The sequence below is a fragment of the Physella acuta genome, unplaced genomic scaffold (genome assembly GCF_028476545.2).
Source record: "Physella acuta isolate Inbredline_101_S28 unplaced genomic scaffold, ASM2847654v3 ptg002191l, whole genome shotgun sequence".
In the NCBI taxonomy this organism is placed as follows: domain Eukaryota; kingdom Metazoa; phylum Mollusca; class Gastropoda; family Physidae; genus Physella; species Physella acuta.
In genome coordinates this window covers 29,896-100,711 of record NW_026733692.1, presented here as the reverse complement: position 1 = coordinate 100,711, position 70,816 = coordinate 29,896, and the positions used below count along the sequence as shown (strand labels likewise).

The following is a 70,816-nucleotide window of genomic DNA, read 5'->3' as shown; positions in this document are numbered from 1 at the left end:
AAAACTTTTTGCATAAAACTAAACGAATTTCTGAAAACTTTTTGCATAAAATTAAACAAATTCCTGCAAACTTTTTGCATAAAACTAAACGAATTTCTAAAAACTTTTTACATAAAACTAAACGAATTCCTGAAAACTTTTTGCATAAAACTAAACGAATTCCTGAATTATTTTTTACGTAAAACTAAATGAATTCCTGAACACGTAACACTGTCACTTATTTGCACTGTGCTATGGATGTCGGCAGTGCAAATAAAGTTCAGCATCGAGCTTATTTTGTCGATACGGCTGTTGGGTTAAGTCCAGTATTTCTTTCAGACATCTCTCAGGGGTGGGGGAGGGGCTTCTACTATCCATCCCCTACCCCCCTGACGATATAGAAAAAAATATGCATATATACCGATACATTATATTAAAAATGTATACATTTACCAGTATCCACCCCCACCCCAGAAGTTTAAGATTTCCCCCTCCTTCGGAGAATGTCTGAAAGAAATACTGGTTAGGTTAAGTGTCATGGTTAGGTCAATGATTTAAATAAGGTTCGACTGTAGGTTACTTGTTGTGTTTGAGCTTTAGCTAATGGTATGTTTAAGGCAGTGTTTAAGGAAAAAAATATTGCCCCAAGATTAGCTGGCTGCGCATTGAGAAGGCCAAAATGTTGTTGATCTATAAACAAGCAAAACATTTTAATATTATTGTGTATAGTAAAGCTGGTGTTTATTATGTTTATTATTATAGAAGAAAATTAGGGGGTACGCAGGCCGACAATTACTAAGCATACTATGTACATTACATGAACTGATCGTTATCATCTATTCCCGTTTGTGCCCAGAGTCCATCAATTTCAATGACCTACAGAGCTGAATTGACTCAGGGACATTCTACTGATTTGAACTCGGATTCGAACTCGAGTCTATCGGGTTAGCATTCTAAATGTCTACCGCTAGGCTACGTCTCCCCTGCCGATGTTAACTATTTTATGTTCATTTAGACGACAATTAAGGCTAATTTCGAATCGAACCTAGTACGATTACGATTATCTACGATTCCGAGTATATACATTTCCAACCGTGTATAAAACAAACTATGTACGAATCTACCTTTTAGCATATTAATAGTTCAGTTTAATATGTAAAACTCCAGATATCTACAGTTCTTTCGGTACGATTTTCCGTGCATACATTTCCGACAGTGTTCAATTACGACTATCAACAATTCCTACTATGTGCTATTCCAAGTGAGAACGATTTAGACTTAATTTCATAGCACACACTTTACTCTTCACATAGTGACCAACCTGAACTCGGAAAAAGCTTGTACGTGATCAGACATGTACAGATCCCCTTCTGTCTCCGTGGGTGGGTGGGCCCCTGCCAGCAGCCCGGCCCCTGGTGTACACAGTTTAGTCAATTTGTTGTACATAAAAGCTCTGCATTTATCTTTGTACCTGTCAGTAATTTTGTACAGGCAGCTGTTTAATAATCGTAGAGTAAAAAATTGTAGGTGTCTAAATATCGTACAAGAAGAGGCGGATTAAACTTGATTGATGCCACCGACAAGACCTAGACAAAAACATACTAGCCAAAAATCACACCCTCATATAAACGTATACATACGAAAATGTATATATGTATACAAATAAAAAAAAACTACTTTATTAATACTATAATACTTGAAACTTTCGGGAGCAGAGTTTCTTCCAGGCATCTCTTGGGGGGGGGGGGGGGGGCGAAGAAAGTCTGGAAGAAAGACTGTTTCGGGAGGGGTGGGGAGTGACGCACTTACATTTCAACGTGCTTGTTTAACGTATATATGTTCTGTAAAATTTTGTACAAATTATTTCCGACAGCTAACTTTAGAAATTACTTTAGTAGAAGATGAAACAATCGTACCGGCAGACATTTACTAGATTTTACGGACATGCATAGTACAAAATAAAGAGGTATACAACACACACACACACACACACCGGACACCCACACACACATATAAAACACCTCACTGAATTATTTGATTTTTTTTTTAAATATTATATAGAATATATACAATTATTTTTACCTTTCAAAAAAAAAATAACTGCCTGTACAAATCGTCTTTAAAGAAACGTTCAAAACAACCCTATCTGTATTGAGGCTAGACATTAAAAACGTCTGATATAACCCAGTCCATTTTGGAACTAAATTAATATCACAAAGGACATTATAATTTTAAAAATTAAGCTCAGCTCTCCCCAGCAGTACCTGGCTTTGCATGCGATGGCACAAGATGTTCTAGACTTCTCTGTCCAACCGCTGGACAGCCGGTCTGGTCCGCAGTGCTCAGCAACTCTCTTCACAAATACATTGCTGTCCTTAATTGTTTTCGTGAGGGACGCGCCTGTTAACAAAGCTACAACAGAACAGTGAATTAAAAACAATAATGCGAAATAAAAAATATATTATATAACATGTAAGTTCACAAATACATTGCTGTCCTGAACTATTTTCGTAAAGGACGCGACTATTAACAAAACTACAGCAGAACAGTAGATTAAAAACAATTATGCGAAACAAAAAATAAATGATATAACATGTAGGTTCACAAATACATTGCTGTCCTTAACTGTTTTCATAAGGGACGCGCCTGTTAACTAAGCTACCACAGAACAGTAAATTAAAAATAATTATGCGAAACAAAAAAAAGAGATGATATAACATGTAGGTTCGCAAATACATTGATGTCCTGAACTGTTTCGTAAGATAGGCGCCTTACAGTAAATTAAAAACAATTATACGAAATAAAAAAATAGATTATACTATATGTAAGAAGCAGTAATTTTTAAGGAAAAATGTTAACGTTTCTTCAACTGACAAGCAAGCTAAAAAGGGTAAATTTAAAAAAAAAATACTTTTTAAAAACCCATGTAAAGCACGTAAAAAACTACATTACCTACAACTAAAATACGAGTCACCATTGTTCAATTTCCTTGAATAGACTTCAAACATTGGACATTTATAACTTCATTTCATTCTTTTTTTTTTGAGACACTGGTTTATATAACCCAGCGCATCACTTAGTAAAAAAAAGTAGGCTATTTGCTGAGCTTGGTTGCTTTAGTTCGAAAAAATCATAATTAGCCATACAATTATTTTTTTGTTTAAATAAAAGTTTAATCAATTATAAATTAAATAAAGAACAAGCAAAGACAGAAGTTCAACGTTTACAAGCCTACGTATACTAACCTAAAACTGTTACCTAAAATGTTTGAGGGTTTCTTTTTTAAATAAAAATATTCTAATGTCTTTATAAACGTATCGATGTTCGTGTTTACACACAGACATCTTGTAGAATCTAATCAATGACGACGTGAGGGCATCGAACGCTAAAGACAACACAGGTACAATGTAACATCGGAGCAGGTCAATATTGCATGTCAACAGTTGGAAAATTATCATAACCATGCCCCGTCCTTGCCGATTCCGTCAATTGGGGAAGTAAATATTTGGTGCAGATAGTGTAAAGAGTGCGCAAGTACTTGCTAGTTCATTATAGGCTAGAAGCATAGGTGTCCGCAGGATTGTTTTAACGGAGGAGGAGGGGGGGGGGGGAATTTCCCAGGTACAGTGGTACCTTAATATACGTGTTTAATTACTCTTATGTCTTATTGCTCGTATCTCAAAGCAATTTTCTCAATTGAAATTAATTGAAAGCAATTAATTAAGTTCCAGCTCCCAAAAAAGCCACCACGAATGTTTTTGTTACGTTTTTTTAATAAAAAAAAGCTATGTAAGCCTATACATAACCAACAGGGTTCAATAACTTAATAAAGAAGAATGCAGAGAAATAAAATGGTTTGATAAAGTTGTATTCAGTGTTTCTTCCAGACTTTTTTCTCCGGGGGGAAGGGGGGGCGCTCTTGATATTTTCGGTGGGGGGGGGGGGGGGCGGACACTGTTAAAAGTATAGTTTTCTATTTAAATTACATTTCGTTCGGTTTGTAGGGGGGGGGGGTAGACTTGCCTGGAAGAAACACTGGTTGTAGTTCCCATGAAAATCAGCAGACTTGAGCTTTATACGGAAGATGCTGGTGGAGGTGTTGCCCCAGTCAGGGCCGGCGCTACCTGTAAGGTGAGATAGGCGGTCGCTTAGGGCGCCCTTTGTAAGGGGGGGGGGGGTCGCAAAAAGGTTTAATCGCTATTATCAAAAAAGTACCTAATAATTAAAAACTTTGATTATCTTTTATAAACTATAGATAGTAATATACAAAGGAGTAGAAATCTATTTCGGCGCCCTGGACGAACTATCAATTTTGCGCCCCCACCCACAAAATAGGCCTATATAAGGCTATATTTATTCGCGATGGTGAGAATACAACCCCATCTCCCTTTTTACCAGTCACTTTGCCTTTTATATTTTGGTGTCACATAATTGATGTAGAAAAGATTAAATAAGTCCGTAATTTACATTTCGAACATTTCAAACGGTTATCTAATTTTAATGTTGATTTAGTGATCGCTCCAGCGCATGACGGGACGTTCCAAAACACATGATTTTGGTTTTTAATAGGGCTTGTAAGTCTTGTTTTCTCTGATTTTGAAATAGAAATCTGTTCTGGTGTGTAGAGTTTTGTAAAGATATCGCAGTTCTGGAGTTCTGGAGTATCGAGTCTTGCGGTATTAAGGTATCGAAGTGTGATGACTGTTTTCTTGAAGTAGTAGGTCCATTTAAATCTCTGTTGAGTGGGTGTATCGTTTGTAGAGCATGGTGAAGTGGAGCGAGTTGGTGTCGTAGTTCTGGCGCATCAAGTCTAGTTATGTTTAGGTATCAAAGTTTGATATCTGTTGTGAATGTAGTAGAGTATATCGAGTAGTCGAGTTTATCGTAAGTTAGATGATTTCAATTCAGGACGGAACACACTACAAAGAAAGGTGGGCGTTCTATAACTGAACAATCTTTAGTTTTTTATGAATCTATATTACCACTCTTAAAGTATTAATATATAATATTACAAAGGTTGCATATATAACTAACCGTTTTTTATTTTCTTTAAATTACAATTAAAATGTTTATATTAAACAATAATTATGTCAATGTATTAAACCAGGGGTCGGCAACCTTTGAGACGCCAGTGCCAAAAGTTACACTTTACAAAATGTCCCAGTTTTAAAGAGCCACCAACATTTTTATTTCAATATTATGATATTTGATTAGGATTATATATATATATATATATATATATATATATATATATATATATATATATATATATATATATATATATATATATATATATATATTTCAATATGAACCAATATTTATTTATATAAAAACATAGGCCTACACATGTTTCGCACAAAAAATATTTAGGTATTTTAACTAGCTATGCAACAACGATAAAATCATTAATCAAACTATATAACTATAATTATTTAATAATATTTACAATAGTTTGGCCTTGCATGTCTTTTAAAAATTTGTTCAAACCTGGCTCATAAGTTGTTTTCAGTTTCAAGCACGCCTCTAGATTTTTATTTGTTAGTTGTTTTCTTTACTTTTTAATATGTTCATGCAAGAAAACGCTTGCTCGCATGAATATGTTGACCCGAAGATCGTCAGCACTCCAAATGCCAAATTCTTCCCCTCGCTGTGGCATCCTGGAAAACAATTCCATGCGTCACATAATAGTGCCTCAACTCGCGGCATTTCTTTTAGAGCATTCCACTTGTGCAGTGAAACGTGCTTGTTTCTCTGGACCTCTAAATTTTCTAACTTGCTCTTGAGATCTGTGAACTTACCACTCTTAAAAAATGTTTGGTTTTCAAGCAATTGTATTTGAAGCGAGCCAGCATCAATTCCAAATAGCTCAATGTTGATCTCATTTGTTTTTGTGCGAAGAGGATCTACTATGAACGTCAGAGTACTTGCATTTGTTTTGAATTGCTCAAATCTCAGTGAAGCAATCCTTCATTTTGTTTATTGTATTGCTGAAGAAATTCGTGTTAATAGTAGCATTGGCTACATCATATTTTTTTTTCCAGATTTTTCAAAATTAAGTAATTTACCGCTCTCCGGGTTTTCAAAAAAAAAAAAGATTTTTTTTAACAATCCACTTCTTCAAGCAAGGCATATGCTGGGCTTTCATTTCCAATGCAGTTTTACATTTACCACATTTAGTTTCTTTGTGATATCTAACCTGAGATTGAATGTTTCAATTTGGGATGGACAAGTTAATAGGAAGTACCATGAAATATGGAGTATTATGTTGGTCTAGCAGCTGTTGTCATCTTGATAAGTCAGGTGCTTTACTCAAAATTTTCAAAGATTGTATTGTTTAATCTTTAAAATTAGATCTAGTAGATTCTACAAACTGTATACTATATTGAAATGACTCTTTCCATAAATAATCAACAGATGGACGCCATATTTATATTACGTATTTGATTCTTTAGGTCCCAAAATATTGTATGACAAACAATTATCGCACTGTACTAAAATTAAGCGTAATTAAACATAATTGAATAGAAAAGTGTTTTAATAAGGCTACCGTGTTTAGACTTTCAAACAAAACACACAGTTAAGTAGTCAATTGGTAAATATATATATATTATGTTGACAAAATTATATAGTTAATATAAAAAAAATTGTTATAATTATTTTGTAATGAAATTTAAAGCGTTTTATTGTGTTTTTGAAGCATGTCTTGGTTACACTTGGTTAATTTAGCTATTCTTCTGAAAGTTATTTCCCTTGAATAAAATTGTGGCGTTTGGATTTCAAAATGGGAGATGTTTCGTTGCTTAACTTTACATTTCTATCAAATTCCTGCACCTTAGGTTGACTGCTTACTTTTAAATACAACATTAAGCTATTATTTGCTATTGTAAAAATTATATAAAGTAGAAGTTCTAAACAAAATAGTTTGGTAGGTTTTCTTGCTTTATCAAGTTGAAAAAACAAATACATCAGTAGCCGTTGTATATTGCATTACTTAATGTTAGTAGACATATAAATACAACAAATGCATTCAAAACCGTTTTAGTCGCATAATAAATATCTAATTAATAAAGTGTCTTGTTCACATTTTTCACCCTCTCCTAAAGGATTCATCTATAACAGTTGTAGGCTGGAATCTATAATATTTGTAAACTTTTACTTTTGAAAAACAAAAAATAATTAAATAATCACACAATATAGATCTAGACATTTTACAATTTTAACTAAAGACAGTCAAGTTTGGGAGGTCTGTAGAGAGCCCAACACTACAAAAATGTGGGGGTTTTAAATGTTTTTTTTCCGGGAGGGGGGGGGGGGAGCACTTGAAATTTTCAAAGTGAGGCGGGGGGGGGGGGGGGATAAAGTACAAAGTAGACTCGTGGACTTAGCAACAGTTTCAATAGAATGTGATTATGCTTGCAAACTGGAATTGAAGGAATTAGTACAAACTTTTGTGACGAAGGAGGCAAGTGAAATTTGATTTTGATGTCTACTTTTAACGTGTATGCAATTGATGATGAATTAATGTCACTTTTAATTAATCGTTTTCGTATACGTATGTTTTAGTAATTAATTTGTGTGTAAGGGGCGCTTTAATAAGTTTTTCCTAGGGCGCTAAATAACCTGGCGCTGGCACTGGCCCCAGGGTAGGGTGAAGAAGGAGCTTCTTTTGGTTCATGTACTCACTGTTAATGTTTAACTGTTTCTGTAACTTTAATTCACTTGCTTGTTACCCTTTTAACGTTACACGTTATTCGTAAACTTAATTAACGGAATTTAAACTTCACCGCACATAATTTCAGCTCGCTTCTTTTAAGTAACGTATTGTGTGGCACCATTCAAGAAATTACACACAATGAAAAAGATTATAATACTAAACGTGCTAGCATTCTTGTTCAGAAGTGGACAGTGTTTCTTCCAGGCTTTTTTCTCCGGGGGTGCACTTGAAATTTTCGGGGGGGGACAACAATTTTCGGGGAGCGGACACGATCAAAAGTATATATTTTCTATATAAATTCCATTTCGTTCGGGGGGCGGTAGACTTTCTTCGGGGGGGGGGGACTGGAAAAAAAACTGGAAGTAGAGCGATGGTGGTGGGGGAGAGGAGGGAGCAGCGACGCCTGCTTCCTCACCGACCGGGAAAGTACTGATAAATATCGGGCGCCAAAGCATACAATTGTCCTTTGTGTTTTCACAACACCGTAGCTGATGTTTTGGGTGGCTAGTGGCCGCTGTCTCTTATTTGCACCAACAGAATACCCACCACTTAAGTGGTATCCCAGTTCCGATCAATACCCCGATGATTTGCAGGTAAACAGTGGAAATAAAATTACTCTCCTTAATGTGAAGTTTACTTTTCTTACAGCTAAAAATAATTTAATCAAGTGTAAATTACTATGCAAATTCAAACAAGTTTGAATATAATAAACGAGCCGGCCCGCGGCATAACATACGCCGCTATTTAGTTGTTTCTAATTTTCAATAATTCATAATTTGTGAATTCGACAGTACCAACGCTGACACTGAAAATATTTCTTTAAAACACTATAAGTAGCTCGTTAAGGACCATAACCCCCCCCCCCTTCCTTCCCTCCTCTCCCCCCCCCCCTACGTTTAAAATCGTTGGCTCTGCTTGTAAACATTTAGAGTGAACACAGCTCACTAAAACCATGAAGGGGTGGGGAGGTAGGGAGAGCGTTTGCAGCTTGTTTTCTAACGGCTCGAAGAAGAGAATTATATATATAGATATGGATACCAATCAACGGCAGCAGATCCATTGATACAATTGTTTATAAAATAAATAAAAAATGCATAGGCCTGTATTATTTTTCCAAATAGGTATATTATAGCATCTTTTTTTTCCCATTTTAGTCATTAAAGTAAATTTTAGTTGTTTTTAATAATTTGAGTAAGCCTAGTGTCATTAGACCTTTATACAGTGGCGGAACTAGAAAAAATGGGCCACCCCGCAAAAAATTTTTTTGGGCCCCCCTATATATGTATAATATATATATATATATATATATATATATATATATATATATATATATATATATATATATATATATATATATATATATATATATACACTCAAACACAATACGAATATAGGATACTCCTTTCTGGCCTGATCGAGTTTTAAAAAAAAAAAATTCAATTAAATCTAATCACAACAGCATGTCATGTGTATGAGTGCATTGGTCTGTTTTGAAAAAATCTGTTTTCATTCATGTCAAATACTTCTAATCATTAAGTCGGTCAAAAGTGTATGAAGCTTTGTATAAGTAATGGTGTCTGGTGTTATGTTTATTTTTATGTTTTTTGTATTTATATTATTAACTTTAACTACGTTTCATTTTTATACTATATCATTCTTTAGTACTTATTTTTTTTTAAATAATAATTAAGATAAGCAATTGCTTTTTAATTTGATTATTAAAAAGAGTTTTTGAGCACCCCTATTTGACTATTTGAAAAAGGGAAATAATTTATGCAAGTGGTTTTAACGTTTGCCTATCTTTCACACTACAGCTGTGTTCATTTTTAAAAAAAATTTTTACGCAACAGCATGTCTTAGCTACTATATAACATAACTACTGTATTAGATCTGTATTCTGTTTGTTACTTACAAAACCACTATCAAGTCGCCAGTGACGAAACTAATTTATATATATATATATATATATATATATATATATATATATATATATATATATATATATATATATATATATATATATATATATATATATATAACACGCTATCATTCGTGTATTCATTTGAGACGTCTGCCTTGTTCTCTAGAACAGTGGTTATCAAACGTAAACAATGTAGGCACTTTATTTCTTGGATATTAGTTGTTGGAGCGCTAGTTTATCAAAACTACCACCGATTCGAGCCAGCGTTGTTGTTGGAGCGCTAGTTTGTCTACACTACCACCGATATGAGCCAGCTTAGTTGTTGAGGCGCTATCTATTCGCTTCTTGTAAGGCTAAGAGCGGGAGGGGAGGTCTGAGAAAGGAACTTAAAAGGGACAACAAAGCACCAATGTGATTTTATCCATCAGTACCAAATTTGGGATGGTCTCAAAATGCCGTCTTAATATCTAGCGGTCTCTCGCGCAATTGATGTTTTTTCAAAAGAATTTTGCCGACAACAGCGTGTGTTTGTAGGAAAAAGAATATACAAGTGCGTGGGATGGTGTCTATAGAATAAAGATACTCCAACCACAGCTACGGTATTCTTTTTCAAAACAACCATCAGTTCAAAAATGCAAGAAAAATAATTGTAACTATAAAAAAAATTTTATGGGCGGCTGTGGGCCCCCTAAACGGCTTGCTCCCCCCCCCCCAGGCATTGCGGGGTCTGGCGGCACTGTAGTTCCTCCCCTGGGCTGTCCTCAACAGCTTCCAAAGTTTTCATGGCGATTGGGTAAATATGCAGTAATGCAAAATAGACAGAAAAATGTTTTTCACATGCACAACTGTATGTGGCCAGCTCACGCGTCGGATAACCTTCTGATTTAGGGGGGGGGGGGGGGAATCCACAAATGACGTCACATTTTTTAACGACTAACAAAAAGCCAGACCCTCACACACCCCCACCTCAATAACTTCATTTATAAATAGTAATTGACTATTAATTATATAATAATGTTCAATTAATTTTAAACGTTCTAATTAATTTCTAAATAATTATATAAAAAATAATCTTACCTTTCTTGTTTTGTGAATCAGATGTGGCTAATACTAATACTATGCAAATAAATCAATATATGTTGACTAGTGCTGTCTAATGTCAGACAAAATGTGCTAAAGTGGTGAATCGTACGGTTAGGAAGTAGTTCATAAACGATACATTGGTCTACTCGATACTTGCGAGGCTAAAAAAGAGGGATGGGATGGGGGTAGGCTCGGGAAAAATCTTGAAAGAGACAACAAAGCGCCTATGTACCACCGCCCATTAAAAAACTTACTCAGGGGAGATAATTCCAAGTATAGGCCTTAAAAGTTTACTATGATATTTCTTGTAAAAGTAAAAAACAAGTAAACGTATATAAAAACGAAGTTTCTAGTATTATATTCTTTTTTATTATTTGTAGGATTCAAGATAGTACAGAATACAAATTCAACCACTATCACATACACATATTAACATTGAAAAATGTACAATGGATTTCGGCGGGTCCCTAACTTATGCCGCAAAGTAGAACCGCGCATCATGAAAGCCACTTCATATGTAGCGGCTTCTCGTGCTATGGTCTTTGTTGTTTTTTTTAAAAGAATTTTGCCGGCGACAGCGTGTGTTTGATTGTGGGGAAATAGAACTCGGCCTTGACGATGGTTAAAAAATACAACTATAAATAAAAAGAAATTTGATCCCCATCCCCTGCCCCATCCGCCACAGTACACTTTGGAGGATCGGTCAAACAGTTACGTTTCCTCTATTTAGCTATCAAAGGGGGGCAACGAGTCAAATGTGTCATTCAAATTTGAAGCGTTGCCTATATTTTACACTGTATTTTGTGTAATGGATTTTATTTTTTTGCTGAAGAGCGTGGTATAGTGACTGTAAAATAAAGATAATCGTACCGCAGCTACAGTGTTTTTCTTTTACAAACTAAATATCAAGGCAAAAATGCACGAAAATTAAATTCAAAATTTTATAAATACTAATTATGGTCAGCAGTGGGCCCCTAAATGGCCTTCCCCCCACCTTCCCACCCGCCCCCCACCCGCATTGCGGGGTCTGGCGGCACTGTAGTTCCGCCCCTGTATAGATCTTTTGGTTATTTTTAGGCTTAAAAGCTAGATCATTGTATCCTAAAAAATTTTAACTTTAATGTATTTAGTGTTAATAACTAATGTTCCATTAATACGTGTACTAATTATAAAACGATTAATAATATAAAGACGAGTCTTACCTTCCTTGTTGTGTGAATTAGATTCGTCAACGAAATACTTCATAAGGTAAATGAACAACTACCGACTAGTGTCTTTAACAAAATGTGCAGAAGTGGTCAGTTTACAGTTCAGTAGTTCATAAACGGTTCGTTAATCTATGCATTACATCTTATTGTAAAAGTAAGGGTGTGGCGAGGGGTAGAGGTTAGGGGGATGGGGGGGGGGGGGGAGGGTAGAGAGTTGGGAAGGTTCAAGGGAAGGAGACAAGAAAGCGCCGATGAACATCTACATCAATAGCGCCGACTTTTTCCGGTCGTCTAGAAGACCAGGATAGTCGCCGCAACATTTCCCCAGCTCGATTTTCAAAGCTTTTTTGTTCTCCTAATCGACGCCACTAAAAAAGAACGGTAGGTTGCGTCTTTGAAGTTGTCTATATGTCTGGCGGTCTCTCGAGCTATAGTCTGTGCATTTTTCTCAAAGACGTTTGCCGACTATCGTGTTTGTTTGTAACTGTAGAAGAAAGATAACTCGACATCCACCTAATTTTTTTTATTTAAATTAAAAAAAAAAAAGTATAATTTAGCCAGGATTTTTGGGCCCCCAATCGGCCTGGGCCCCCCCGCATTGCGGGGTCTGGCGGCACTGTAGTTCCGCCCCTGCCTTTATATATGAAGGTTGAAGCGTTTCAGAATAGCCATAATTATTAACAAATAGATCTAGCAAAAAAGTAAAAAAAAATTGTAGATGTTATGAAGTGGCCAAGGTGAAGTACGATCCAATGTAATTATCTAATGTTTTAAAAGATGTCTTATTAAATCAATTTTTGTGGGGAAAAAATACAGCAAACAATAAATTAACTAGAAAAATAAACCTGACACTAACCATACTGCCAAACCTATTTGTTTTCACTTATCTTAGATTTTTACCTTGCATTTAACTAACATAATCACCTATCTGTAACTCTAGCTGATGGTAAATAAACAGTACTTGGGATTTTAATTATAATAATAAAACCATTATTTTTATATCTGCATTTGCTGGTCCAGTGTTCAATTACAATGGAACTATTTGAACACCAAGAAAAATATATGGAACAAAATGACCAACTATATTGCATAGTTTTAAAGTTTTAGAAATTAAGCATTTTCAAACCCATCAAATGGCATGGAACTGTCTTTTTTTAGTTAATAAATAATCTGTACGTGAGTAAAACAAGATCAGACAATAAGTGCTAGACATTGTATACTCCAGAATTTTGGATTTGATATATATACCACATGTAAATATGATAAATAAGATGATTTTGATAAGAGTGGACAGAAATATAGGTGTGGGTGCCTAAATAGGTAACTAGTTAAAAATTAAGTTTATAAACATGCGCATAATTGTTAAATATAAATTAAGTCTGAACATATATTTACATTTTTTTAGTTAAATATATAAATGAAAATAAACATTCTTTATAGTTATAGATCTACATGAAAACGGCTACAGGACATTACCCCCCCCCCCTGTCAATTACCCCACCCCCCCCCTCTCAAGTTAGAATCCTAACTCTAACTAGAATTCCATACCTATATACTACTTTAATTCAAACCTTAAGAAAAAGACCAAAACCTAAACATCCACCTTAGCCTAAAACTTTACACAAAGCCAAAACCAACGCTAGACACAATCTTAACCCTAACCCTAGCCTTAACCCTATCCCTGTCTGGGGGGGGGGGGGGTAATGTCCTACTGGGCGGGGGGTAATTGACAGGGGGGTAATTGACAGGTGGGTAATTACTCTGGGGGGTAATGTCGGGGGGGGGGGAATGTCCCAGGGGGTAATTGACAGGGAGGAAATGCCCTGTTACCCATGAAAACATGTACTAACATTTAATAAAAAGTGTCATGGAACGAGAAAATATTTTTAAAAATATTTTTATTAAAATGTATATACACTTCTCCAAAATTTGGGACATTAACATTTTAAGGATAACAATCAACAGACTAGCTCACACAGGCTTCACGAAAACTCCTTCGGAAACACAACCCTCTCTCTGACATCTAACTCGTACAACGTAGGTCCCACTTCCAGGATGCGAGCACTCCCTACACAAACATCGTCCTGGTAAAACACAGCAAACTGACCAGGCGTCAGCGCCCTCATGGGGAAATCCAAGGTCAGTGAACAGTGACCAGTCTGGTCTATTTTACCGGAGCATCCAACCAGCGGATGCTTGTGCTGGAAGCGGAACTTGGCGTCAAATTGGCCAGACTGGAGGAGTGAGGGAGGGGGTGAGTTGATCCAGTGGCAGGGTCCAAGCCTGAGGGTGTCAGTGAACAGGGCAGGATGGTCAGTGCCTAGGGCCTGCGATGTGAGAAATACAATGTACACAGAGGGTAGTCTTTTAGTGGATAAAAATTATTTTAAAGCGTAAAAAATTAATTTAAAATAAAAATGCAATTTACATCTCATTCAAAAAGTCATTTACCCCTTCCAACATGTATACTAAACGGCTACAGGACATTACCCCCCTGGAAATTACCCCCCCCCCCCCGTATTTACCCCCCGGGGCAATTACCCCCCAGGGGAATTACCCCCCCCCCCCCCTCTCAAGTTAGAATCCTAACTCTAATTGGAATTCTATACCTATGTACTACTTTAATCCAAACCTTAAGAAAAAGACCAAAACCTAAACATCCACCTTAGCCTAAAACTTCACACAAAACCAAAACCAACGCTAGACATTGGTTTAAACTTAACCCTAACTCTAGCTCCAGCTCTAACCCTAACTATAACTCTAGCCCTAACCCTAGCCCTAGTCCTAAACCTAGCCCTAACTCTAACCCTAACCCTAGTCCTAAACCTAGCCCTAACCCTAGCCCTAGCCCCAAAACCTAGCTCTAACCCTAACCCTAGCCCTAGTCCTAAACCTAGCCCTAACCCTAGCCCTAGCCCCAAAACCTAGCTCTAACCCTAACCCTAGCCCTAACCCTAACTCTATCCCTGTCCGGGGGAGGGGGGGGTAACGTCCTACTGGGCGGGGGGTAATTGACAGGGGGGTAATTACTCCGGGGGGTAATGTCCGGGGGGTAATTGACAGGGGGGAAATGCCCTGATCCAATACTAAACATGTCCAGGAATAAACTTCGCATTAAGTTTTCCGCATGGAATATGTATAGCCTACGTATTTGTTGCAGGTTTTTCCTAGACATATATGGTATGCATGTCGTAAGTGTAAACCAAGTGTAAGAATTTTGATTTGCAATATAAATAGTTAAAAATTGAATTACTAAATTCAATTATTAAAAAAAAAGTAGCAAATACAAATAAGGTACTATTTTAGTCTAATAAAATACTATTGTTATAAGAAACTTTAAATTAATTTTAAATATAAATACAATTTTTTCACAAGGTAGTCTTTTAGTCAGTGATGATTCAATTTCAATAGGATAATTCTTGCTTCAATTACACATTCTTAATTCAGATGTTGATTAAATTTAAATAATATTATAACTAGTGAATTCTTTTAATATGATTTTGATAGATAAATTTGTTTTAACATCTGATTCAAAATACAACTAACAGTTAATTTTAATCCAAGCACAAGTAACAACCATTAACATCAAAAAGCCTTGAAATGATATATCAAAAGTGGCCATACCCAGGTTAACAAATTAATCACTCCACCCTAATGTATTTAGGTATCTAGATAACTATAATTAATGACTGTCACAAAATAGAGAATCTAATCATACATCTAGTTAAGTAGGAGCATTAATTTCTTTAATTTATTTGAAACGTCTGCATAGTTTACTATGTGAATACTCAATAAAATCAGCCTAAAAATAGAACCATTTACTGATTACAACTTTGTTTGATTTCATTAAAATTTTCAGAGCAGAAGAGCTTACCACTATGACTTCATTGGTGTCGGCTTTGATTTCACAAGCAAAGAAAGCCTTTGGCAGACCTTGAATAAGGCATCTCTGGCCAATTGTCCAGTAATGATGACCTGAAAAATTAATCAACATTTCCATAGCTACATGACAAAAATGCCAATTAAATAAAAACAAATATATTATATTGCTCTAGATTGCCCTGTTTGTTTAAGATCAAGGACATGACCCACCACCCCACAGAGAATAAATATTATATCTTTACCTATAAACAGTAACATTAACTGTGTAGCCCTATCTGTAATGTGTTCCTAGATCTGAAAGACTGGGAGGGTGTTAATGACCCACTGTAGTTTTTTTTCTAAAGAAGGGGGAGGGGGTTGATTGATACAGGGGGGGGGGGGGGGTAATAATGGGGAAAGTCTAATACCCAAAAGGGGGGGGGGGGGTATTGTATAGGGCATCATCAATCTGTGGTAATGACAGGGGAGGACAATGCCCAAGGGGGTGGGCAGGGGTAAAGTCCTGCTCAAGTTTATAACATCCTTGAAAAATGATGAAAGCTAAAAGTTTTTTGAGGATTCAATTACCTTTGTGTTTGCCAACAATTTTCCCAGTCTCCACATCAACAAAGTTACCTTCCTTTGGCTCTATGTACTGTATGGTAAAACAAATCATTATCAACACAATCACTACCTTATTTTCAGCACTCAATCAAAATATCAGCACTTAGCTCTAGAGTCTATGCAGAGTAACAGACAACCAACAAATGATGAATGATAAAAGTAAAACTTACAAGAAAAATTAGGGTTTGTTTACAAAACAGATCTGAATTTCAAGTAAAAAAAAAATTGATTGCAAAACACAACAAAAATATTAACTATTAAAAATGTGCAATTTACTTACGTCTTCAATAAAATTGTGAAAATTTCTTGAGCCAATGAAGCAAATTCCCATACTCTATAAAAATAAACAAATTATGTTCATATATGATCAAAAGCAAGTCAATTATATTATTATAATGCTTTCTTTAATTATGAATACTACTTGTTTTTAAAAAATCAGCAACCCAGAAATATCATTTACATTTTGATCACACCTAATAACATATTTCTGCAAGGACCAATCTTAACTTTGGTCTATAATACTTCAGTACAGATAAGTTTATGTGCAGTTGTAAACCAAGATAAACTTGTGTGAAACAAGTCAAAACACGGAGAACAGTTTGTAACTTAGTTTTCATTCTAAACATCACTTATTTATTTGGTTACACTTTTTAAGCACTCTTGACTTAAACTACCTTTATTTTTTAAGCCAAATATCTTTTATACACAATCCTCTACTCATGTGATTTAAACTGACTTTCAACATCACATCAAATAATTTTAAAAAATGACTTCACTTATTTTATGGATACACTTTTTGTGCATTTTTGACTTAGCCGACAATTATTTTTTAAAGCCAAACTTCTTTTATTCTGAATCCTTTTTTCATGTGATTCAAACTGACTTTGAACATCAGATCAAATATATTTTTTAATTTGTTCACATATGGATACTTTTTATGCATTCTTGACTCAGCTATGGATTAAATTGACTTTGAATGAGCGATTATCATTCTTAAAAAATAGGAAATATTTCTACTAGCTGGCCAAATTTTATAATTTTGCTCACCTCCTTTTTCTTGGCAATTCTCTCCATCCCGGCTTCCACTGCTATCCTTTTCACTTCATGCTTTAGCAAATCTCCAACAGGAAATATTGTTTTCTGTAAGGCCTTTTGGCTGATTTGACTGAGGAAAAATGTTTGGTCCTTTTCAGTGTCTTTAGAGCAGAGTAAAGTGACACCTAAAGAAGAAAAAATAGAAATCTAAGACAACGGTTTTGTTTGTATAGTGCTAAATAAACATTACATGTTACTAAAGCTAAGAAATGTGAAACATATTTAAATAACAAGATAGAATAGTATTCTAACAGATGTATCTATATTTAATATCCTAAATACAATTTTATAATAGTAGTGCATATATTTAAAGAAAATCATCTATTATATAAAAGCTGGTTATTAAAACGTTTGTTTAAAATTAAATTATTAATATATTACCACTGTTTCCATGATAACATAACTACAAATGTATAATTTAAAACTGAAAAAAAAACTACACACTAACCAAAAAGTGCAGTGATGGTTTATTTACGATAAACACAACTACAAGCGCTAAAATTATTAAAGTGAATTTTTTTAAAACTGCGCACCATGTCTACATACCAATGTCTGGATCTATCTGTTGTAGGTTATAGCCAGCACTTGTCTTGGCATAGTGACCAGTGGCAATGGCATTGGTGCCAAATTTACTCTCAGCGTGGTTGATGAAGTGATTGAACTTGACATGGCGATTACATAATATGTCAGGGTTAGGTGTTACCCCCTCAGTGTAGTCCTTGATTAATTCACTGTGGTAAAACAATGCATCATTAGATTACATTTAAAGGATTACAAACTAATGGTTAATTTATCTCTATCAAGATGACAAAAGCTAAGACTTATTAGACAAAGTTGATTTTTTAATTTTGTTAACTAATTTTAGCACAAATTAACATTACACTGTAGGAATAAAACATTTTTCTTTAACGCATTTAATCTTATTTCCCAGAAAACATGATACAGAACATGGACACCAACTAGAATAGTCTCAAAATTATTTGAAAGGCAATTTAAATATTTAAAAAATCATGTGTTTCGTTATTAAAATAAACATGGCAAAAACAATTTGTTTTGTTTTTGTTGGCTTTTACTAAAAATTGAATGTATTTAATGATTTTATTTTAAAATTTTATCTCCAATGTTTTGAGTAAAAATTATTAGAAAGTGGAGTTTTAGCAGATCTATCACCAAGTTTATTTACAGCTACGTTACAATTTAGATTTGATGAAAATAAATAAAAATAAAAAAATAATATTATTTTAACGTTCTCTACATTTGCATCTATTTCATTAAATTTTTTACATTTTTTCAAGTGCTAGTGATTTTTATGAAGGCAAAATTGACAAAACAAGATTTTTATTCATGTCATAAATAAGGATGGAAGGATTCTTGTCAACTCGTTGACGTCCATTCCCAGACACTGTCTTAACATCAGCCAATGTCAATCTAGATCTCCATCTCCTCAACTAATTTTTTCCAAGTCAGTATAAGACATATTCAATATTTAGAACCACCTTAACAATTTATCCTCTATAATGTTTCTCAGGTAATTTTTGAGACATTTTAACATATATAAAAACCATGAAACTACCTGAACACTTCATGCCAATACTCTTTCACAAAGTTGACTTGGAAGAATGGGATATCCAGAGTTTTGCACACCCAGGCGGCGTCCTCTTCATCCACATCAGACGAACATTTGCCTTTTTCATCTCGGATATCCCAGTTTCTCATAAACAGTCCCACGACTTCAAAACCTGCAGTAAAAATGTAATTTATATGTCACTCACCTAACACAGGTAAAAGTAATGTGATTGTTAAACAGCTAATGCCAGTAAAAGTTATGTAATTGTTACAGACTACAGCAAATGCAAGAAAAAGTAAATTAATTTTTAACCTAAAAATTGTTTTTTATTATACATATTTAATTACACTTCTTAAAAACAGGAAAACTTCTAACTTGAGTTGTTAATACAAAGCATTAATAAGAGCCTTAGATTTGATTTTGGATGGTAGAGCTTACAACGGCTAAACTGGAAGGCCACTTGGGTCTAATAGATATATGACAAATTAGGGAAAGTAAAGGTGGCTGGGCAGTGCTGACCACACCATCCCTTCATATATTGAGATAATAATAAACAGGTGAACTCTATTACATCTGGCCTATGGATCATTAGTTCTGAAAGAGGAACATTACTTAATTTTTTTTTAATCAGAATTTCAATATGAATTTATTTTTCTTCATTGTTGTATCTCTCAACTACTAAATATTTTTCTGACTAAAACTTGTTCATTTATACTTCTTAAACTGGAAATTTCCTTTTAAAATTCAGTTATCCATGGATTCTATTTTGATTCAAATCCAGATAAAATGATAAGACCCTAAAAGTTAATGATCCAGCAACTGTTTAACATGAACAAATGATATAACAAAAGTTGTGAGAGGGTTATGAATTTGTAGATGCCTACCTCTTCTTTTGAGCAGCAGTGCAGCAACTGCACTGTCTACTCCCCCTGAAATGCCACACACAACACGCTTCAAGCTCATTCTATCATTTCATTCTGTGTTCAGCACGCTACAAGATCTTCTTGCTTGCGATCAAAACAAATTTTGCTGTAAGAAAAAAGTTATTGAATTATTTTTTAATTTTTAATGCAGACAAAATAAAGAACACATAAATGATGTTATAATAAAGTGTGTCATTATAATAGCTGACTATGGAATATAGGCTATCCAGAAAATTAAATGCTAGCTTCACCATTATCGTAACTAGTACAATAACTGATATTGGCATTATCTTTCTCCTTTTGTGGACAAGACAGTTGACACATGGGGACACAACAGAAAGCTCTTTCCACTTTTGCCAGTCTATGGTAATTTTTTGGAATGTCACTCAAGATAGTTCTACCTCCATACTCCTTAAGTTTTTTTCTGGGCAGGTGTTGGTAAATTGTGAGATGCAAAAAATGAAATAGCGAGGTGGTAATTTGCAAGAGGTGGGTGATATTTTTGTTTCACATCACCCAATACTAATACTATACAGGCGCTTGGGTGGTGGTAAAAGGCAAAGAATCTTTGCCAAAGATATATTAATTATTTATAATTATTATTAATTAAAGGGTAAAATCTTAGTTTAGCGTCGTAAATTCCAACGTAGCTAGTAATGTGCGATGAAGGTAACTAATGAATATTTCATTCATTTGGCCATATTTATGTCATATTTTACATAATATAACAGATAATTGAATAACAAATCACAATCCAAGACCAAACCAGTCATAAATATCCTGGAATAAACTTTAAACTACCCCGTTTGAGACAACAATGAGTAAATACAAGCAGCGGCCATGTTTTAAAAACAATAAATTGTCTATTCGCATGTCTTTTGTGTTGATTTTGTGGTTTAATATGACTGTTTTGTATTGTTTTAATATATGCCGGGGGTCGTCCATAAATGACGTCACACTCGTAGGGGGGAGGGGGGTCCGTAATGTTGTGACGTTGTGTGATGAGGGGGAGGGGTTCAGATGGTGCGACGTCACACTTTTGCATTTTAAAAAAGTAATGTTAGAAAACTGTTTTAATACATTATAATAACAATTAATCAATTGTTATTATAATGTATTAAAACAGTTTTGACAGAGTTCAGACAAGATTTTGGAAAAACATAGCTGTTTAAAAACAATTCAACTGCAATTTTGAGGGGGGGGGGGGTTGTAGGCTAAGGTGTGACGTCATTTTAGGGGGGGGTCTGGCTTTTTGTGACGGAGGGGAGGGGGGAGGTAAAGATCGTCAAAAAAAGCGTGACATCATTTATGGATGACCCCCTGTATAGTAATTTTTCTTTTTTTTAAAAATATAGTTGACATGAATGACTAATAAACCTTATCAGACTTAATAGTGTGCATCCAAGACCACAACAATTGTTGGGAGGTCGAACTTTTGAACACTTTATTTGCAAATCAATATTAGATCGCTCATAAATGACGTCGCTCTTAAGATAGTAATGACATCGTGCATTATTACAGAACAAACATATGAACATATTGTTTCAGATAGAAATTGTGATTTGTGGTGGGGAGAGGTTGAGTAGAACTCAGCGATATGATTTTGGAGACAGGTCAGGTTTTTTTTAAGTGAAAACAGGGGATGGTTGTGGGAGAAAAACCAGCTGTAGAAGTATGACGCGTCATTCATTGGTGATCCATTTTCTCAGTGGGGACGATAGAACTATTAAGAAGGGTCAAGAAATGTAAAAAGCATGCTGGGTTGCATTTCTTGAACCCCACCTTTTCATTCCCCCACTTAGCACATCGTCACCCGAGTTAACGCTCGCGCGTGATGTCATATACCGGTACCGCCGACCGTTAGGCTAATTTTATAGAAAAATACAAACAAGCACTGCCGTTTTGACGCTTATGCGACTTTTAATTTGATTACATAAGTTGGTGTTCATTAAACAGCCCCTAACACATCTATCACTCGTCCATTTAAACGTACGTGGTTATTTCTGCTGTCTTGAGACTTTCGGCCCTTTAAAAATGTATTAAGCTCTCACCGTATAGAACTAGACTACCCATATTAAGCTCCAAAAGAAGCTTGGTGAAAACAGGATGGCCGTCCGATTTTGAAGCTGCTCTGCACTTTATAAAAAGCACAATAAACGATGACACTTATATTAAAGTAAATTATAGTTCTGAATCTTGATACATTAAAAGTGATATTTGGAAATTAAGAGCCAGACAGTCAACATGATATTTCAATTTAAGTCCAAGAAAATAAATTTCCTCAAACGACGGAACATTACTAAATTTTCGCGCTGTTTAGCGAAATTGAATTTAAGTATCATCTTACAAAGCGCGATAGCCTACTGGTGCTCTAACGCGGTCCATGCTAATGGCCGTATTCCTAACGCCCCGCATTAGACGCGGCTTATTCGTCGGCAGGCATTTGGTAGCAAGCCTTTTTGACTAGGATAATGTGTTGAGGCCGTTTTGCAAAATGTCTTAAACTAGCAGGCTTGCAACATTTTTGATGAGCAAGGTATACGTATATTAATGCTTTTTTATCGTTATTTTGATTGAACGAAGCATTATAGAGGTTCTCTGTCAACCACCTAGGTATTTTCCCCGTTCACCTCCTTTCATGAGACCGACACGTCATAAATTGCGGAGCCGCTTGAGTTGACGTCACAAATCTTTACTCACTCCCGTAGCAAATCATATGTGACATCATTTATGGACAACCCCATATCACTCACTTGGGTACTTGATATTGACAATTTGACAACAAAGGATAACCAAAATGTGTCTGGCAGGTGGAGACTTGCGATGGACCACAATGACAACACGCACTTAAGGGGTGGACTGGTTCATTGTTTTAGATGATGTTTTACTAGGGAAGCTGGTGGATAATACACTTTGTCTCTCTGTATATATACATGATGACAAACATTTAATGTTGTCAAAATTATGGTTAGAGATCTTAGATAAGGCAGAGTGAAGCGTAATTTTTTACATTATGACTTGTTGTCAGTAGCGTAGCGAGGGGGGGGGGGGGGAGGGACATATGTCCTCGGGCGCCGACCTTAAGGGGCGCCAAAATGGGTTGGAAAAATAAATTGAAAGACTTAGGGGGGTGCAAATTGAAAGTTTGAGGGGGGTGCAAATCGAAAAGTTTGTCCCCAGGCGCCGGGAAGGGTCTCTACGCCTCTGCTTGTTGTGACATTGACAACAAAAATATGACGGAGGTTGGGGTTTAATTAAGGTAAAGAGAAGTAAAAAAATGTCATAAGTTACGATATAATCACTAATTGATGAAAAGAAAAACCTGAAATGAAAATAGTCATTCAAACAATAAGAAAAAACTCAAACTATAGTAATAGTAAGATCAAATAAACATTAGTTAAAAAAACGTGATTTAATACATAGATACAAGTTGCATTTCACAATGCTTCTAGAATTAATAAAGTTGTTTGTTAGGAAATTCAGTTTTTAAAGGGCAGAATTAAAAAAAAAATGCTTTGTAATACGGACTATACAACAAGACAATCATATTTAAATAGTAAATACATTTTCATACGAATAGAAATGAAAGGGAAGCTACTCTAAATAACATTTTCTCAAGATGGCTGCTGTTTTTAATAGCAGATTTACTATCTCGAACAGGGTTGATAAAAATTAATTTCAGGATATTTAAATTGATTTAATCATAAATGGTGATCTATTATTCAATTATCTATAATATTTTATAAAAATATACGAAAATATACTTATATTTAATGACATATTCATTAGTTCACTCTCTCCCACATTACTAGTTTTGGCCGAATTTACGACGCTAAACTAAGATTTTACCAATTAAAGATATCTGTGAAAATTTCTTGTGTGTGCAATGTCACGGCCGTCCACACTCTAATAATAATTATCTAAGTCTAAATTCTAAAAAAGTAGATCTAGATCTAGAAAATACTTATTACTTAGGCCTAACTAAAACTAAATAACAAAGTAGGCCTAAATACTAGATCTAGATTCTAGAAACTAGATCTAGAATCTAGATCTAAAAATCATTAAAAAATGTCAAGTGACGCAATACGCTAGCAGCTGAACTGCAGAGCAACCACTCGCCTCTGCTTTAAAAAAAATAATTCAGAGTTTAGAAACTAGAATTTAGATTAACCAGAAATTTTTTTTAGATTTTGATGGACTTGTGAGTGCCTCTGTACTTTGTACTCTGTAGATTCTAGACTCTAGTAGGTTTTATAACAGATTCGCATTGACTTTGTCAGCTGCAGAATTTTTAACTGCTGGAACTGTACGGCAACCAAAATGCTGTCTAGTTCTAGGTACCGTATTCAAAACAGACAACCGAAATGTAATTCAGCTATGTAAAAACACCTTTAAAACCACCTAGCCAAGTTTGACACCAGTAAAAGGTTATGCTCGATTAAACCATATGAATTAAAAATCAGATGCCTCCCCCCAGTTGGGTATGAGTTCCAATATCTAGCTCAGTGAAAAGTTTGTTAACAAATCATATGAATTTAAGATTAAACCAAAAGCTGGGGTTGGGAGGGGGGGGGGGGGGGGGGTTATGATAGGACGGCCGCTCAAGGTGCCAAGCATAAGTGGGGCGCCAAAAGGGGTAAAAGAAAAACTACTAATCTAATATCAAACTGCAGCGTTGAATTATATACAGTCAAAGTTAATACTCTACACACCTTTTTATCTACCTTCATTGCGTAACATTAAAATAAATACCGGTCATTGACGGTTAAAACCGATGACCAGCGTTTCCGAAGTGGGTGGAGGAGGGGGGGGGGCGGAGGCTTTTTTTTCAAATGTAAATTGGAAGGTGACTTGGTTAGTAGATGAATCGTTTCGAACTAAGAAAAGAAACCAATTATATTAACGTATAATGCATGTCTATAAATTCTCCATTCAGTGTTGTCAAAAATATTCTTATTTTCTTTGATGTCCCATAAGATTTGATTTAATTGGCTTGAGATGCCTGGAAGAAACTCTGAAAAGCATATGTCACCATAGGCCTATTAGCCTATATATTGAATACCTTGACTAAAATTTAAGAAGCGACCCACGCTTTTCTTTATAGTTATTTAATTAGTAGAGCATTATTTAATAAAGTAAAATCATTGTTTTGCTACTTTTTAGTGTATAAAGTTAATTATTAAAACGTTATTTTACAAATGTTTTCCTTTTTTTTTAACATTTACATTTTTATCAAACTTGCACATTTTTTTTTTGTTTATAACAATCTTAATGAATTTCCATTCACCACATCGCTTCTCGCCTAGACAAACGGAAGTCAAAACGTTTTTACCTCAATGTAGTTTAGGCTAGAGATTGACATTTTTGATGTAAGAAAATTGTATCTCATTCTCATGGATTACATCTATATGTATCTTCTTATGGCCGCCGCCCTTCCTGCTTGTATAACTGGTTGGTAGTATTTAACTTGATTGCTATCTATTCTTTGTGGGGCCTCAATCACAATCCATATTGTCTAGTTCAGAGGCGTAGCGAGGGGGGGGGCATATGTCCCCGGGCGCCGACCATAGGGGGGGGCGCCAAAACGGGTTGGAAAAACAAATTGAAAGTTTGAGGAGGGGGGTGCAAATGAAAAGTTCGAGGGGGGGGGGGGGTGCAAATCGAAAGTTTGAGGGGGGTGCAAATCGAAAGTTTGTCCCCGGGCGCCGGGAAGGTTCGCTACGCCTCTGGTCTAGTTCTCGGTTATGAATTTGTCCTCTCACAAAATATCCTTGCGGTTTTATGTTCTTCAGATAGACTTCGTCTTCAGATATGTCTTAGGCGCCCGCTCTTTCGGAAACAATACAACAGTTGTATGCCCGATTAAAAACCCCATTTCGTGATTACAAAAAATGTCTTAAATACTATATTGATATAGATCTAGATGTATATCGAGGTATAAACATAAACATCAACAAAAAATTGATCAGAATAGTAAAAAGGATACTGATATGTATATTACATAAAACGTTAAAGTTGGACACACAAAAACAACTGATTAAGATAGATATAAGATGGACATGACATGAAAAAAAGCGCACATAGACCTTAACTTAGATTAAACCAACAGTTAGACGTAGACCTACCAAGACCTAAACCTTAACCAAAACCGAGACACAAGCACATGGTATTGAAATAGGCACAGACACAGGCATTAACAAACATGGTCCTTGACCTTTGATCTTGGATTTGACTTTGACCGTCGTAGCCATGGACGTTGAAAGATCACAGATATGGACAATGACATAGACACGGATATATATATATATATATATATATATATATATATATATATATATATATATATATATATATATATATATATATATATATATATATATATATAGCCCATAATGTTACCAGCAGTTGGAAAGAACTGAATGCAATAAATGGAAACATTTACTCCTTTACTCCTGTATAAAATAAATAAACAACTAAGTAGTAACTTCACAGAATGCCTAGACGGTGTGTGCGGAGTCGACTGTGCCGACCTACAAAACGTCATGTGCCCAAACACATTCAAATGTGGTAATGTACAGTTCATGATATGATTTAAGAATCTTATTAGAAAGTAAAATAGAATACAATGTTTTAGTAAATACTATATGCTATAATTTCAATTTTACATTTAAATAATTGAAATTCGAGGAGGAATATTAGAAAACATTCCCATCTAAATTTCCTGGTTAGTAATTTAATTCAAATCTTCTTGTATATTGCTATCAATAATCGCGGCTCGTGTGTAATGGGAAGTCTCAAGCTGAACAAGGAATAGAGATTGATGCTGGGCTGTCTTCGACGTCTGTTGGAGATGTTTATGTAGGTCCAATTTTTACAGTAACTCATGTGTTTATATATATATATATATATATATATATATATATATATATATATATATATATATATATATATATATATATATATATATATACATATATATACACATATATATAAATATATATATAGATATAAAATCGTGTGATTGCAGCGTGCGACTGCGTTTCCGATCAAAACTGTACTGACAAATATAACGGTATTTTAGTACTAGAAATAATAGGCGTTTGTTCAAATGATTATATCTGGATAATCAATCTACAGATTTCTATGATATTTTCAGGCATTATTGGGAATCACACTGGCTTTTGATTAATGTAAAAAAAGAAAAAGTGAATTTTTTTTTATATAGACGGTTTATGACAGAGACCATCGATACATATATATATATATATATATATATATATATATATATATATATATATATATATATATATATATATATATATATATATATATATATACTGCCATACAAATTATCTATTTTTTTTATATTGTAGGATCACATGATCAAAAAGAAACCCGCTACAAAATGTGGTTGGTATCATTTTTTCGCAGATGTAAAACTGTTGCACGTCTTTAAAGCAAGTAAAAGACCAAAAGATGATGGTAAGAACTAGTTTTGTTGCAGTAATAGACAGAATTAATTATTAGCTTGAACAGTAGTAAGAGGAAACATGTATGTATTAAACTTACGCGCTTATGTTTATTTGCAGGAAAAAAAATCAGAAGTTATTGACTTTTATCAAAGCATCTTAGAATTGATCACTCTGATCCTGGGTTTAATCGTTTCAGCAGCGTAAGAAAACATATTTGTATTTAAAAATATCTCTGCTTAAAACACGTTTTATATTTAATCTTTTCACATATTTTTTTAAAAATAAAATTTCAGCATTGGTAACGCGGCGTAATAGGACTCAGTCAACTTTCGTATCAGTCAAGTTCTTCGATGCTTCCTCTTTGTTTAATATTATCGTTTTATTTTTTATTTTTTTAATTTTATTATATCTTTTTTGCTCTATGGTAAGAATTGATCAACATAGGACAGATTGTTCCCGGGAAGTTTAACCCCATAGTTATTACGTTCGGAGAAACAACAGTTTACATTTAGGGTTAAAACAAAAACTGTTCGAAAATTATTATTTTTAAATTTGTACATTAATTTTCTTAATTAATTGATATTTAATTTAATTATTTCCCCCCTTGCAGTTGTGTCAATATTTCGATTTGTTTGATAGTTAAGTTCACACTAACGGGTTATACCTTCTACAGATTTATGACATGCTTCAAAAATTGAAATTTTGTTTTAAAATTGAAATTAAAGGAGAAAAAAAAATAATTGAAAATCAATTTCGAATATTTTTCTTAAGTTAATTTAATGCCTACGAAATACTGTCAATGTTTTATTTTTTTATTCAAATTACTTTTTACAGTAAGAAATAAGACCGTTGTCAATGTTTAACTTACCGTTATTATTAGTATTTTTGTGTATCTTTGTATCTGTATGAGTGTGTTTGTATGATTTTTGTGTATGATTGTGTGGTATTTGTTTGTGTATTTCTGTGTGGTATTTGTTTGTGTGGTATTTATTTGTATGGTATTTGTTTGTACTATTTGCTTGTGTGGTAGTTGTGTGGTATTTTTTGTGTGGGTGTTTGTAGGGTATTTCATACACGGATCATATACAAAAATAAGAATGTCAGCGAAAGTATCATTAATGTGGAAGTTTTTTTTTTTTAAATATTTGCTAATCATTATCAAGAAAAAACAGCAAAGATTGAACGGACAAGTGACACTATCCAATTGCTAATCGAAGACAATCATACTCAGAGTTTCTCTTAGACATCTTTTTTATTTATTTCGTGAGTGCTGGTTTTTAGCGTAATTTCCTTACAGGAATTGCGATTATTAACTCGTCATTTCTGGATGGATGTGTGTCCGCAATGGATGTGTGTCCGCAGCAGCTTTAAATCGTATCTCCTCCTCAACGAAGCAATACCGAGGACTAGTTCCAAAAGCAAATATGTTAAGCAAGTTCCGAGGATAATTGTGGGCCAAACAAATTCCCGGAATTCCTTCCTGGATTTCCCGGAAAAGCCAAAAAAAAAACCTCGAAAAAATGCAGTTTTTGGCACATATTTCGGCAACCAGACCACTTAGCGACTTGAAACATTTACCAATCGATTCCTGCCATAATTTAGAACAATATTGCCGAAGAAAGTTTTCGAAAATATCCTTTCGTTCGGCCACAAAAAATTAATTAAGGAAATTGCGCTTAAATTGTCACTAGACTTTTTATTAACTTGTTTTTCCTTAGCCAGTTACAAGTAGGGTTTAAATTATATTGTATCCGTGAGAGTGGACCCGAGGGGTTGGGGCGGGGGGTATAAATATGGGGCAGGTTAATTGAAAACAGGGAGAAGGTATTTCAGCTTGTGATGAGAAAAGTGATCGAGGGTAATTATCACGGGGGAGGGGGGGGGGGTAAGACTGTGATTAGTGAAGAAAAGGACACAATATATAATATTATTTAACACACATTTTCACTCACATATAAAACAACGTAGTTCATTTATTGTTTTGTTTTATTTTTTCAAAGCTACTGTTTTCTTAAAACAATCTGTTTCGGAAACAAGACTTCACCCGAGAAAATAAGGGTCCAGGCACATGGGGATAGGATTGCAGACGTATTGTTCACAGTGGAGACTTGGGTCCGGGTCGGGTTCAAAGCATTCGCGGGGACCTCGGTAACAGGGGGGTATCATTGTGTGGCAGATCTGCCCCGGTGGGCACCCGTGGCATTCGTCGTTGGGGTCGCTGGGCGGGTATAGGGTGGTGACGGGGGGTCTTGTCGTCTCAGGGGTGGTGCTGGGAGGTTCTAGGGTCGTCGAAACATCACGTGATTGGCCAGCCAGTGTTACAACCTTCAGATACATAAATTAGGGAAATTACAATCTTGCCATGGTAAACATATGATTTAGGAACGTTAATAAATTTAACGTTCATAAACTCAGCCTCCTAGCAACTCACTCAACTAGCTTTCATTATACTCATTTGCAGTTAGCAGAGTTTCTTTCAAGCACATGTTAGGAAGCACGCTCCCCCCCCCCCAACGATATAAAATTGAATATTTATTTACAAAGTATATACTTCAACCAGTGTCCGCCCTCCTCTAGATTTAATTCCCCCTCCCCCATCGAAAGTTCTTTGTGTCCTCCAACTACCCCGTGGAAAAATGAAAGAAAAACGGACATTTAGTGTATTAACGAAATGTGCGCATTTCGATCTCTGTTTTAAATTCAACATCTAATGCTGATTTAAATTGTTTATCATTTCTGGCACATCAAAGTATTCGCTAAATACCAAAACAATTTGAAAATTATTCTGCTTGACAAAAAAAAATTCGCTATTTGGAATTTTGTTTGTTAAAACACTAAATCTTTTCATCTGCCATCATATATAACAGCTATTATATGATACATTTTTATAGGCCTATATATATATATATATATATATATATATATATATATATATATATATATATATATATATATATATATATGTGTGTGTGTGTGTTTGTGTTAGTATTATATGTATTAATCTATACAGTAAGATGATAGGTAACGAACCACAAGTCCAAGGCAGACAATTATGACTTTGACGCAGTAAATCATGTCTAGTATCCTAGTTAACCTCACAACACCTTGTAATGTTGTAGAGAGGCTAAACGAATCGAGAATGAGATTATCTTTGGCCTTCTATGAGTGTATTAATAGCTCTTTGCTGCTGTAAAAGTATTATTAATTATTTAGTACAGCCTATAAAGCATTAAGGAACACAGCCTATTTATTATCTATCCAATTGCAGTTCTTATCTTTTCTTTACAAGTGACTAGTTTCTGTTTTATTTCCTTTTTTAAAAGCTTTCTTTATCTATGAAGGTTAATATATGTGTATACTATCCTTATTCCTACAATTCGCGCTTACTTTTTTTAAAGTTTTAAATTGTGTTGTCTTTTCAATAGACTAATAAAGATGTAAAATACTTTTACTGATGTTTCTTTTATTTACTTTTAATATTTAATCATAGAGGTATGACATCATGTCTTTCATTAAGCAGTTTCTATATCCTGTTTTTTAAAATCTTAAAGTTTTATTTTATGAAAGAGGGTACGGTGTGGTTGGTCAGGATAGCGTATGATTGCGAACCCCATTGTCTTATAAGTCATAAATATCGTTTTATACGTTATTAGAAATAGTTGTAAAGATGTATATTTAAATAAAAAGAATTTACTTTATCATAATGATACGAGCCGACCCGCCACTACTTAGTTGATTTATCTTCTACTTCTCATTAATTCATAATTTGTGATTTCGACACTACACCCCCCCCCCCCCCCTCGTGTGAAAGCAGCCGTTTGTGACGATAGTTTACAAACGACAAAAAAATATCAAGCAGAAATTGTTACCTCCCTTTAGTTTCAAATCGTTTGCAAACTAAATTATCTGCCCCTAATAGCCATCACCAATTTGACCCGGCTCTACGATTGTAAACATTTGGGGTGAACCACAGCTCATCAGACGGGTGGGGGTGAGGATGGTAGCAATATGCCTGGAGAGCGAGCTAGGGGGATGCTAGGCGTGCGTACGTGGTGGTGGTGTCCCGCATGGTCCCCACGTAGAGAATTATGGATAGATAGATTATTTGATTATTTTATGCAAAATATTACATAAAAGCCTGCATTCGTCTAAATAATTACACTATTTAAATAAATGACCCAAACACAGTTGATGAATAAAAGAATATTTAATGTTCTTATTTTTCTTATTTTCAGTTAAGAAAATTGAAACCGTTTAGCTGGCAAATATAAAAAAAAAACGAGATTTGATATTAAAAAAAAAAACATCTGCCAACCCGTAGACAACGTTGTTGATGTGTTGTTTTATTAAAAAAAAAATTGTAAATTTTTTTTTTTGCTGTGAAATGTATTCATCACCAGTCCACACACATCCAGATGAGCTTGCAGATGTACCTCTCGCAGTGGAGACTTGGGTCCGGATTACTCCCTAAACATCCATAAGGACCGCGGTAACAGGGCCATATAGTAAATCTGCAGTTATGCCTCGCTGGGCATCCACCGCAAGCGTTGTTTCGATTGCTAGATGGGGTGGTAGTGGTGATAGGAATCGTGGTGGTGATGGGCTTGGTGGTGGTAGGGATGTCTGGGTTGGTCAAGGTACCACTTGCTAGATCTCTTCGTGCGAAAATCTTTAGTTTAAGACATTAGCTTAATTATAATGATGACATTGTAAGACATTATTTAATCGTTTTAATTAAAAACTCAAACGTTTAAAAAACAATCAAAATTAGATAATAACAATAAATCAAATAGGCGAATAAAAAAAAAATAAAAAGATATATGACCTATATTTTTCCCTCATACCAAATTTATGCACTAGAGCTTTTTGTAAAAAAATATAAATAAAATGACAAAACCTGTTATATAAAGGTCTTATACGTGTTTTGCTTAGAACGATAAAACCAAGCATGCGATGACGTTTAGATTTAGGTTTAGCATTATTTCGTTTTCAGATCCGGTATTGGATAAAAACTACATTTAAACAAATTTTTTTTTATTATTTTAAAAATAATCTTCTTTAAATAAAGAAAACCAATTTCAAGGTGGTTTGAACGCTTTAACAACTTTATACATCTGAACATACATTTTTTATGATACGCACTGACCTGTCTGCTCATCACATGCGACGAAGTGGTCACCACTAAAGATATCACCAACAGAATAACTAATTGCCACGAATTCATCATCTTCAACGTTGAGGATCTTCCTTTGTGTAAGTTAATCACATTAGGTTAAACATATTCTTATATAGCAAACGGATGTGACAAGTATATTATTTGTAGATATCTGATAATGTCGTATAGGGTTTCAGCCATGTGGGTGACTCACACGAAATAACGTTCCACATTTTTTTGCTTGTTTAATTAAGTAGTGCATATCAACGTCAGGCAAAGCTGATATCAACAAACGTGTTTACAGTTTGCCGGTATTCTCCAGCTTCGATTGACACGAGGATTGCGTTTGTTTTTAAATGCTGCCTTGTGGGGGAAGGGGGATTAGGGGAGGGTAAGAGGTTAGAAACTGGCTACACAATATGTTTTAGGAGCATTCTTAACAGTCGGAGTTTATATATAAATATGTATATATATATATATATATATATATATATATATATATATATATATATATATATATATATATATATAGATATATATGCACTCTCGTTCTCCGGCAATATGCGAAAATTTAAGGATGGCAGAAAAAAAGGCACAGGATGTAAGATAGTAATATATCCAGATCTCCAAATAAGTTTCGGTTAATTAACACCATTAAACGAAACGAAGATACAACTATAATATTTATTTTTTGTGGAAAGGATAATATGATTTTCTGACTCCAATCTTTATAGTTATCATATTACATGAGTGCTGATACAATTTTGTGGGGGTGTGGTGGAGTGGTGGAGTGCACGATTACTTGACTTAGTCCTCTTTGCTCCTTAAGGAACATAGGGCCTCCACCATTTCCTTCCGTTTCTTCCGATCCCCGGCTATTGATTTTGCAGCATCCCACGACATCCCTGTTGGCTTCAGTTATTCAAGAAGACTCCGCCTCCAGGTCTGTCTTGTGCGCCCTCACTTCCGCTTTCCCTGGGGGTTCTACTCAAGCGCCTGCTGTGTTACATTTGGGTGAGCCACTTCCTCCTTACTTGCGCTATCATAGCTCCTGTCTTGTCTTTCTCCATAATTCTATGTTCGGCACCACTGGCTTGACTACGTTGGGTGTTAGCCGGTGCGGCATCTCATGGTGTTACCCCCCCCCCTAAATTTTGAAGTTGGTGTCACCCCCCCCCCCTATTTTTTTCTCTGTAAATTTTGCAGTTGGTGTCACTCCTCCCTCTCGGAGTGTCACTTCTTTCCCTCCCTAGTCTGGATCGTCATTATGTACTTAAAATACTTTTTAACCCTAATTTAAAAAAAAAGATGCATTCTATATATCTTGCAATTTTTTTTGTCTTGGTGTCACCCATTAATGGTGTCACCCGGTGCGGTCCGCACCCCCGCCCCCGCCTCGCAATGCCTCTGACGATTACTAACACGTAATGTTTTAGTTGAGTTCTCTAGCTTGAGTTAGAACGACGTTCCTGAGTCTACTCAGCCCTAATGGGTACCCTACTAATCAATAACAAAAATGGGGTATCTTGATATAATAGAACATTGAAAAACAACACTAAAACCACAATTTTAACCCCAAAAGCTATCAATATATGATTTTATATTACTAAGCTCCGTTTTACATACATTTTTATTCCACGTTAATTTATACATTTCTTGATAAATTGTACACTGTGTGTGTTAAGGGAGGGAGTTACGTACAGAGATATTTCGTCCAGTATTTTTATTCCAAACCTCATAAAAGAATAGACTTGGAGTTTAATTCTCCTTACAAATTGAAACAACTTTAGCACTTTCTCTAATAAATAAATTGTGTCACAATAAAAGTCAGATCTAAGGTGATTCTTCTCAAATAGAAATCATTTAGAGGCAACGGTGCCTTTAACCAGTATAGAAATATTATTGAAGACACAAACAGAACACAGCAAGGATTCAGTTTTGTATATAACCTGTTTATTTATAGCGATTTATAAGGTTATGGTTTTAATTGACGAGCGAATGTACTGGTTATCATTGTAACAAAATATATAAAACATCAGTAGGTAAAAATTAAATAAGTTGAACTATTGGACACAGGCATATATTCTTGGCAGAAGAAGGTTTTCACCTGGGGTCGACGCAACTGTACCTCTGACCAGGGCAAGGTGATCGGACACACACGATACCTGTGTTGACACAGATTTGACCTATACGACACACGCCACACCTGGGATCGGGCTGTGGAGAGAAATATAGAAATGTGGTTAGCTCAACTGAACAATGGGTGAAGAGACGGATAGAAATGTGGTTAGCTCAACTGAACAATGGGTGAAGAGACAGATAGAAATGTGGTTAAATCAACTGAACAACAGGTGAGGAGAAAGATACAAATGTGGTTAGCTCAACTGAACAACGGGTGAAGAGACAGATAGAAATGTGGTTAACTCAACTGAACAACAGGTGAAGAGAAAGACAGAAATGTGGTTAGCTCAACTGAACAACGGGTGAAGAGAAAGATAGAAATGTGATTAGCTCAACTGATCAACAGGTGAAGAGAAAGATAGAAATGTGGTTAGGTCAAGTGAACAACAGGTGAAGGGAAAGATAGAAATGTGGTTAGCTCAACTGAACAACAGGTGAAGAGAAAGATAGAAATGTGGTTAGCTCAACTGAACAACAGGTGAAGAGAAAGATAGAAATGTGGTTAGCTCAACTGAACAACGGGTGAAGAGAAAGATAGAAATGTGGTTAGCTCAACTGAACAACGGGTGAAGAGAAAGACAGAAATGTGGTTAGCTCAACTGAACAACTGGAAACTTTTGCTAGCACTTGAGTCACGTGTCATTGACAGTTTATAACGATAGTGGAGGTGGGGGGGGGGGAAGCAAGACTTTACCCGCACCCGACATTGAACCTATGTCAGTGACGTACGACCCCCCTCCCCCCATTTCTACACTTACCCCCCCCCCCCCCCCCCAAATCACTGCAGTAGAATATTACGGAAGTAGATACGGATAGTGATAGGCTTAGAATAAGTAATGGGTAGGATAGGATTATGGTTAATGATATTGTTGGAAACAGGGGTAGGGATATGATTATAGTTGTGATTTGGAACAGGGGCAATGATAGGATAAGGATATGATTAGAGAAGGATTTCGTTGACAAATAGAGTTAGGGATAGGGAGATAGATATGCGTATGGAGATGGATAGGGATAGGTGTGACCAATATTCTGAGGATAGGGTAATGGGCAAGGGGTGTAGTTGAAAGAGGGGTTAATTGATACTAGGAGTGATGACGAGGTGGAAATGACCAGGGGGTAACTGATGGAGCGGAGTGCGGGGGAGACGAAGTGTTAGACCCAGAGAGAGGGGAGTAAGGTAGAGATAGACGGCATGTTTTGTATTGTTTATATTCTACAGTATGTAGGGTTTACATCCTATGCAATACTTAAAACCGGTAGCCTTTTTTTGCTCTACTATAAAAAGAAAATCACATTCGTCATAAAAACAAATAAGCTTGTGTTACTCAATGTTAAACAAACCCAACATGTTGTGAAACATTTGATGTTATTTTTTTTATATGTTGAGTTATCAATTATTCGTCTTATTCTTACGCCATAACATTCCCAATGTGACCATTAGTATACATTAATATTCAATCGATATATTTTAATTAGGACTACGTTCAATAACAAAGTCAACAAATGGATAAAAGTATGATCAATTAGTTATAAAAAAACTAACAAAACTACCAAGATTATGTATTGATGTAGTTACCAGATAGGTGGGAGTGTCCACGGGTGTACACAGCGGGGCACCACAAGCACTATCACAACACATCTGACCACTTGGACAATGACTGTCATCTGAGCAGAGGATTCCTCCACACACTCCAACACTGCCTGGCTCGATCACCTGTAAAATGTATCACACTCAGCATTATATGCAGGTGTACGAAAGTCATATTGGCGTAGTAAACTTCCGCTATTTACTGGCATATGTAGTTATGTGGGACGGCGTGGTCGAATTGTAGAGCTTATGACTCCTAACCCAAAAGTCTCGAGTTCGGAACCCTGGCTCTAGTCTGTAGGACGGTACTGAGTCCATCTTAACTATGATGAGCAACCGAGTCACGTTAGCGAAACAAAGACGACTGAGAGTAGTGCGGATTACACCATCCCCTCGTATTCCTAGGTCATTTAAACAGACGCCGCTTGTCTTTTGGGCACGAACGGTAATAGATGATTAACCCATAGTATTAATGTTTCTATGCATATGTATAATGGCCCTGGAGGGGGCTCGTCCTACGAATAAATTTCGATGATATCGCGGGAAAGGCGCTAAACTGGGCGCCTCAAGGAAAAATAAAGCAGGGACGGTCAAAGGAGACGTGAAGGCGCACAGCGAGGAAGCAGTGGCAGACTGTCATGGGGGACTGCCAGGAAAATTGTGGAAGACCGACAAAAGTGGAGGGAGTTTTTTTGTGTCGGTCACGTGTCTTAGGCAGAAAAGGGAAAGGAGATGATTCATATATAAGTATATGTAAGTAAAAAAGTTCCTTTTTCAAACCTGACGGTCTATAGTAGAGTTCACTTGTTTCTGTGACCTCGGCATATGAAGTGATAGTGTGGTCAGCACTATAGCCAGCAGCTTTAACTTTCCTTAACGTGAGGTAGGTACCCATCAGAGTTGGGTGGACTCAGAGATGGACTACTGATTTGAACCCGGATTCGAACTCGAGACTTACGGGTTAGCAGTCCAGCTCTTTACCGCTAGACCACTCCGTCCCCTATATGTATATGTATTACATTTTAAAATTAATATGCTGTAAAAAAAGACTTACTGGACATCTCTCAGAAGACGTCACTCTGGTTTCACAATTAGCCCCAGTGTAATCAGGTGGGCACACACAGTAGGGGGCGTCAGCTGGGGCCGTACATTGACCCCCGTTGTAACAGGGAAAGTTGGAACAGGGGTCGAGGAAGGGTAGAACTAAAAATAGAAGGAATGGAACATTAAGGTTAGTGGTTCTCATAATTGAGTGTAGATATGTGATGGTCAGCATGTTCAGTCTGTTCAGCGTAATAATCGAGTCACTCTCTAAATTGTTCATACACAATGCTATCCACACACGCACACACACACACATACACACACACACGCAGACGCGCACATACGAACATACGCACACTCACACATACACACACGAACATACACACAGGCATATAACTAGATATGTGTAACGATAAACTTAATTAGTCATTCATTTATCATTAAAATGTAAGAATAGCCTAAAAGTGTATTATAATTTGACAATTTAATGCACGAATTAAATGACAACAGTGAAATAATACATACATGCTTGGGCCTGCAATAAAAAAAAAGAAAGAGTTAAATTTAAAACATAGTTTAAAAAATAAATACTTCATAAACATTTGTATAAAAAGTATACAATATGACTAATTTTAAAACTACTTTTTATTATTTTTTCTTCATCTTATGTTTAAACCCACAACAGCATGGATTTATTATAAATCAACCACAATAGAAACTACACGTAAGTACTTTCGCTTACCTGTAAAAACAGTGTGCACACCTGAAAGGCAGAAAGCAAACATTTATTAAAATACGAAAAATCGTTTACTTAAGTAGAGGCAACTACATGTAAAATTTGTAAGTAAAGAAGAATGATCTGTCAGTATATATATATATATATATATATATATATATATATATATATATATATATATATATATATATATATATATATATATAGAGAGAGAGAGAGAGAGAGAGAGAGAGAGTGAGATAGAGAGAGAGAGACAGAGATAAACTAAATGTCGGATATATATGTATATAACCTAGCCCAAATATATATATATATATATATATATATATATATATATATATATATATATATATGTATATATGTATATATGTATATATGTATATATGTATATACATATATATATATTTCTATACTGTCAGTTACTTACTGTGACAGCACAGAGAATGAGGTATGAAGCCATTATGATGTAATGTAGATGTATAGACTGGATGCAGACAATAATTTTCTCGCCCTATTTGTACCTGTTACCTCGGTCACGTGACCTGGTACACCTCAACTTTACCTCCGGATATAAATATATCCGCGTCACCCACACGGATACTGGTGACGCACCATCCTATGTATCCTGAAATGTTGTCAACATGACCAGTGAGTCGTGGGGTCACCGAACTTGTACATTCTTGCCGTGGGGTTATGTTCACGTTACCTGTATATTTTAACGCATGTTATGCTCGTTGTAAAGAAAAAAAAGCCTCTCCGGCAATTTGTTTTGCTAATATTATGCATTGCGCAACTGTGAAACGTATTGGTTATTAATTCAATAGCTGCCCTGCGTTGACAGTTTGAAACCTTTTATCCACGTTAGCTATTATTTGACGTCAAGATTTAAGTAATTAATTGCTTCCTTTTGTAACACGTCAAATATTACAAACCTGTTCCCCTTCCCACTCGTTTTCTTAGTATAGAATATTAGTGTAAGGTGTGTGAAGACTAAATAGAGGTTGCCAGTACAATAGCTTCTTGGAAGCTTTTTAAAAGTAATTAATTGTGGCTTATAATAAACATGTTTATGGTTTTGTTTACAATTCATGTAAATGTAACTTCTCATGTTAACATTTGTTTATAACGATTGTGATCTGTTTATGAAATGTGATATTGTAGTGACTTTGTTACTACGATGTCATGTTTGGTTGTTTATAACATTTGATTATAGCAACTGTGATGTGTTTGTGAAATGTGGATATTTGAAATTGTAGTTACTTTGTTACTACAAGGACATGTTGTTAGGTGTTCAGTGTTTATGACAAGTTTTTTATTTTTTTATTTTTTTTGCGGTGGTTTAATTGATGGCCGAATGCAGATATTTATACTTTTCGAATACTCATTTTAATATTAGTGGTACTTGGATTTTAAAAGTGAATTTTTTTAAATAAAAAAAAAACCCACTGTTTTCGTCTTTTTATTTTAATTTTAAGCTAGCTTTCTGCAGAAGTTGATCCATTTTTAATAACTTTACTATATGTCAAATTCATTTCCTTTAAGCACTATCCTCTATAGTAACCTAAGCAAGTTAAACAGTTTCACATAGTTTTTATTAAATGCAACATGCATAATCAAATAATAAAAAATATATAGTACGTTTCTTTAAAAAAAATGTCGGATACCAATAGTTTACATTTGCCTTTGTCTAAATATGTGTAACCAGGGTCTCGAACCGGGAGCGTTTAGATGAGCAACCATACGCTCTCCCGCCAGACCACGCTGCCCCCGCAATTATTGTGGTTTATTTTGTAATCAATACAACTTAACTGCACGTTTTATAACATTTATCAATTTAAAAAAAAATTAAATTTAGTAGGTTAAAAACAACAACACGCCAACATTATCTTAGTCACTTTGCCTAATTAGGCACAAAAAAGCACTATGATTCTACATTTGTCTAAGAATTTAAAAAAAAATTAAATACTGTAATAAAACCCACAAAGCGATCTGTAATGTGGTTATAGCGAATGAGTGAAGGGGGTGAAAGGGGTGAATGTTGTTTGTACGTAGTAACCTGTTTTTTTCAGACTTTTTCTCGGGGGAGGGGGTGGGAATCGGACCCTGGTAGACTTTTTTCGAAGAGATTCCTGAAAGAAACTCTGGTCCCGTCCCCTAGTGTTTACCCCTCGTGTTGTGAGCTGTCTTAATCACGTGGTCATAGTCCGGTTTGTACTTGCTGTGTAAAAGTATAAAAGCTCTGTGTTAGCGTTCTTTGCTCGCATCAGTACAGCACTTTACATCAATCAGGTTGGTGTAGGTTGGCGTAGGTTGGCGTAGGTTGGCGTAGGTTGGTGTAGGTTGGCGTAGGTTGGTGTAGGCTGGTGTAGGCTGGTGTAGGCTGGTGTAGGCTGGTGTGGGCTGGTGTGGGCTGGTGTGGGCTGGTGTGGGCTGGTGTGGGCTGGTGTGGGCTGGTGCGGGCTGGTGCGGGCTGGTGCGGGCTGGTGCGGGCTGGTGCGGGCTGGTGCGGGCTGGTGCGGGCTGGTGCGGGCTGGTGCGGGCTGGTGCGGGCTGGTGCGGGCTGGTGCGGGCTGGTGCGGGCTGGTGCGGGCTGGTGCGGGCTGGTGCGGGCTGGTGCGGGCTGGTGCGGGCTGGTGCGGGCTGGTGCGGGCTGGTGCGGGCTGGTGCGGGCTGGTGCGGGCTGGTGCGGGCTGGTGCGGGCTGGTGCGGGCTGGTGCGGGCTGGTGCGGGCTGGTGCGGGCTGGTGCGGGCTGGTGCGGGTTGGTCTGGGTTGGTGTGGGTTAGTGTGGGTTAGTGTGGGTTAGTGTGGGTTAGTGTGGGTTAGTTTGGGTTAGCGTGGGTTAGCGTGGGTTAGCGTAGGTTAGCGTAGGTTAGCGTAGGCTAGCGTAGGTTAGCGTAGGTTAGCGTAGGTTAGCGTAGGTTAGCGTAGGTTAGTGTAGGTTAGTGTAGGTTAGCGCTGGGCACTTTAGTTCGGTGGCCACTGTATCCTAGGTTGGTGTTTTACTTTTGTGAATTGTGTCCAGCTATAATTTCGTATTGTGACTTTGTTTTATTTAGTCTTGTGTTCTGTAACACGTTTGTTGTTGTTTGTCTTAAATATTTGTGCGACTCACTTGGTCACCCGTAACGTCGTGTCATTGTGTTCACAACATAGGTCTACATAGACATCTACGTCACAGAAGCTTGATGTGTTACGACAGATCTTTATTGGATATTTTGCCTGGATATGTTATCTGGGTGATCTGTCGTAAACATCAGAGGATAAGTGAAGATCGGGGTTAATTAACGCAAAAGTGAGTGGGGGAGTACTTTCCTACATATTTAAGTTATTGGGGGTAAGAATCGCAGAAATATAGCATTTCTGTGTTTTAAAACCTTTTGATGAACTTTTATTTAAGAAACAATATTTAAACACACACACACACAAACACACATAAATAAATAACGCTATTTTTTGTTTCTGTATCTTTTTTTTTCTCTAAGCCATTGTTTCTTTAAACATTCGTTTCGCAAAATGACCATCAACCGCTAAAATAGTAGGGTAGGCACATGGGGATGGGCTTGCAGACGTACTGTTCACAGTTTAGACTTGGGTCGGGCACATGATTAAAACACTCGCTAGGACCTCGGTAACACGGCGGGATTATTGAGAGGCAGATCTGCCCTCCTGGGCACCCGTGGCATTCGTCGTTTGGGTCGCTGGGTGGGTATATGGTGGTACTGTGGGGCTCAGTAGTTGTTTTGGGAGGTTCCAGGGTGGTCAAATCATCACTTGGTTGGTCAGCCTGAGTTAAAAATGATAAGAACCAATAAAAAAAAACTAAATTAAATTAAATTAAATTAAATAATTGTAATTTTTTACGACTATGAATATAGTTTCTACCTAAAAAAATGCACCGACAACACCTTAGATATAGGTCATCTATATGTGGGACCCATGCGGATCAAAGCAACAAAGATGTGAGAGATTCATCGGCTTTTGTGCCCACTGTACACATTAGTAAATTATCTGAAATTTTCCGCCAAGAAGCAATGCCGATTGCAGACTTTTTTATATTGGCAGACCACAACGTCGAGGTCGAAGACAAACTACGTTTCTACTTGATATGTGGAACATGCACACACGTGCTGAAGACCATATGCGAAAATCAAATAACTCAGTTGAAGGCTGGCACAGAAGTTTCAAATCCAACAAGGGTTGTTGCCAACTAAATATTAGGAAATAATATTGACTTTATTAAAAGTAGTCTAGTGGTCTAGCGGTAGTGAGCTGGACTGCTAACCCGTGCGGTAGAGAGCTGGATTTTGTAGACCGTCCCTGAGTCCGCCCAACTCTGATGGGTACCTAACTCACGTTAGGGAAAGTAAAGGCGGCTGGGCATAGTGCTGACCACACTATCTATTTATTTTCTTCGGGTTTTTAATGGATAATTTAAGTCTATTAATCAGTATGTTCATTTAATATGATGTTAGGTTGAATAATAATGTATATAATTTAGTTTTACTAATATGTATTGGTAGCCTATGTTATTTTAAATGTGCGGGATTTTTAGCTATTAAGTTATTTCTTTGCTTTGTCATTAGTATCGTTCGACGTGTAGTAAAGAAAATTTCGTTTTTACCAATAACTATTTTATATAATATTTTTTATGAAACAAGTGCAACATTAAAATATATATAGGCCTATAATTCACGTGTAACGGGTACCGACGGCTAGTGAATTTATAAAGTACTAATAATTTTCCGCACTAGTATACACATGTTGTTTGCCATTCTCTTGGTGCGCATTTTTTTTTCTCCTACGAGATTCTATTCTATTTAAAAAGTTTAAGTAACTAAAAATTCATTAAAAAAATCATGTCTAAATCTTGCACTGCCATCGCCCGTAGTGTTATATAAGAATATTCGAGAAAGTTTAGGGGAGATCACTCCCGGTTAATTTTTAATGAGTTACTCCAAGGATTAAATATGTTATATAATTATTTGTGATTTTAGTAACGCTAGTCATTTTCAAAGTGACTAAAACAACTTTACAAAAATATGCTCATCCTAGACGCATTTACAATATTATAAAACACACATACCTGTCTGCTCATCACATGCGATGAAGCGGTCACCACTAAAGATGTCACCAACAAAACAACGAATTGCCACGAATTCATCATCTTAAGCATTAAGGATCTTCTTTTGTTTCAGTTAATCATTTAAGGTTACACTGATCTTATATAGGAAACGGATCCGACCGTGAACGTGTTTGTGGGTATCTGATATGTCGTATAGGATTTCATCCATGTGGGGGACTCACACGCCATAAGGTTTCCGTTTTGCTTGTTTAAGTAGTGTAGTTTAACATCAGGCAAAGTTGATATCAACAAACGTGTTTACAGTTTGACGATATTCTCTAGCTTCGATTGACAAGTGAATTGTGTTTGTTTTGAAATGCTGCTAGGGGTTAAAAACTGGCTACACAATAAGTTTTGGATCGCATTTTTAATAGTCGATGTTTATATATATATATATATATATATATATATATATATATATATATATATATGTATATATGACAGAAAACAAAGGGAAAAGTAATATAGGAAAATATCCAGATCGTAAATTAAATTACGGTTAATTAACATAATCAATCTTTGCTGCTCTAATCGAAAATACAACTACAATATTTATTCTCTGTGGAAAGGACAAAATGAACTGAATTCATTCTTTTCTAGTAATCATATTAAATAAGTCTGATACCATTTTAGAGGAGTAGGGGGTGTGGTCGAGAGGTAGAATGCACGATTACGAACACGTACGTTTTTAGTTCGGTTCTCCAGCTTGAGTTAGCACGACGTACCTGAGTCTACTCAGCAGTAATGGGTACTCTACTAATCAGTAACAAAAATGGGGTATGGGGATCTAATAAAACATTGAAAAACTAAACTGAAAACATAATTTTAAATCCAAAGCTAGCAATAGATGCTTTTATATATCACTGAGCATCGTTTTACATACATTTTTTCAAAGCTAATTTATATATTTCTTGATACCTTACACATTGTATGTGTGAAGGCTGGGAGTTACGTACAGAGAGATTTTTCCAGGTTTTTTTTTAAATTCCAAACCTCATAAAGAATAAAAACAGTTAGGACTTGGAATATAATTCTCCTTTCAAAATGAAACCACTCTAATAATTATCTAATAAATCAAATGTGTTATATTGAACGCCAAGATCTAATGTTATTCTTCTCAGATAGAAATCATTTACAACGCAACGGAGCAGTTAACCAGTCTAGAAATATTATTGAAGACACAAACAGAACACAGCAAGGATTGAATTTTGTATATAACCTGTTTATTTATAGCGATTTATAAGGTTATGGTTTTAATTGACGAGCGAATGTACTGTTTATCATTGTAACAAAATATATAAAACATCAGTAGATAAAAATTAAATAAGTTGAACTATTGGACACAGGCATACATTCTTGGCAGAAGAATGTTTTCACCTGGGGTCGACGCACCTGTACCTCTGACCAGGGCAAGGTGATCGGACACACACGATTCCTGTGTTGACACAGATTTGACCTTTACGACACACGCCGCACCTGGGATTGGGCTGTGGAGAGAAAGATAGAAATGTGGTTAGCTCAACTGAACAACGGGTGAAGAGAAAGATAGAAATGTGGTTAGCTCAACTGAACAACGGGTGAAGAGACAGATAGAAATGTGGTTAAATCAACTGAACAACAGGTGAGGAGAAAGATACAAATGTGGTTAGCTCAACTGAACAACGGGTGAAGAGACAGATAGAAATGTGGTTAACTCAACTGAACAACAGGTGAAGAGAAAGACAGAAATGTGGTTAGCTCAACTGAACAACGGGTGAAGAGAAAGATAGAAATGTGGTTAGCTCAACTGATCAACAGGTGAAGAGAAAGATAGAAATGTGGTTAGGTCAAGTGAACAACAGGTGAAGGGAAAGATAGAAATGTGGTTAGCTCAACTGAACAACAGGTGAAGAGAAAGATAGAAATGTGGTTAGCTCAACTGAACAACAGGTGAAGAGAAAGATAGAAATGTGATTAGCTCAACTGATCAACAGGTGAAGAGAAAGATAGAAATGTGGTTAGGTCAAGTGAACAACAGGTGAAGGGAAAGATAGAAATGTGGTTAGCTCAACTGAACAACAGGTGAAGAGAAAGATAGAAATGTGGTTAGCTCAACTGAACAACAGGTGAAGAGAAAGATAGAAATGTGGTTAGCTCAACTGAACAACGGGTGAAGAGAAAGATAGAAATGTGGTTAGCTCAACTGAACAACGGGTGAAGAGAAAGACAGAAATGTGGTTAGCTCAACTGAACAACTGGAAACTTTTGCTAGCACTTGAGTCACGTGTCATTGACAGTTTATAACGATAGTGGAGGTGGGGGGGGGGGAAGCAAGACTTTACCCGCACCCGACATTGAACCTATGTCAGTGACGTACGACCCCCCTCCCCCCATTTCTACACTTACCCCCCCCCCCCCCCCAAATCACTGCAGTAGAATATTACGGAAGTAGATACGGATAGTGATAGGCTTAGAATAAGTAATGGGTAGGATAGGATTATGGTTAATGATATTGTTGGAAACAGGGGTAGGGATATGATTATAGTTGTGATTTGGAACAGGGGCAATGATAGGATAAGGATATGATTAGAGAAGGATTTCGTTGACAAATAGAGTTAGGGATAGGGAGATAGATATGCGTATGGAGATGGATAGGGATAGGTGTGACCAATATTCTGAGGATAGGGTAATGGGCAAGGGGTGTAGTTGAAAGAGGGGTTAATTGATACTAGGAGTGATGACGAGGTGGAAATGACCAGGGGGTAACTGATGGAGCGGAGTGCGGGGGAGACGAAGTGTTAGACCCAGAGAGAGGGGAGTAAGGTAGAGATAGACGGCATGTTTTGTATTGTTTATATTCTACAGTATGTAGGGTTTACATCCTATGCAATACTTAAAACCGGTAGCCTTTTTTTGCTCTACTATAAAAAGAAAATCACATTCGTCATAAAAACAAATAAGCTTGTGTTACTCAATGTTAAACAAACCCAACATGTTGTGAAACATTTGATGTTATTTTTTTTATATGTTGAGTTATCAATTATTCGTCTTATTCTTACGCCATAACATTCCCAATGTGACCATTAGTATACATTAATATTCAATCGATATATTTTAATTAGGACTACGTTCAATAACAAAGTCAACAAATGGATAAAAGTATGATCAATTAGTTATAAAAAAACTAACAAAACTACCAAGATTATGTATTGATGTAGTTACCAGATAGGTGGGAGTGTCCACGGGTGTACACAGCGGGGCACCACAAGCACTATCACAACACATCTGACCACTTGGACAATGACTGTCATCTGAGCAGAGGATTCCTCCACACACTCCAACACTGCCTGGCTCGATCACCTGTAAAATGTATCACACTCAGCATTATATGCAGGTGTACGAAAGTCATATTGGCGTAGTAAACTTCCGCTATTTACTGGCATATGTAGTTATGTGGGACGGCGTGGTCGAATTGTAGAGCTTATGACTCCTAACCCAAAAGTCTCGAGTTCGGAACCCTGGCTCTAGTCTGTAGGACGGTACTGAGTCCATCTTAACTATGATGAGCAACCGAGTCACGTTAGCGAAACAAAGACGACTGAGAGTAGTGCGGATTACACCATCCCCTCGTATTCCTAGGTCATTTAAACAGACGCCGCTTGTCTTTTGGGCACGAACGGTAATAGATGATTAACCCATAGTATTAATGTTTCTATGCATATGTATAATGGCCCTGGAGGGGGCTCGTCCTACGAATAAATTTCGATGATATCGCGGGAAAGGCGCTAAACTGGGCGCCTCAAGGAAAAATAAAGCAGGGACGGTCAAAGGAGACGTGAAGGCGCACAGCGAGGAAGCAGTGGCAGACTGTCATGGGGGACTGCCAGGAAAATTGTGGAAGACCGACAAAAGTGGAGGGAGTTTTTTTGTGTCGGTCACGTGTCTTAGGCAGAAAAGGGAAAGGAGATGATTCATATATAAGTATATGTAAGTAAAAAAGTTCCTTTTTCAAACCTGACGGTCTATAGTAGAGTTCACTTGTTTCTGTGACCTCGGCATATGAAGTGATAGTGTGGTCAGCACTATAGCCAGCAGCTTTAACTTTCCTTAACGTGAGGTAGGTACCCATCAGAGTTGGGTGGACTCAGAGATGGTCTACTGATTTGAACCCGGATTCGAACTCGAGACTTACGGGTTAGCAGTGCAGCTCTTTACCGCTAGACCACTCCGTCCCCTATATGTATATGTATTACATTTTAAAATTAATATGCTGTAAAAAAAGACTTACTGGACATCTCTCAGAAGACGTCACTCTGGTTTCACAATTAGCCCCAGTGTAATCAGGTGGGCACACACAGTAGGGGGCGTCAGCTGGGGCCGTACATTGACCCCCGTTGTAACAGGGAAAGTTGGAACAGGGGTCGAGGAAGGGTAGAACTAAAAATAGAAGGAATGGAACATTAAGGTTAGTGGTTCTCATAATTGAGTGTAGATATGTGATGGTCAGCATGTTCAGTCTGTTCAGCGTAATAATCGAGTCACTCTCTAAATTGTTCATACACAATGCTATCCACACACGCACACTCACACACACATACACACACACACACGCAGACGCGCACATACGAACATACGCACACTCAAACATACACACACGAACACACACACAGGCATATAACTAGATATGTGTAACGATAAACTTAATTAGTCATTGATTTATCATTAAAATGTAAGAATAGCCTAAAAGTGTATTATAATTTGACAATTTAATGCACGAATTAAATGACAACAGTGAAATAATACATACATGCTTGGGCCTGCAATAAATAAAACGAAAGAATTAAATTTAAAACATAGTTTGTAAAATAAATACTTCATAAACATTTGTATAAAAAGTATACAATATGACTAATTTTAAAACTACTTTTTATTATTTTTTCTTCATCTTATGTTTAAACCCACAACAGCATGGATTTATTATAAATCAACCACAATAGAAACTACACGTAAGTACTTTCGCTTACCTGTAAAAACAGTGTGCACACCTGAAAGGTAGAAAGCAAACATTTATTAAAATACGAAAAATCGTTTACTTAAGTAGAGGCAACTACATGTAAAATTTGTAAGTAAAGAAGAATGATCAGTCAGTATATATATATATATATATATATATATATATATATATATATATATATATATATATATATATATATATATATATATATATATATATATATATAGATAGAGAGAGAGAGAGAGAGAGAGAGAGTGAGATAGAGAGAGAGAGACAGAGATAAACTAAATGTCGGATATATATGTATATAACCTAGCCCAAATATATATATATATATATATATATATATATATATATATATATATATATTTATATATATATATATATATATATATATATATATATATGTATATGTATATATGTATATATGTATATATGTATATATGTATATACGTATATATATTTCTATACTGTCAGTTACTTACTGTGACAGCACAGAGAATGAGGTATGAAGCCATTATGATGTAATGTAGATGTAAAGACTGGATGCAGACAATAATTTTCTCGCCCTATTTGTACCTGTTACCTCGGTCACGTGACCTGGTACACCTCAACTTTACCTCCGGATATAAATATATCCGCGTCACCCACACGGATACTGGTGACGCACCATCCTATGTATCCTGAAATGTTGTCAACATGACCAGTGAGTCGTGGGGTCACCGAACTTGTACATCCTTGCCGTGGGGTTATGTTTACGTTACCTGTATATTTAAAGCATGTTTTGCTCGTAGTAAGGGAAAAAGAAGCCTATCCGGCAATTTGTTTTGTTAATATTATACATTGCGCAACTGTGAAACGTATTGGTTATTAATTCAATAGCTGCCCTGCGTTGACAGTTTGAAACCTTTTATCCACGTTAGCTATTATTTGACGTCAAGATTTAAGTAATTAATTGCTTCCTTTTGTAACACGTCAAATATTACAAACCTGTTCCCCTTCCCACTCGTTTTCTTAGTATAGAATATTAGTGTAAGGTGTGTGAAGACTAAATAGAGGTTGCCAGTACAATAGCTTCTTGGAAGCTTTTTAAAAGTAATTAATTGTGGCTTATAATAAACATGTTTATGGTTTTGTTTACAATTCATGTAAATGTATCTTCTCATGTTAACATTTGTTTATAACGATTGTGATCTGTTTATGAAATGTGATATTGTAGTGACTTTGTTACTACGATGTCATGTTTGGTTGTTTATAACATTTGATTATAGCAACTGTGATGTGTTTGTGAAATGTGGATATTTGACATTGTAGTTACTTTGTTACTACAAGGACATGTTGTTAGGTGTTCAGTGTTTATGACAAGTTTTTTATTTTTTATTTTTCGCGGTGGTTTAATTGATGGCCGAATGCAGATATTTATACTTTTCGAATACTCATTTTAATATTAGTGGTACTTGGATTTTAAAAGTGAATTTTTTTAAACAAAAAAAAAAAACCCACTGTTTTCGTCTTTTTATTTTAATTTTAAGCTAGCTTTCTGCAGAAGTTGATCCATTTTTAATAACTTTACTATATGTCAAATTCATTTCCTTTAAGCACTATCCTCTATAGTAACCTAAGCAAGTTAAACAGTTTCACAAAGTTTTTATTAAATGCAACATGCATAATCAAATAATAAAAAATATATAGTACGTTTCTTTAAAAAAAAATGTCGGATACCAATAGTTTACATTTGCCTTTGTCTAAATATGTGTAACCAGGGTCTCGAACCGGGAGCGTTTAGATGAGCAACCATACGCTCTCCCGCCAGACCACGCTGCCCCCGCAATTATTGTGGTTTATTTTGTAATCAATACAACTTAACTGCACGTTTTATAAACATTTATCAATTTAAAAAAAAATTAAATTTAGTAGGTTAAAAACAACAACACGCCAACATTATCTTAGTCACTTTGCCTAATTAGGCACAAAAAAGCACTATGATTCTACATTTGTCTAAGAATTTAAAAAAAAATTAAATACTGTAATAAAACCCACAAAGCGATCTGTAATGTGGTTATAGCGAATGAGTGAAGGGGGTGAAAGGGGTGAATGTTGTTTGTACGTAGTAACCTGTTTTTTTTCAGACTTTTTCTCGGGGGAGGGGGTGGGAATCGGACCCTGGTAGACTTTTTTCGAAGAGATTCCTGAAAGAAACTCTGGTCCCGTCCCCTAGTGTTTACCCCTCGTGTTGTGAGCTGTCTTAATCACGTGGTCATAGTCCGGTTTGTACTTGCTGTGTAAAAGTATAAAAGCTCTGTGTTAGCGTTCTTTGCTCGCATCAGTACAGCACTTTACTTCAATCATGTTGGTGTAGGTTGGTGTAGGTTGGTGTAGGTTGGTGTAGGTTGGTGTAGGTTGGTGTAGGTTGGTGTAGGCTGGTGTAGGCTGGTGTAGGCTGGTGTAGGCTGGTGTAGGCTGGTGTAGGCTGGTGCAGGCTGGTGCAGGCTGGTGCAGGCTGGTGCAGGCTGGTGCAGGCTGGTGCAGGCTGGTGCAGGCTGGTGCAGGCTGGTGCAGGCTGGTGCAGGCTGGTGCAGGCTGGTGCAGGCTGGTGCAGGCTGGTGCAGGCTGGTGCAGGCTGGTGCAGGCTGGTGCAGGCTGGTGCAGGCTGGTGCAGGCTGGTGCAGGCTGGTGCAGGCTGGTGCAGGCTGGTGCAGGCTGGTGCAGGCTGGTGCAGGCTGGTGCAGGCTGGTGCAGGCTGGTGCAGGCTGGTGCAGGCTGGTGCAGGCTGGTGCAGGCTGGTGCAGGCTGGTGCAGGCTGGTGCAGGTTGGTGCAGGCTGGTGCAGGCTGGTGCAGGCTGGTGCAGGCTGGTGCAGGCTGGTGCAGGCTGGTGCAGGCTGGTGCAGGTTGGTCTGGGTTGGTCTGGGTTGGTCTGGGTTGGTGTGGGTTGGTGTGGGTTGGTGTGGGTTGGTGTGGGTTGGTGTGGGTTAGTGTGGGTTAGTGTAGGTTAGCGTAGGTTAGCGTAGGTTAGTGTAGGTTAGTGTAGGTTAGTGTAGGTTAGCGCTGGGCACTTTAGTTCGGTGGCCACTGTATCCTAGGTTGGTGTTTTACTTTTGTGAATTGTGTCTAGCTATAATTTCGTATTGTGACTTTGTTTTATTTAGTCTTGTGTTCTGTAACACGTTTGTTGTTGTTTGTCTTAAATATTTGTGCGACTCACTTGGTCACCCGTAACGTCGTGTCATTGTGTTCACAACATAGGTCTACATAAGTCATCTCTATAATACGTTAAGGCTAAAACTAGAAGCAAATCTTGCATTTAAAACAAATTAAACGGATTGTTGTTGATCTCGATGTCCGATTATAGTCTCTTCAAAACTAGGTGTGTTAGTTTGATAGTAGTATTGTAATCTCCACTAGCTTTATGGTTAGAAATTAGGGTTAGGCGTATGGCAGGACTAGTGTTTGGGTTAAGGTTGGGGTTAGGGTTAACGTTGACATTAGCAAGACATGTATGTATTTTAGTTAACTTCCAGTAACCTAACACCTAACCACTTTTAGAACTAAGTTTCAGTCTGGCGTTAGGATTCGGGGAGGGGTGGGCTGTGGATGGATGATCAAGGCGAATCTAACACAATTCAAACCACTTTTTGTTGCTGGTATAATGAATCATTAACTCACATATTTGAAGGGTAAAACAATACCCACGTAAAGCATTTATAATTTTGTTTTGATTTCAAAAATGTCTTTTCTATCAGCTCAAAGTGTGTGAGTGTGCATTGAGCAATTCATGGATTGTATGCGTGGACATTTTTGTTTACCAATTGATTTTAGAGCGTAATACATGAATATGGTACATCTGGTAGCTTTGGTCTTTTAACACAATACAACATAATTCATATCAGTTAATGCAATCATCATAGTCAATTAGTATTTATATTAAGCGTGATTAAATTTTAATTGAGTTAGGCCCTATATTTTCGGTAACTTTTTAAAATATATAATTTCTTAACAAAACTGTAGGATATTTATGAGAACATACTGTCTTGCAGAAGAAAATAATTGTTTCCGCTCACTAAGTATTCAGGTGTATATCTAGTCATGCCATCAGCTTTACGTAGGATTTTTATAATCCGGTATGTGCTTAGCCAGGTCTTCTGACTAAAACATTTTAATACCCTAATCTGTCCTTGAACATGCGATTCTTCTTCTTCGTTCTTAATTTTTAGTGTTGGAACGGATCGAGCCTTATCTGCCAGAGGGTTTGAACTCGAGATTTTTTTTCGAAGTTTATCAACCATGAGCTTTGCCCACTCGACCATGCTTCCATCACAATTAAGGATACGTGTCAACTGGTTGTGCGCCATTAAGGCCATTGACTCCGATTTCAGCCTGCTTTTCATTTTGGATTTGCTTCCGTAGCCTTTGTCCAACCAAGAACAAACTACAAGGCAGCAGTTGTTTGATTTTGGAGTTGTCTCTCCTAGAAGAGTGGATGTCCCCAGCTAACGAGCCTCATCTGCCCGAGGCTTCGAACTCGAGACTTTTCGGTTTAGCAACCATGAGCTTTTACCGACTCGATCACGCCAACCCCTAACATACGATTCAATAAGCAAACGGGTAACCTGGTGAACCGTGTCAAACGAATGTTACGTAGTGTCAGATACAAGCGTCTAGCAATATTTCTGAAACTATGCTCACGGGTAGTTCATCGGGCCCACAATGTGCGAAAAGGGTGAAACCACAGCAAGGTGCGAACCTAGTTCCAAGGCGACCAAAGGGTCTTTGCAAAGGGTGTTATAATTATGAAGTGTGGGCTCTGTGGCAATAGGGCTGGTAAGTAGGTCACCAACCAGTTCTATTGCTCATGCAGGTTTTATTGAGCCGTAGAACTGGTTGGTGACCTACTTATAAGCCATATTAAGGAAACTAATCCTCCTATGTCAGTCAGTGAAAATTTTGAATCTACACATATCGAGAACAAACGAACTATTCATTGGTTTTTTAATATAACCAATGATGCCTTCATTTTAAAGATTGGCTATTTTATAGTAACCAATACACACGCTTAAATATAACACGTGATTTTATATGGTGGGCCCTATTTTGTGGATACTTTTCGTGGCCAATTATTTCATTGTTGTAGTCGTTGTTAGCGCTATAATGAATTTAAACAAAAATATTCGGACTCATCGTCATCTTTCCGGTTTGTGCCCAAGACACATGGATCCTACTAAGTAGTTCTTCTGTTTCCATTGCCTCGGTATACAAGAGGATAGTGTAGTCTGGAATTATATATTTTTTTAGTTTTTCTCAATCCGACAACCTAAGTACTGTTTTATTTAGGTGACGAAATTTCACATTTATCGTATCTTATATGTAGGCTTCAGAAATATTTTGACCTATTTCCGAAAAGTTGAAATGACACTTTATCTATTTACAGTTTAAAAAAAAAATTCAGTCTTTGGTACTGGTACATCTTATTCTTATACAGCAGCTTGAGAACTTTTCGCCACTCTGTTTTCTCCGTTACCAATTGATTTTGTAACACAATTACTGAACATTTATATTTCCCCATCGCCCTGAAAGTACCATCCTGACTCTTACTTCAACATATGAATGAATGTATGAGCAAGTTTAGTGGAGCTAATTCTCGTTTATTTTTACTTATAATCTGGCGCACTAGCATTAATAGCAGGTGTTGTGCACGTCGCATAGTCTTTTGCATTAGTTTGTAAGGTGCTTGGTAAACTTTACATGGATCTTTAATTATTTTTTAAAGGAACCTCCGAGGGCTAAGCTGTTGAGTCGGTAAGGCTCATGGTTGCAATATTGAAAAGTCCCGAGTTCGATCCGCCGGGCAGCTGAAGTGTTATAAACGGCTTCTTAGGTATTTTGGGCTCGTTTGGGCCAAGTGTAACAATTGTAAATAAACAGAATCCATAAAGAGAATTTACTGGTAATTTTCATAAACAACAAAAAACATGACAATAAGAAAACGGACAAGTAGGTACACTGTTGACACCACACCACATTGCTTCACACACTGCCTCGTTCACACCTTTCCCCCCCCCCCCCCCCCCGATAGCACACCACTTTCAAGGGGAGGCCACTCTCACATAAATCTCTCCGTGCCTACACATTTTCGTTATAGACATCTACGTCACAGAAGCTTGATGTGTTACGACAGATCTTTATTGGATATTTTGCCTGGATATGTTATCTGGGTGATCTGTCGTAAACATCAGAGGATAAGTGAAGATCGGGGTTAATTAACGCAAAAGAGAGTGGGGGAGTACTTTTCTACATCTTTAAGTTATTTGGGGTAAGGGTTGCAGAAATATTACATTTTTGTGTTTTAAAACCTTTTGATGAACTTTTATTTAAGAAACAATATTTAAACACACACACACACACATAAATAACGCTATTTTTTTGTTTCTGTATCTTTTATTTTTCTCTAAGCCATTGTTTCTTTAAACATTCGTTTCGCAAAATGACCATCAACCGCTAAAATAGTAGGGTAGGCACATGGGGATGGGCTTGCAGACGTACTGTTCACAGTTCAGACTTGGGTCGGGCACATGATTAAAACACTCACTAGGACCTCGGTAACACGGGGGTATTATTGAGAGGCAGATCTGCCCTCCTGGGCACCCGTGGCATTCGTCGTTAGGATCGCTGGGTGGGTATATGGTGGTACTGTGGGGCTCGGTACTTGTTCTGGGAGGTTCCAGGGTGGTCAAATCATCACTTGGTTGGTCAGCCTGAGTTAAAAATGATGAGAACAAAAAAAATTTATGTAATTTTTACGACTAAGAAAATAGTTTCTACATAAAAGAAAATATATGGACAACACCTTAGATATAGGTCTTCATATATGTGGAACCCGTTGCCAACCAAATATTCGGAAATAATATTGACTTTACTTTATTAAAAAAGAAACAATAGCCTTAAAAGTTTTATTGTACAAAAAGTAAATTCAGCAGGGCTCGAAGTTCAAATATTATTAAAGGTTTTTATGAACTCATCATTATAGAGAATTTTAAAATTATAAATAAAAGACTGTTGTTATTTCTAATGTTTGTTTTGTTTTTAATTATTAATGTAGGTTCTACTTATAATATTCCGCACTATTTAACTCATGTTTTTTGTCTTTCGTTTGGTGCGCAATTCTTTGTTTCCTACGAGATTCTATTCTATTTTAAAAAGTTTAAGTAACTAAAAATTCATTAAAAAATCATGTCTAAATCCCGCGTTGCCATCCCCGTAGTGTTATATAAGAATATGAGCTGACCCGCGGCGTATCAAACGCCGCTATTTAGTTTTATTTTCTACTTTTCAGTAATTCATAATTTATGACTTCGACAGTACCAATGCTGTCACTGAAAATATTTGCTTTATAACACTAAAAATCCTCCTTCCCACCCCCCCCCCCATGAAAGCAGCCTCCGCTTAGTTAACTCCCCTAAATTTAAAATAGTTTCAAACTTAATTATCTGCCCCTAATAGGCGTCACTAAACCCGGCTCTACGATTGTAAACATTTAGCGTGAACCACAGCTCAACAGACCATGTTGGGGTGGGGGTTGTTGCGATATGCATAGAGAGGAAGAGAGGGGACTGCTAGGCGCGTTTACAGCTTGGTGTTTTCTAACGTCTCCAAGAAGAGAATTATATATATATAGATTCGAGAAAGATTAGTGGTTAATTTTTAATGAGTTACTCCAAGCATTATATCTGTTATATAAATATATGTGATTTTAGTAAAACTAGTCACTTCCAAAGTGACTAAAACAACTTTACAAATATATGTAATCCTAGACGCATTCACACTATTATATGGCGCACATACCTGTCTGCTCATCACATGTGATGAAGTGGTCACCACTAAAGATGTCACCAATAGAACAACGAATTGCCACGAATTCACCATCTTAAACCTCAAGGATCTTCTTTTGTTTCAGTTAATCACTTAAGGTTGCACTGATCTTATATAGGAAACGGATGTGACCATGATGTTGTTTGGGGGGTATCTGATATGTCGTATGGGGTTTCACCCATGTGGGGGACTCACACGCCAAAACGTTTCCTTTTTGCTTGTTTAAGTAGCGTAGTTTAACATCAGGCAAAGTTGATATCAACAAACATGTTTACAGTTTGACGGTATTCCCTAGCTTCGATTGACAAGTGAATTGTGTTTGTTTTGAAATGCTGCTAGGGGTTAAAAACTGGCTACACATTAAGTTTTTGATTGTATTTTTTATAGTTGATGTTTATATATATATATATATATATATATATATATATATATATATATATATATATATATATATATATATATATATATATATATCTATATGTATATATATCTATATATATATATCTATCTATATATATATATATATATATATATATATATATATATATATATATATATATATATATATATATTTATATGACAGAAAACAAAGGCAAAAGTAATTTAGGAAAATATCCAGATCGTAAATTAAATTACGGTTAATTAACATAATCAATCTTTGCTGCTCTAATCGAAGATACAACTACAATATTTATTCTCTGTGGAAAGGAAAAATGAACTGATTCCATTTTTTTTCCCTGGTAATCATATTAAATAAGTCTGATACCATTTTGGAGGGGGGTGGTCGAGAGGTAGAATGCAAGATTACTAACACGTACGTTTTTAGTTCGGTTCTCCAGCTTGAGTTAGCACGACGTACCTGAGTCTACTCAGCCCTAATGGGTACTCTACTAATCAATAAAAAATGGGGTATGGGGATCTAATAACACATTGAAAAACAACACTGAAAACATAATTTAAAATCCAAAGCTATCATTAGATGCTTTTATATTACTGACCTTCGTTTTACATACATTTGTTCATAGTTAATTTTTACATTTCTTGATACCTTACACATTGTATGTGTGAAGGCTGGAAGTTACATACAGAGAGATTTTGACCAGTGTTTTTTTTTTTAATTTCGAACCTCATAAAGAAGAAAAACAGTTAGGACTTGGAAAATAATTATCCTTTCAAAATGAAACCACTCTAATAATTTATCTAATAAATCAAATGTGTCATATTGAACGCCAAGATCTAATGTGATTCATCTCAGATAGAAATCATTTACTAGGCAACGGTGTAGTTAACCAGTATAGAAATATTATTGAAGACACAAAAAGAACACAGTAAATATTGTGTTTTTTATATAACCAGTTTATTTATAGCGATGTATAAGATTACTGTTTTAATTGACGAGCGACTGTACTGTTGATCATTGTAACAAAACATCAGTAGGTAAAAATTAAATAAGTTGAACAATTGGAAACAGGCATACATTCTTGGCAGAAGAATGTTTTCACCTGGGGTCGATGCACCTGTACCTCTGACCAGGGCAAGGTGACCGGACACACACGATTCCTGTGTTGACACAGATTTGACCTTTAGGGCACACGCCACACCTGGAATGGGGCTGTGGAGAGAAAGATAGAAAGGTGGTTAGCTCAACTGAACAACGGGTGAAGAGAAAGATAGAAATGTGGTTAGCTCAACTGAACAACGGGTGAAGAGAAAGATAGAAATGTGGTTAGCTCAACTGAACAACGGGTGAAGAGAAAGATAGAAATGTGGTTAGTTCAACTGAACAACGGGTGAAGAGAAAGATAGAAATGTGGTTAGCTCAACTGAACAACGGGTGAAGAGAACGCTAGAAATGTGGTTAGCTCAACTGAACAACGGGTGAAGAGAAAGATAGAAATGTGGTTAGCTCAACAGAACGGGTGAAGAGAAAGATAGAAATGTGGTTAGCTCAACTGAACAACGGGTGAAGAGAAAGATAGAAATGGGGTTAGCTCAACTGAACAACGGGTGAAGAGAAAGATAGAAATGTGGTTAGCTCAACTGAACAACGGGTGAAGAGAAATATAGAAATGTGGTTAGCTCAACTGAACAATTAGTAACTTTTGCTAGCACATGAGTCACGTGTCATTGATAGTTTATAACGATAAGTCAACAAATGGACAAAAGTATGATCGATTAGTTATAAAAAACTAACAAAACTACCAAGATTATATATTGATGTAGTTACCAGATAGGTGGGAGTGTCCACGGGTGTACACAGCGGGGCACCACAAGCACTATCACAACACATCTGACCACTTGGACAATGACTGTCATCTGAGCAGAGGATTCCTCCACACACTCCAACACTACCTGGCTTGATTACCTGCAAAATGTACCACACTCAGCATTATATGCAGGTGTACGACAGTCATATTGGCGTAGTAAACTTCCGCTATTTACTGCTATATGTGGGACGGCGTGGTCGAATTGTAGAGCTTATGACTCCTAACCCAAAAGTCTCGAGTTCGGAACCCTGGCTCTAGTCTGTAGGACGGTACTGAGTCCATCTTATCTATGATGGGCAGCCGAGTCACGTTAGCGAAACAAAGACGACTGAGAGTAGTGCGTATTACACCATCGCCTCGTATTCCGAGATTATTTAAACAGATGCCCCTCGTCTTTTGGGCACGAACGGTAATAGATGATTAATGCATATTATTAATGTTTCTATGCATATGTGCAATGGCGCTGGCTGGATGGGGTTTGTCCTACGAATAAATCTCGATGCGGGAAAGGAGCTAAACTGGACGCCTCAAGGAAATAGAGAGCAAGGAAGGCCAAGGGTGACGTGAAGGCGCACGAAAGGGAAGCAGCTGGCAGAGACAGGACTGTCATGGGGGACTGCCAGGAACATTGTCGAAGACTGACAAAAGTGGAGGGAGCTTTTTTGTCGGTCACGTGTCTTAGGCAGAAAAGGGAAACGAAGAAATGATTCATATATAAGTATATGTAAGTAAAAAAGTTCCCTTTTTAAACCCGACAGTCTATAAGGGCAAGTGGAGTAGAGTTCACTTGTTTCTGTGACCTCGGCATATGAAGGGATAGTGTGGTCAGCACTATGCCCAGCCGTCTTAACTTTCCCTAACGTGAGTTAGGTACCCATCAGAGTTGGGTGGACTCAGAGATGGTCTACTGATTTGAACCCGGATTCGAACTCGATACTTACGGGTTAGCAACCCAGCTCTTTACCACTAGACCACTCCGTCCCCTATATGTATCTGTATTACATTTTAAAATTAATATGTCTTAAAAATCACTTACTGGACATCTCCCAGAAGACGTAACTCTGGTTTCACAATTAGCCCCAGTGTAAGCTGGTGGGCACACACAGTAGGGGGCGTCAGCTGGGGCCGTACATTGACCCCCGTTGTAACAGGGGAAGTTGGAGCAGGGGTCGAGGAAGGGTAGAACTAAAAATAGAAGAAATTAAAGTGTAAGGTTAGTGGTTCTCATAATTTGGAATGTGATGGTCAGTCTCTTCAGCTCAATAATCTTTTCACTATATTAATTGCTCATACAAAACGCTATACACACATAATAGTGTTTTACTTATATTGGTGATAAATTATGCTAATTAATTGACAACAGTGAAACCATACATACATGCTTGGGTCTGCAATAAATAAATAAAAGAATTACATTTTAAACATAGTTTGTAAAATAAATACATTTGTACAAAAGTATACTACAATATCACTAATTTTAAAACTACTTTTTATTTCTTCATCTTATATTTACGCCTCACAAGAGCGTGGATTTATTTTAAATTTACCACAATAGAAACTACACGTAAGTACTTTCGCTTACCTGTAAAAACAGTGTGCACACCTGAAAGGTAGAAAGCAAACATTCATTAAAATATGAAAAATCGTTGACTTAAGTAGAGGCGACGAAAAGTAACATTTTTAAGTAAAGAAGAATGACCAGTCAGTTTATACATATATATATATATATCTCTCTCTCTCTCTCTCTCTCTCTATATATATATATATATATATATATACATATACATATATATATATATATATATATATATATATATATATATATATATATATATATATATATATATATATATATATATACATATATATATATATATATATATATATATATATATATATATATATATATATATATATATATATATATACATACAGTTATTTACTTACTGTGACAGCGCAGAGAATCAGGTATGAAGCCATTATGATGTAAGGTAGATTTGAAGACTGTCTGCAGACAATAATTCTCGCCCTATTTGTACCTGTTACCTCGGTCACGTGACCTGGTACACCTCAACTTTACCTCCGGATATAAATATATCCGCGTCACCAACACGGATACTGGTGACGCACCATCCTACGTATCCTGAAATGTTGTCAACATGACCAGTGAGTCGTGGGGTCACCGAACTTGTACATCCTTGCCGTGGGGTTATGTTCACGTTACCTGTATATTTTAACGCATGTTATGCTCGTTGTGAGACAAAAAAAAAAACCGCATCCGGCAGTTTATTTTGCTAATATTATGCATTGTGCAACTGTGAAACGTATTGGTTATTAATTCAGTTGCTGCTCTGCGTCAACAGTTTGAAACATTTTATCCAGCTTAGCTATTATTTGACGGCAAGATTTAAGTAATTAATTGTTTCGTTTTCTAACACGTCAAGTATTACACCCCCTCTTCCCCTTCCCAACTGTTTTCTTAGTATAGTATTTAGTGTAAGGTGTGTGTAGACAAAGTAGAGGTTGCCAGTAGAATAGTTTCTTGGAAGCTTTTTAAAAGTAATTAATTACGGCTTATAATAAACATGTTTATGTTGTTGTTTTTACCAATTTATGTAAATGTATCTTCTCAGGTTAAGATTTGTTTATAACGATCGTGATCTGTTTATGAAATATGATATTGTAGTTACTTTGTGACTACAATGGCAAGTTGTTTTGTGTTCAGTGTTTTTTACATGTTTTTTTAAATTTATTTTTCGCGGTGGTTTAATTAATGGCCGAATGCGGATATTTAGATGTTTCAAATACCCATGTTAATATTAGTGATACCTGGACTTTGAAAGTGAATTAAATTAAAAAAAACCACTGCAACGTTTATTTAGCTTATATTTAAGATAGCTTTCTGCAGAAATTCATACATTTTTAATAAATTTAGCGTATGTTACCTTCATTTTCTTTAGTGTTATCTTCTATTGAAATCCCTGCAAGTTATACAGTTTCACATAGTTTTTATTTTATGCAACATGCATAATCAAATAATAAAAAAATATATAGTACGTTTCTTTAAAAAAAAATGTCGGATACCATAACTTTACATTTGCCTTTGTCTAAATATGTGTAACCAGGGTCTCGATCTGGTAACGATCGGGTGAGCATCCATACGCTCACACGCCAGACCACGCTGCCCCAGCAATTATTGTGGTTTATTTTGTAATCAATACAACTTAACTGCACGTTTTATAAACATTTATCAATTTAAAAAAAAAATTAAATTTAGTAGGTTAAAAACAACAACACGCCAACATTATCTTAGTCACTTTGCCTAATTAGGCACAAAAAAGCACTATGATCCTATATTTGTCTAAGATTTTAAAAAAAATGTAAATACTGTAATAAAACCCACATATCGATCTGTAATCTAGGTTGTAGCGAATGAGTGAAGGGGGTGAAATGGGTGAATGTTGTTTGTACGTAGTAACCTGTTGTTTTTTTCAGACTTTTTCTCGGGGGAGAAGAAGAGATGCTTGAAAGAAACTCTGGTTCCGTCCCCTAGTGTTTACCCCTCATGTTGTGAGCTGTCTTAATCACGTGGTCATAGTCTGGTTTGTACTTGCTGTGTTAGCGTTCTTTGCTCGCCTCAGTACAGCACTTTACATCAATCAGGTTGGTGTAGGTTGGCGTAGGTTGGTGTAGGTTGGCGTAGGTTGGCGTAGGTTGGCGTAGATTGGCGTAGGTTGGCGTAGGTTGGCGTAGGTTGGCGTAGGTTGGTGTAGGTTGGTGTAGGTTGGTGTAGGCTGGTGTAGGTTGGTGTAGGCTGGTGTAGGTTGGTGTAGGTTGGTGTAGGTTGGTGTAGGTTGGTGTAGGTTGGTTTAGGTTGGTCTAGGTTGGTCTAGGTTAGTGTAGGTTAGTGTAGGTTAGTGTAGGTTAGCGTAGGTTAGTGTTGTGTAAGTGTTGTGTTAGTGTTGTGTTAGTGGTGTGTTAGTGTTGTGTTAGTGTTGTGTTAGTGTTGTGTTAGTGTTGTGTTAGTGTTGTGTTAGTGTTGTGTTAGTGTAGGTTAGTGTAGGTTAGTGTAGGTTAGTGTAGGTTAGTGTAGGTTAGTGTAGGTTAGTGTAGGTTGGTGTAGGTTAGTGTAGGTTAGTGTAGGTTAGTGTTGGTTAGTGTAGGTTAGTGTTGTGTTAGTGTTGTGTTAGTGTTGTGTTAGTGTAGATTAGTGTATATTAGTGTAGGTTACTGTAGGTTAGTGTAGGTTAGCGCTGTGTACTTTAGTTCTGTGGCCACTGTATCCTAGGTTTATGTTTTTCTTTTGTGTTTTGTGTCTAGCTATAATTTCGTATTGCAACTATTTTATTTAGTCTTGTGTTCTGTAACACGTTTGTGGGTGTTTGTCTTATGTTGTGCGACGCACTAGGTTACCCGTAACATCGTGCTAATGTGTTCACGACATAGTTCTACATAAGCCATCACTATGATACATTAAGGCGAAAACCAGAAGCAATTCTTACATTAAAAAAAATTAAACGGATGATTGTTTATCCCGATGTCTGATAATAGAATCATCAAAACTAGATGTGTTAGGTTGATAGTAGTATTGTAATCTCGGCTAGTTAGAAATTAGGGTTAGGCGTATGGTAAGAAATGAGGTTAGGGTAGGGATAGGGTTAGTATTGACATTAGAAAGCCATGTGTGAATTTTAGTCAACTACCAGTAACCTAACAACCCATTTTTAAAGAAGATTATATTATCAGACACTGGTAGTAAAAAAAAATCTCCAAACTCTCATTAAAAATTTAGAATAGTTTTAAATTAGCGCTACACCATTGTTATACAGTAGTAGACAGGTAGACATTCACAGGTGAGGCATCCCGGGGGCGGGCGTGTGCAGGGTTTGTAGAAGATCTGACAGTATTCACCAGTCTGACAACCGCCGCAATATGCAGGATCGACGCCCAGTTGCACCGGTGTCTGCAAAATCACCACAAAACGAACTATTTAGTTATGTTTTTATTATTTAAAATAAAAGTTATTGTAAAACAGTACTTTGATTATTCGCGTGTGTTAATTTGTATAGTACATGTTTGAATATGATCAACTTGAAATTCCCCAGTTTACTTATCGGTCAAATAGTAAAGTTCCCTATTCGAACCTGACGGTACATGAGGCAAGTGAAGTAGAGTTCACCTGTTTCTCGGCATGTGAAGGGGTAATGTGGTTAGCACTATACCCAGCTGCTTTTCTCTAGCCTGAGTTAGGTACCCATTATTGCTGAGTTATCTCACCATCCCATGGTCCATCAGTGAAGGGATAGTTTGATGTGATCGTATTTAGATTAAATGCCAGAATTCAATGTTTAAGGCAATAGAAGTCGTCACCAAATATTTGTAACTGTAATTATATGTTAGGAAATGAGCAGCTTAGAGCAAGTTTCAGACACCTACACCTTAGGTTTACTTTCACGTTGGCGATTTTCTGTAGATTTCTGTAGATTTGGTGTAGGTTTGTGTTAGTGTGTATGTAGGATGTTGCGGTCACGCTTTAGGTTTACTGTGTCGATTGATGTAGGTTTATGTCGGTGTGTATGTAGGATGTTGCGGTCACGCCTTTGGTTTACTGTGTCGATTGGTGTAGGTTCATGTTAGTGTGTATGTAGGATGTTGCGGTCACGCTTTAGGTTTACTGTGCTGATTGATGTAGGTTTATGTCGGTGTGTATGTAGGATGTTGCGGTCACGCTTTAGGTTTACTGTGTCGATTGGTGTAGGTTCATGTTAGTGTGTATGTAGGATGTTGCGGTCACGCTTTAGGTTTACTGTGCTGATTGATGTAGGTTTATGTCGGTGTGTATGTAGGATGTTGCGGTCACGCTTTAGGTTTACTGTGTCGATTGGTGTAGGTTCATGTTAGTGTGTATGTAGGATGTTGCGGTCACGCTTTAGGTTTACTGTGCTGATTGATGTAGGTTTATGTCGGTGTGTATGTAGGATGTTGCGGTCACGCTTTAGGTTTACTGTGTCGATTGGTGTAGGTTCATGTTAGTGTGTATGTAGGATGTTGCGGTCACGCTTTAGGTTTACTGTGCTGATTGATGTAGGTTTATGTCGGTGTGTATGTAGGATGTTGCGGTCACGCTTTAGGTTTACTGTGTCGATTGATGTAGGTTTATGTCGGTGTGTATGTAGGATGTTGCGGTCACGCTTTAGGTTTACTGTGTCGATTGGTGTAGGTTCATGTTAGTGTGTATGTAGGATGTTGCGGTCACGCTTTAGGTTTACTGTGTCGATTGATGTAGGTTTATGTCGGTGTGTATGTAGGATGTTGCGGTCACGCTTTAGGTTTACTGTGTCGATTGATGTAGGTTTATGTCGGTGTGTATGTAGGATGTTGCGGTCACGCTTTAGGTTTACTGTGTCGATTGATGTAGGTTTATGTCGGTGTGTATGTAGGATGTTGCGGTGCTGTGCATGCCGTAGGTTTACGTCCACGTTGGCGGTGGTGTGTCGATTGGTGTAGGCGTGTGTCGGAGTGTATGTAATTATGTAGTATGTGGCATTGGTGGTTGTGTGTCGAGTTGTGTAGGCGTGTGTCGGAGTGTATGTAACTATGTTGTATGTGGCGTTGGCTGTGCACGGACGGGGAGTTTTCCTTAAATGTATTTATACAAATGTTGTGACGCGGTTCTGAATCAATTTAAATCTATACGACGATGATGTACAAAGACTATATGTGGAATGTGGTATTTCTCCATCTTTTAGCACCGTAATTAAAAATTTAACTAAAAAAACCCAAATAACCAGTGTGATGTTTATTTGTTTGAGTAAGGGAGAAAAACAAATCACCTGGGCTAAAGCTTTATTGACGCAGTTCCCAAACATCATCTGATAACAATAAAAAAAAAACAATCAACGCAAATAATTTATTGAAACAATTTATAAAACATTAACACTTAAACTAAATATCAAGAAAATGTATAGCTTAAAAAGTAGATATAGATTACTTTATGTTGTCATTTACAATGTGAGGATTAATGTTGTGATAAAAATATAAACAGGTAAATAACTCACCGCAAGACAGAGCAGGGTCAAAGGTCGCATGATAACCATGACTCTAGGTTTTTTTATACACGTGAGCGCCTATTATTGTTAGACAGTGCTATATTTATCAGTAAGCTACACGCGTCAAGAGATAGCAGGCTAAAATTTAGAGAAAAAAAAAGGTTCAGAGATAAGAAATCAAGATATAGTAAATAACCTTAAGATTTGATTTTTACGAGCCAATACAATTTAAACTTGAAAAAAAAACTGTCTTTATTTCATAACAATGCATTACATATTAAGAGGGTAGGCTCTGGGAAAAAAAAACAACAACGGAAAAACCACGTCTTAATAAGCCTTTTTAATTTGTCTGTATGTAAGTTAAGGGTACTTAATAGAAAATATGTGCATGCATTCGGGACTCTTCTTAACATATGGCTGCCACGGAAACAACGGCCATCTTAAAAAAAAACATTTTTGTGTGGTCTCAGTACCATTAAATTTAGCTTTAGTTTTAATGGTATTCTACCAAACAAAATTTGGAAAATTTTCCGGAACCTAACCCCTTAACATATGAAGAATGTTTTTACTATGTTACTAGAATAGCATTGAAGTATAACAACTTTACAAGTACACCATTTTAAAAGGTCTAAGTTAATGTTGTAATTACTATTCATTAACACCAGCTGCAACCGTTACTACCTAGCTATGCTCAAATATGATTTTAAATACTGTAATTACTAAAACAGTTTTTTTTTATTACTGATGTAAAAAGTATCAGTGTAAAATGAGATATTCTTGCGTTTTCATCTGAAATGTTCACATCTGTTATGCGAGTAAGCAGTCGATGAATGAGGTCTTGACCAGCAATGAGTTACAAGATCTGACCACAAACCACCCCCACACACAGAGACATATCAGACATAGTGATCTAGGTAAAAGTTTGTAAAACAATATGTAACATATTCGTGTTCGTTTGTTGCTGCATATGTTTATTTCCTTGAATCAGAGAAATCTTAACACTTTATTAAACAAAACAGAGAATTGTAAATACAGGAAATAATATATACGTATAACTTTTATTTTAGAACTAGCCGTCCCGGCCAGGCCCTGCTCTGGCTTCTGTGAAAAACCTTTCTGTTAAAGACCATTACCTGTGTGTTTAGTAATCATCATAAACCCGGCATTGCACACCCAAACCCAAACCAAAACAACAAAACGCAAACATAAAGCTAACACAATTACAAATACAAACGAAAACAAAAACCTAACAACTAACCCAACCACAACCACAAACACCAATACGAACACAAAGAAAAAAAACAAACGAAAAAGCAAACGAAAACAAACCAAATCCAAATGCAAAGCCAACCACAAACCCAAAGAAAAAAACACAAACGAAAAAACAAACGAAAACAAACCAAATACAAACGCAAAACCAACCACAAACACAAATACAAACACAAACGCAAAGAAGATAAAACACAAACGAAAACGAAAAAAGAAAGAACAAAAACGAACCAAATCAAAACGCAACCACTAACGCAAACCCAACCTAAACACAAAGAAAACACTAACGCGAACATAAACGCACAGTGCTCAGAGTCTAGCCCGGGGCGGAATCGCCTGTTTCAGCTTAATAAACGACTATAGTACCCCAACTTATTCATAGTCTTTTGCACTCACTTTAATGAACGTAGGCGCGAAACCGAACACGGGAGGCCCGGGACCCCAAATAGCACCCTGTCTGGGCGCCAGAGGACGCACCATGACGTCACCGCCTGATTGAACTTAGTAAACGACTATAGTACATAACTTATTCATAGTCTTTTGAACTCACGCGAACGTATATACCATAGCGTACACCGGAAGGCCCGGGGCGCCAAATAGCACCCTGTCGGGGTGCCGGAGGACGCCCGGATTTGATTCACTTAAAGTCTATAGTAACCTTTCTTACCCATAGTCTATCGCACTGTTAAAAACAAAACTATGCAGCATAGCGCTCACATGATAGCCCAGGGTGCCAAATCGAACCGTGCAAGGGCGCCGGCGGACGCGCCTGTTTCAATTTAGTGAACAAAAATGATAATACTCCAAGCTTATCCGTAAATGGAAAGAAATAAACATATAGGATTTGTAGGACCTGGCTTATTAAATGTTATTGATTTAAAAAAAAAAAATATTGAACAGTATGTTCAGTGTATAGAATAAATAAAAGGCAGTGTTAAAAATACCTAACGACTTTGCACTTAATCAATCCCCGCTAATTATGTAATTATTTTTTTTTTCTTAACACCAAAAACAAAGTAATAAAAGGTAAATTCTTTCTTCTTAAGAATTTTTTTTATTAAAGGGAAGTAACTGTGCAGTCAATACATTTCCGACACAATTTTAGAAATTTTATAAACGTCGATACACTTTTTAAAAATTTTATGTCGCGTTCATAATTGAAAATTATTCTTCTAAGTAAATAGAATGAAAATTGTTTTTAAAGACTTTCAATGGTAATTTTTTGACTCGTACATTTAGAATATGAGCACGATAAAAAATCTAACACTTAAATCCATAGAACTGTCAACGACAAACTTATGCATTACATACAGAACTGAGCTTTATATATTAGATTCCAAAAAACAAAAACAGCTTAATGTAAATTTTCTTACTGTTATATAGTTGTAGACATACGTGTAATGTAGCTACAATAAAAAAAATCATACACAATCACAGTAAAGAAGAACTTGCATAGAAATATTCTGACTATAAACACAAAATAGCTTCATTAAAGTGTAGATCCGCTAATGAAAAAAACGCTACAAAAAATTAAAACTCAGTTATCGTCTTTCAGCTTATCCATATTTTAAAAAGAGTGTTAAAATATATAACAAAACGAAATAGAAAAAAAAAATAAAAATAAATTATATTTGGTCCACTGACGTTATATATTTTAAATCATACATCATTGTTGGTTTCCAATTCAGTCAAGTCACAAGTGAACTAAGAAGGATTACAAATTCTAAAAAAGTAAATAACTTATTGTTCAGTTTTTAGTTCAGTTGTGTGACAGTTGTGTCGATTTCACATTATTTAAGTGAGGCTTAGGGGGAGGGTAAGGGAGGGTGTGGATGGGGACTGACCGGAGAAATAGAAATTGAAAACAATTACTCAACAGTATTGGGATCGATAAATCGAATTTAATGCATAACAATAAGGACAGGGATTACGGTTAAATTCAACTAATAAGATTTTAAAAGTTAAATATATTACTAATGAAAAATTCGATTTTAAATATTTGTTTTATTTAAAACCAATTATAAAATATTGTTTTTGTCAAAGATCAATAAATCTAATTAAGGTTTTTCATTTAGAAACGTTTCGTCTATAAAACTTTGTATACTTATTCTATTTACATGTCACAAAAGAATGATTTAATAGTAAAAGTAAATGAACGTGTGTGCCTTTTGTAGGCTCAAGGTGACGTCATTATGAGTTAGACATACACACGTAAAACGGATTACACTGTGAGAAGCTACAGTTAATCTCCGGATTAGCGGCTTGTCTTGCTAGGCAGGCAGCGTCGACGCCAGAACATGGGGGATAGTAGAGCTGGCAGCTCTGCCCGACTTGACACCCCCCACATTTGTCCGTGGGTGGTGGGGTTGTGGGTGCCACGAGTTCCTGGGTTGTTGTGGATGGGTTGACGTCCGGTGTGGTCAAATCATGTTGGTTGTCGTTGTTGTTGTCGTTGTTAGTTGGTGCATTGGTGTTTGATAAAGATGCTGACGTGTCTGTGATATAAGATGTTGTAGTTTCTAAAGACGATGTTGTCGATTGCGCGTTTGTTTCTGATGATGGTACTGCTTCTGGGTTTTCGGAAGTTGCAGATGTTCTTTCTGCTGGTGAGGTTGATTCGTCTGGTTTAGCGGATGTTGCCTGGTTTGGTGTTGTTGATTGGTATTCGGATGTTGGTGATGCTGCTGCTAATGTTGGTTGATAGTCTGGATTAGATAGTGTTGCCTGATCGAATAAAGTCGACTGATTTCCGGAGTTAGGAGCTGTTTCCTGTCCTGGTATTGTAGAAGGTGTGGATTGAGATCCTGAATTAGATGGTGTTGCTTGTTCTGCTAAAGTTGTCTGAGATCCTGAGCCAGATGGTGTTGATTGTTCTGATGAAGTTGACTGATATTCTGAATTAGCCTGTGTTGTTTGTTCAGCTAGAGTTGACTGATATCCTGAATTAGATGTGGTTGATTGTCCTTCTAAAGTTGACTGATATCCTGAATTAGACGGTGTTGTTTGTTCAGCTAAAGTTGACTGATATCCTGAATTAGATGGTGTAGATTGTCCCGATGAAGTTGATTGATATCCTGAAGTAGATGGTGTTGATTGTCCTTCTAAAGTTGACTGATATCCAGAATTAGACGGTGTTGTTTGTTCAGCTAGAGTTGATTGATACCCTGAATTAGATGGTGTTGATTGTTCAGCTAAAGTTGACTGATATCCTGAATTAGAAGGTGTTGCTTGTTCTGATGAAGTTGACTGATATCCTGAATTAGATGGTGTCGTTTGTCCTTCTAAAGTTGACTGATATCCTAAATTCGATGGTGTTGATTGTCCTTCTAAGGTTGACTGATATCCGGAGTTAGGAGCTGTTTCTTGTTCTGGTATCGTAGAAGGTGTAGATTGATATCCAGAATTAGATGGTGTTGTTTTATCTGAAGCTATTGTGTGATCATCAATGATACCGTCTACCGTACCACCAGCTGGAGAAGATTGCGATTGATTATCACGAGATTCAGAAATTAAAACACACACTGACACAGGCTTGCACAAGGCAAACGAACACTCCTGAACAGATGCCGTGTTCAATTCCTTCTCCAGTAAACACGCGTCGTATTCAGGACAAGCCGCGTGGAATGTCCTACACTCGTGTCCTTGAGGACATTCCAAACACGAGTTAGAGAATTTGCTGCCTAGATCTTTCAGAATTGCGACGCCTTCAGTTTCAAGGAACTGTTTTATCTCGTCCACAAGGGGTCCAATGTCGATCTCAACCTTCCCGCTTAACTCTACTGTACCATTCAAGGGACGAGGCTCGACTACAGTTGAAGCGAAGATTGCCTATAATAAGAAGAAATTTTATGAGATTTATGTAAGACTGTGTGGTCTAGTTGTAGAGCTCAAGACTTCTAATTCTTTTTACCCTGGTTCGTATTTGTTTGAGGACTTGGAGTCAGCCCAACACAGAAGCGTGGCCAAGTCCAAGAATGAAGGTTGTTATCATTAAAAAGATAACTCTTAATCGTAATTAATGAATTTTGTTATTTTTCTAATAATGTAGGTCTACTAGACATTTTGTCATAAAAAATTATTATTATGCTATTATTTTTATG

The 70,816-nt window shown here is 36.5% G+C and overlaps 7 protein-coding genes and 2 long non-coding RNA genes across 10 annotated transcripts; all 9 read right to left on the bottom strand.

The window, feature by feature from the left end:
* Positions 1–13,833: 13,833 nt before the first annotated feature.
* On the bottom strand, positions 13,834–24,258 carry LOC131932519 (mitochondrial tRNA-specific 2-thiouridylase 1-like). 2 transcript variants are annotated; one of them, XM_059289439.1, is made up of 9 exons: positions 24,147–24,258; positions 19,937–20,081; positions 19,059–19,224; positions 18,032–18,216; positions 17,438–17,610; positions 16,671–16,724; positions 16,355–16,421; positions 15,780–15,880; positions 13,834–14,232 (listed from the first exon to the last, which is right to left on the bottom strand). In XM_059289439.1, the coding sequence occupies exons 2-9, from the start codon at positions 20,013–20,015 to the stop codon at positions 13,888–13,890; spliced, it is 1,170 nt and encodes a 389-aa protein (XP_059145422.1). In that variant the 5' UTR covers positions 20,016–20,081; positions 24,147–24,258; the 3' UTR covers positions 13,834–13,887. The 2 variants fall into 2 exon arrangements, with proteins under 2 accessions (XP_059145422.1, XP_059145421.1); XM_059289438.1 differs by lacking the exon at positions 24,147–24,258 and adding an exon at positions 23,947–23,975.
* A 7,381-nt stretch (positions 24,259–31,639) lies between these two features.
* LOC131932507 (uncharacterized) lies at positions 31,640–32,705 on the bottom strand. The gene is made up of 2 exons (XR_009384594.1): positions 32,594–32,705; positions 31,640–32,116 (listed from the first exon to the last, which is right to left on the bottom strand). It is a non-coding gene; the product is annotated as an uncharacterized LOC131932507 (long non-coding RNA).
* Positions 32,706–34,571: 1,866 nt separating this feature from the next.
* On the bottom strand, positions 34,572–37,617 carry LOC131932516 (delta-like protein 1). The gene is made up of 3 exons (XM_059289436.1): positions 37,426–37,617; positions 36,360–36,497; positions 34,572–34,819 (listed from the first exon to the last, which is right to left on the bottom strand). The coding sequence occupies exons 1-3, from the start codon at positions 37,615–37,617 to the stop codon at positions 34,706–34,708; spliced, it is 444 nt and encodes a 147-aa protein (XP_059145419.1). The 3' UTR covers positions 34,572–34,705.
* Positions 37,618–41,615: 3,998 nt separating this feature from the next.
* Positions 41,616–43,343, bottom strand: LOC131932509 (uncharacterized). The gene is made up of 2 exons (XM_059289431.1): positions 43,236–43,343; positions 41,616–41,936 (listed from the first exon to the last, which is right to left on the bottom strand). Exons 1-2 carry the CDS (start codon positions 43,323–43,325, stop codon positions 41,673–41,675), a joined length of 354 nt encoding a protein of 117 aa, XP_059145414.1. The 5' UTR covers positions 43,326–43,343; the 3' UTR covers positions 41,616–41,672.
* A 1,187-nt stretch (positions 43,344–44,530) lies between these two features.
* On the bottom strand, positions 44,531–47,733 carry LOC131932515 (delta-like protein 1). The gene is made up of 3 exons (XM_059289434.1): positions 47,542–47,733; positions 46,476–46,613; positions 44,531–44,761 (listed from the first exon to the last, which is right to left on the bottom strand). Exons 1-3 carry the CDS (start codon positions 47,731–47,733, stop codon positions 44,648–44,650), a joined length of 444 nt encoding a protein of 147 aa, XP_059145417.1. The 3' UTR covers positions 44,531–44,647.
* A 2,128-nt stretch (positions 47,734–49,861) lies between these two features.
* On the bottom strand, positions 49,862–51,526 carry LOC131932514 (skin secretory protein xP2-like). Its single transcript, XM_059289433.1, has 3 exons — positions 51,471–51,526; positions 50,699–51,182; positions 49,862–49,885 (listed from the first exon to the last, which is right to left on the bottom strand). The coding sequence occupies exons 1-3, from the start codon at positions 51,524–51,526 to the stop codon at positions 49,862–49,864; spliced, it is 564 nt and encodes a 187-aa protein (XP_059145416.1).
* Positions 51,527–54,688: 3,162 nt separating this feature from the next.
* On the bottom strand, positions 54,689–56,212 carry LOC131932510 (uncharacterized). Its single transcript, XM_059289432.1, has 2 exons — positions 56,105–56,212; positions 54,689–55,017 (listed from the first exon to the last, which is right to left on the bottom strand). The coding sequence occupies exons 1-2, from the start codon at positions 56,183–56,185 to the stop codon at positions 54,754–54,756; spliced, it is 345 nt and encodes a 114-aa protein (XP_059145415.1). The 5' UTR covers positions 56,186–56,212; the 3' UTR covers positions 54,689–54,753.
* Positions 56,213–57,468: 1,256 nt separating this feature from the next.
* On the bottom strand, positions 57,469–60,402 carry LOC131932508 (fibropellin-1-like). The gene is made up of 6 exons (XM_059289430.1): positions 60,346–60,402; positions 59,981–60,001; positions 59,777–59,786; positions 59,435–59,583; positions 58,359–58,496; positions 57,469–57,743 (listed from the first exon to the last, which is right to left on the bottom strand). Exons 1-6 carry the CDS (start codon positions 60,376–60,378, stop codon positions 57,630–57,632), a joined length of 465 nt encoding a protein of 154 aa, XP_059145413.1. The 5' UTR covers positions 60,379–60,402; the 3' UTR covers positions 57,469–57,629.
* Positions 60,403–63,212: 2,810 nt separating this feature from the next.
* Positions 63,213–65,562, bottom strand: LOC131932511 (uncharacterized). The gene is made up of 3 exons (XR_009384595.1): positions 65,457–65,562; positions 65,232–65,270; positions 63,213–63,361 (listed from the first exon to the last, which is right to left on the bottom strand). It is a non-coding gene; the product is annotated as an uncharacterized LOC131932511 (long non-coding RNA).
* Between the last annotated feature and the right edge of the window lie 5,254 nt (positions 65,563–70,816).

Excerpts from the sequence above, each read along its gene's own strand:
- LOC131932519 (XM_059289439.1), bottom strand. The coding sequence starts at position 20,015 with ATGAGCTTGAAGCGTGTTGTGTGTGGCATTTCAGGGGGAGTAGACAGT. Across the intron at positions 16,725-17,437 it reads GAATTGCCAAGAAAAAGGAG|AGTATGGGAATTTGCTTCAT; the intron begins GTGAGCAAAATT and ends TTATTTTTATAG. Across the intron at positions 14,233-15,779 it reads ACACCAATGAAGTCATAGTG|GCCCTAGGCACTGACCATCC; the intron begins GTAAGCTCTTCT and ends CTCACATCGCAG.
- LOC131932516 (XM_059289436.1), bottom strand. The coding sequence starts at position 37,617 with ATGAGAACCACTAACCTTAATGTTCCATTCCTTCTATTTTTAGTTCTA. Across the intron at positions 36,498-37,425 it reads CGTCTTCTGAGAGATGTCCA|GTGATCGAGCCAGGCAGTGT; the intron begins GTAAGTCTTTTT and ends TACATTTTACAG. Across the intron at positions 34,820-36,359 it reads TGGACACTCCCACCTATCTG|CCCGATCCCAGGTGTGGCGT; the intron begins GTAACTACATCA and ends TTCTCTCCACAG.
- LOC131932509 (XM_059289431.1), bottom strand. The coding sequence starts at position 43,325 with ATGCTTAAGATGATGAATTCGTGGCAATTCGTTGTTTTGTTGGTGACA. Across the intron at positions 41,937-43,235 it reads CGCATGTGATGAGCAGACAG|GCTGACCAACCAAGTGATGA; the intron begins GTATGTGTGTTT and ends TTTTTAACTCAG.
- LOC131932515 (XM_059289434.1), bottom strand. The coding sequence starts at position 47,733 with ATGAGAACCACTAACCTTAATGTTCCATTCCTTCTATTTTTAGTTCTA. Across the intron at positions 46,614-47,541 it reads CGTCTTCTGAGAGATGTCCA|GTGATCGAGCCAGGCAGTGT; the intron begins GTAAGTCTTTTT and ends TACATTTTACAG. Across the intron at positions 44,762-46,475 it reads TGGACACTCCCACCTATCTG|CCCAATCCCAGGTGCGGCGT; the intron begins GTAACTACATCA and ends TTCTCTCCACAG.
- LOC131932514 (XM_059289433.1), bottom strand. The coding sequence starts at position 51,526 with ATGACTTATGTAGACCTATGTTGTGAACACAATGACACGACGTTACGG. Across the intron at positions 51,183-51,470 it reads ACGACGTTACGGGTGACCAA|ACCAACCCAGACCAACCCAG; the intron begins GTGAGTCGCACA and ends ACACCAACCCAG. Across the intron at positions 49,886-50,698 it reads GCCTACACCAGCCTACACCA|GTTACTATAGAGGATAGTGC; the intron begins GCCTACACCAGC and ends TAACTTGCTTAG.
- LOC131932510 (XM_059289432.1), bottom strand. The coding sequence starts at position 56,185 with ATGGTGAATTCGTGGCAATTCGTTGTTCTATTGGTGACATCTTTAGTG. Across the intron at positions 55,018-56,104 it reads CACATGTGATGAGCAGACAG|GCTGACCAACCAAGTGATGA; the intron begins GTATGTGCGCCA and ends TTTTTAACTCAG.
- LOC131932508 (XM_059289430.1), bottom strand. The coding sequence starts at position 60,378 with ATGGCTTCATACCTGATTCTCTGCGCTGTCACA. Across the intron at positions 60,002-60,345 it reads TGATTCTCTGCGCTGTCACA|GTGTGCACACTGTTTTTACA; the intron begins GTAAGTAAATAA and ends TCTACCTTTCAG. Across the intron at positions 58,497-59,434 it reads CGTCTTCTGGGAGATGTCCA|GTAATCAAGCCAGGTAGTGT; the intron begins GTAAGTGATTTT and ends TACATTTTGCAG.